This window comes from Heterodontus francisci, unplaced genomic scaffold (genome assembly GCF_036365525.1).
Source record: "Heterodontus francisci isolate sHetFra1 unplaced genomic scaffold, sHetFra1.hap1 HAP1_SCAFFOLD_64, whole genome shotgun sequence".
NCBI classification, from domain to species: domain Eukaryota; kingdom Metazoa; phylum Chordata; class Chondrichthyes; order Heterodontiformes; family Heterodontidae; genus Heterodontus; species Heterodontus francisci.
Window position 1 is genome coordinate 5,494,552 of NW_027140221.1, and position 72,089 is coordinate 5,566,640.

The window sequence follows — 72,089 nt, forward strand, 5'->3', positions numbered from 1 at the left end:
CAAGAATTATAGCGTTGTAATAGTAGGTGATTTTAACGTCTCCAACATTGACTGGGACTGCCTTCGTACCAATGGATCAGATGGGGACGATTTTGTTAAGTGTGTCCAGGATAGTTTTCTGAAGCAGTATATGGATGGCCCAACCAGAGAAGATGCTGCACTCGACCTCCTCTTAGGCAATGAGTCTGGGCAGGTGGTTAATGTCTCAGTGGAGGGGGGGGGGCACTTTTGAATCAGTTATCATAACTCTAATAGCTTCAAGATAGATATGGAAAAGGATAGAACTGGTCCTCAGGTTGAAGTCCTAAATTGGAGGAAGGCTAATTTCGATGGCAAGTATACCGTTTTGGATACTGTTGCGGGGGGTGGCCTATCAGGGGAAAACAGCAGCAGCAGCCAGAGCAGTGACTCCATGGCTGGCACTGTTGTTCAGCAGGGAGGCACAAAGCGCAGAAGAGCAATAGCGATAGGGGACTCTATAGTCAGGGTCACAGATAGGCGCTTCTGTGGACGTGAAAGAGACGCCACGAAGATATGTTGCCTCCCTGGTGCCAGGGTCAAGGATGTCTCTGAACGGAGAGAGGGCAATCTGAAGGGGGAGGGTGAACAGCCAGAGGTTGTGGTACACATCGGTACCAATGACATAGGCAGGAAGTGTGATGATGCCCTGCAGGGGGAGTTTTGGGAGTTCAGTAGCAAGTTAAAAAACAGGACCTGAAGGGTTGTAATCTCTGGAGTACTCCCTGTGCCACGTGCCAGTGAGGCTAGAAATAGGAAGATAGTGCAGCTAAACACGTGGCTGAGCAGCTGGTGTAGAACGGAGGGTTTCGGATATCTGGACCATTGGGCTCTCTTCAGGGACAGATGGGACCTGTACAAGAAGGACGGGTTGCATCTAAACTGGAAGAGCTCTAATATCCTGGCTGCAAGGTTTGTTACCGTCACTCGGGTGGGTTTAAACTCGTGTGGCAGGGGCTTGGGAATCAGAGCAGTAGGACAGCTAGTGAAGTAATTGAGGAGGACATAGTAAACAAGGCCAGTAGGACTAAGAGGAAGAGCAGGCAGGGAGATGTTGCTGAGCACAACGGGACTGGTGGTCTGAAGTGCATTTGTTTCAAAGCGAGAAGTATGACAGGTAAGGCAGGTGAACTTAGAGCTTGGATTAGTACTTGGAAATATGATGTTGTTGCTATTACAGAGACTTGGTTGAGGGAAGGGCAGGATTGGCAGCTAAATGTTCCAGGCTTTAGAAGCTTCAGGCGGGATAGAGGGGGTTGCAAATGGGGTGAGGAGTTGCATTTTTGGTTAAGAAGAATATCACAGCAGTACTGCGGGAGGGCACCTCAGAGAGGTCATGCAACGAGGCAATATGGGTGGAGCTCAGAATAGGAAGGGTGCAGTCACGATGTTGGGGGTTTACTACAGGCCTCCCAAGAGCAAGGGGGAGGTAGAGGAGCAGATATGTAGACAGATTTTGGAAAGATGTAAAGGTCGCAGGGTTGCAGTGGTGGGAGATTTTAACTTCCCCAAAATTGACTGGGACTCAGTTAGTGTTAGGGGCTTGGATAGGGCAGAATTTGTGAGGAGCATCCAGGAGGGCTTCTTGAAACAGTATGTAAATAGTCCAACGAGGGATGGGGCCATTCTGGACCTGGTATTGGGGAATTAGCCCCGTCAGGTGGGCGAAGTTTCAGTGGGAGAGCATTTCAGGAGCAGTGAACATAATTCTGTACGTTTTAAGGTAATTTTTTTTTAGAGATACAGCACTGAAACAGGCCCTTCGGCCCACCGAGTCCGTGCCGACCATCAACCACCCATTTATACTAATCCTACACTAATTCCATATTCCTACCACACCTGTCCCCATATTTCCCTACCACCTACCTATACTAGGGTCAATTTATATTGGCCAATTAACCTATCAACCTGCAAGTCTTTGGCTTGTGGGAGGAAACCGGAGCACCCGGAGGAAACCCACGCAGACACAGGGAGAACTTGCAAACTCCACACAGGCGGTACCCGGAATTGAACCCGGTTCGCTGGAGCTGTGAGGCTGCGGTGCTAACCAAATTGTAGATAAGGATAAGAGTAGTACTCGGGTGAAGGTGCAAAATTGGGGGAAGGCTAATTATAAAAATATTAGGCAGGAACTGAAGAATTTAGATTGGGGCGGCTGTTTGAGGGTAAATCAACATCTGACATGTGGGAGTCTTTCAAACGTCAGCTGATTAGAATCCATGACCAGCATGTTCCTGTGAGGGAGAAAGACAAGTTGGGCAAGTTTTTGGAAGCTTGGATAACACGGGATATTGTGAGCCTAGTCAAAAAGAAAAAGGAAACATTTGTAAGGGCTGGAAGGCTAGGAACTGATGAAGCACTTGATGAATATAAAGACAGTAGGAAGGAATTTAAGCAAGGAGTTAGGAGGGCTAAAAGTGGTCATGAAAAGTCATTGGCAAACAGGATTAAGGAAAATCATAAGGCTTTTTATGCATATATAAAGAGCAAGAGGGTAACCAGGGAAAGGGTTGACCTACTCAAGGACAGAGATAGCAATCTATGCGTGGCGCCAGAGGAAATGGGTGAGGTGCTAAACGAGTACTTTGCATCAGTATTCACCAAGGACAAGGACTTGGTGGATGATGAGCCGAGGATAGAGAGTGCAGATAGTCTCAGTCATCTCATTATCAAAAAGGAGGAGGTGTTGGGTGTCTTGCAAAGCATGAAGTTAGATCAGTCCCCAGGACCTGATGGGATCTACCCTAGAATACTGAGGGAGGCAAGGGAACAAATTGCTGGGGCCTTGACACAAATCTTTGCATCCTCATTGGCTACAGGTGAGGTCCAAGCGGACTGGAGAACAGCCATTGTTGTTTCTTTGTTTACGAAGGGTGGTGGGGATAATCCAGGAAATTATAGGCCGGTGAGCCTTACTTCATAGGTAGCGAAACTATTAGAGAGGTTTCTTCGAGACAGGATTTACTCTCATTTGGATACAAACAAACTTATTAGCGAGAGACAACATGGTTTTGTGAAGGGGAGGTCGTGTCTTACTAATTTGGTTGAGTTTTTTGAGGAAGTGACGAAGATGATTGATGAGGGAAGGGCGGTGCATGTTGTCTGTATGGACTTTAGTAAAGCCTTTGACAAGGTCCCGCATGGCAGACTGGTGCAAAAGGTGAAGTCACACGGGATCAGAGGTGAGCTGGCAAGATGGATACAGAACTGGCTCAGTCAGAGACGACAGAGGGTAACATTGGATGGGTGTTTTTCTGAATGGAGGGATATGACTAGTGGTGTTCCGCAGGGATCAGTGCTGGGACCTTTGCTGTTTGTAGTATATATAAATGATTTGGAGGAAAATGTAGCTGGTCTGATTAGTAAGTTTGAGGACGACACAAAGGTTGGTGGAGTTGCGGATAATGATGTGGATTATCAGAGGATACAGCAGGATATAGATCGGTTGGAGACGTGGGCGGAGAAATGGCAGATGGAGTTTCATCCGGACAAATGTGAGGTAATGCATTTTGGAAGGTCTAATGCAGGTGGGAGTTATACAGTAAATGGCAGAACCCTTAGGAGTATTGACAGGCAGAGAGATCTGGGCGTACAGATCCACAGGTCACTGGAAGTGGCAACGCAGGGTCATAAGGTAGTCAAGAAGGCATACAGCATGCTTGCCTTCATCGGTTGGGGCACAGAGTATAACAATTGGCAAGTCATGTTGCAGCTGCACAGAACTTCAGTTATGCCACACTTAGAATATTGCGTGCAATTCTGGTCGCCACACTACCAGAAGTACGTGGAGGCTTTGGAGAGGGCACAGAGGAGGTTTACCAGGATGTTGCCTGGTCTGGAGGTCATTAGCTATGAGGAGAGGTTGGACAAACTCGGATTGTTTTCACTGGAACGACGGAGGTGGAGGGGCGACATGATAGAGGTTTACAAAGTTCTGAGCGGCATGCACAGTGTGGATAGTCAGAAGCTTTTTCCCAGGGTGGAAGAGTCAGTTACAGGGGGACATAGGTTTAAGGTGCGAGGGGCAAGGTTTAGTGGGGATGTGCGTGGCAAGTATTTTACACAGTGGGTGGTGAGTGCCTGGAACTTGCTGCCAGGGAAGGTGGTGGAAGCAGATACGATAGCGATGTTTAAGACATCTTGACAAATATATGAATAGGATGGGAATAGAGGGATATGGGCCCCGGAAGTGCAGAAGGTGTTAGTTTCGGCAGGCATCAAGATCGGCGCATGCTTTGAGGGCCGATTGGCCTGTTCCTGTGCTGTACTGTTCTTTGTTCTTTGTTCTTTGGCATCAGACAGGAACCCTCAAAAGTTGAATGGGAAATGCTGTTAACAGGTAAATGAACGTCTGGCAAGTGGGAGGCTTTTCAAAGTGAGATAGGAAGAGTTCAGGGCCGGCATGTTCCTGTTAGATGGAAGGGCAAGTCTGGCAAGTTTAGGGAGCCGTGGTTGACAAGGGATATTGAGGGTCATGCCAGGACAAAGAAGGAGGAATATGTCAGTTATAGGTAGCTGGGATCAAGCGAGTCCCAAGCGGAGTACACGGGATGTACGAGTACACTGAAGGATAAAAGTAGGAGGGCGAAAAGAACATAGAACATAGAACATAGAACATACAGCACAGAACAGGCCCTTCGGCCCACAATGTTGTGCCGATCCTTTGTCCTCTGTCAAGGACAATTTAATCTATACCCCATCATTCTCCTTTATCCATATACCTATCCAAAAGCCTTTTGAAAGTCCCTAAAGTTTCTGACTCAACAACTTCCCCGGGCAAGGCATTCCATGCCTCGACCACTCTCTGGGTAAAGAACCTTCCCCTGACATCCCCCTTATATCTCCCACCCTTCACCTTAAATTTATGACCCCTTGTAACGCTTTGCTCCACCCGGGGAAAAAGTTTCTGACTGTCTACCCTATCTATTCCCCTGATCATCTTATAAACCTCTATCATGTCACCCCTCATCCTTCTCCTTTCTAATGAGAAGAGGCCTAGAATGTTCAGCCTTTCCTCGTAAGACTTATTCTCCATTCCAGGCAACATCCTGGTAAATCTCCTCTGCACCCTCTCCAAGGCTTCCACATCCTTCCTAAAATGAGGCGACCAGAACTGCACACAGTACTCCAAATGAGGCCTTACCAAGGTCCTGTACAGCTGCATCATCACCTCACGGCTCTTAAATTCAATCCCTCTGCTAATGAACGCTAACACCCCATATGCCTTCTTCACAGCGCTATCCACTTGAGTTGCAACTTTCAATGATCTATGCACATAGACCCCAAGGTCTCTCTGCTCCTCCACATGCCCAAGAACCCTACCGTTAACCCAGTATTTTGCATTCATGTTTGTCCTTCCAAAATGGACGACCTCACACTTTTCAGGGTTAAACTCCATCTGCCACTTTTCAGCCCAGCACTGCAACCTATCCAAGTCCCTTTGCAGACGACAATAGCCCTCCTCGGTATCCACAACTCCACCAACCTTTGTATCATCTGCAAATTTACTGACCCACCCTTCGACTTCCTCATCCAAGTCGTTAATAAAAATCACAAACAGGAGAGGACCCAGAACTGATCCCTGCGGCACGCCACTGGTAACTGGGCTCCAGGCTGAGTATTTACCATCTAAGACCACTCTCTGCCTTCTATCAGTTAGCCAATTCTTAATCCAACTGGCCACATTCCCCACTATCCCATGCCTCCTGACTTTCTCCATAAGTCTACCATGGGGGACCTTATCAAATGCCTTACTAAAATCCATGTACACCACATCCACTGGTTTACCCTCATCCACTTGCTTGGTCACCTGCTCAAAGAATTCAATCAGGCTTGTGAGGCAAGACCTACCCCTCACAAAACCGTGCTGACTGTCCCGAATCAAGCAGTGTCTTTCCAGATGCTCAGAAATCCTATCCCTCAGCACCTTTTCCATCAACTTGCCTACCACCGAAGTAAGACTAACTGGCCTGTAATTCCCAGGGTTGTTCCTATTCCCTTTCTTGAACAGGGGCACAACATTTGCCACCCTCCAATCACCTGGTACCACCCCCGTCAGCAGAGAAGATGAAAAGATCATTGCCAGCGGCTCTGCAATTTCATCCCTTGCTTCCCATAACATCCTTGGATATACCCCGTCAGGCCCGGGAGACTTGTCTATCTTCAAGTTATTCAAAAACCCCAACACATCGTCCCTCCTAACGAGCACTTCCTCGAGCTTACCAGTCTGTTTCACACCGTCCTCTTCAGTAATACACCCCTTCTCATTCGTAAATACCGAAGAGAAGTACTCATTCAAAACCTCACTTATCTCTTCCGGCTCAACACACAGTCTCCCGCTATTGTCCTTGACCGGACCTATGGTCCCCCTGGTCATCCTCATATTTCTGACATACGCGTAAAAGGCCTTGGGGTTTTCTTTTATCCTACCCGCCAAGCATTTTTCATGCCCTCTCTTAGCTCTCCTAATCCCTTTCTTCAGATCCTTCCTGGCCATCTTGTATCCCTCCAGAGCTATGCCTGTGCCCTTTTTCCTCAACTTTATATACGCATCCTTCTTCTTCCTAACAAGACTCTCAACCTCTCTTGTCAACCACGGTTCCCTCACATGACCATCCCTTCCCTGTCTGACAGGGACATGCTTATCAATGGCCCCTACTATCTGCTCCTTGAAAAAGTTCCACATTTCGACCGTGCCCTTCCCTGCCAGCATATGCTCCCAACTTATGCTCCTCAGTTCCTGCCTGACAGCATCATATCTACCCTTCCCCCAATTGTAAACCTTGCCCTGTTGCACATACCTATCCCTCTCCATTACCACAGTGAATGCTACAGAATTGTGATCACTATCTCCAAAGTGCTCGCCCACCAACAGCTCTATCACTTGCCCTGGTTCATTACCTAGTACCAAATCCAATATTGCCTCCCCTCTGGTCGGGCAGTCTACATACTGAGTCAGAAAAGCTTCCTGGACATACTGCACAAACACTACCCCATCCAAACTATTCGATCTAAAGAGTTGCCAATCAATATTTGGGAAGTTGAAATCCCCCATAATTACTACCCTGTGACTTCTGCTCCTTTCCAAAATCTGTTTCCCAATCTGCTCTTCCACCTCCCTGCTGCTATTGGGGGGCCTATAGAAAACTCCCATCAAGGTGACTGCTCCTTTCCTGTTCCTGACCTCAACCCACAGTGCCTCAGTCGGCAGATCCTCCTCGAAAATTCTTTCAGCAGTTGTTACACTATTTCTAACTAACAATGCCACCCCCCCACCTCTTTTACCACCATTCCTAATCTTATGAAAACATCTATAACCAGGTACCTCCAAAAACCATTCCTCCCCCTCACCTATCCACGTTTCAGTGATGGCCACAACATCGTAGTCCCAAGTGCCCATCCACGCCTTCAATTCACTCCCCTTATTCCTGATGCTTCTTGCGTTGAAGTATACGCACTTTAACCCTTCTCCTTGCCCATCTGTCCTCTGTGACAGTGCTACCTTCCCCAATACCTCACTACACTCTTTGTCTTTCTGAGTGGACCCACTGGTCCCTGGATTACAAGTCCGGTTCCCATCCCCCTCCCAAACTCGTTTAAACCCTCCCGAACAGTACTAGCAAACCTCCCTCCCAGGATATTGGTGCCCCTCTGGTTCAGATGCAGCCGTCCTGTTTGAACAGGTCCCATCTTCCCCAGAATGCAGTCCAATTATCCAAGAACTGGAAGCCCTCCCTCCTACACCATTCCTGCAGCCACGTGTTCAGCTGTGCTCTCTCCCTATTCCTAGCCTCACTATCACGTGGCGCCGGCAACAAACCAGAGATAACAACTCTGTCCGTCCGAGCTTTCAGCTTCCAGCCTAACTCCCTAAACTCACTTCTAACATCTGTGCCACCCTTCCTTCCTACGTCGTTGGTGCCAATGTGCACCACGACCTCTGGCTGCTCCCCCTCCCCTTTAAGGATCCTGAAGACGCGATCACAAACATCACGGACCCTGGCACCAGGGAGGCAACAAACCATCCGTGCGTCTCGCCTGCGCCCACAGAACCGCCTGTCCGTACTCCTCACCATCGAGTCCCCGATGACTAGTGCTCTCCCATTCTCCCTCCTTCCCTTCTGAGCCACAGTGAAGGACCCCGTGCCAGAGGCCCGGTCACTGCAGCCTGCCCCCGATAGGCCGTCCCCCCCAACAGTATCTAAAACTGTATACTTGTTGTTGAGGGGAACGACCACAGGAGATCCCTGCACTGACCTCTTCCCACCTCTAAAAGGGGCCATGAAATTTCCCTGGCAGATAAGATAAAGGAGAATCCTAAAATATTCTATAAATATATTATGATTAAAAGGGTATCTATGGAGAGGGTCAGTCCGCTAAAGGATCAGTGTGGTAATCTATGTGTGGAGCCACAGGAGATGGGCGAGGTCTCACATGAATACTTCTCTTCTGTATTTACCGTGGAGCAGGTCATGGAAGCTTGGGAGTTCAAGGGAGGGAACAGTGATATCCTGGAGCACATCAACATTACAAAGAAGGAGATGTTGGAGGTTTGGAAGGACATTAAGGTGGATAAATCCCCAGGGACTGACCAGGTGTAACCTGGAATGCTATGGCAAGCAAGGGAGGAGATTGCTGGGGCCACGGCAGAGATTTGTGTCTCACCGTTAGCCACGGGCGAGGTACCGGAATACTGGAGGACAGCAAATGTGCCTTTATTTAAGAAGGGCAGCAGGGACAAGCCAGAGAACTACAGGCCAGTGAGCCCTCTGTTGCTTGTCATATACCTTAATGACTTGAATGTGAATGTAGGGGGCATGATTGGTAAGTTTGCAGCTGACACCATTATTGCTGAATGGTGGGCAGTGAAGAAGGCTGTCTAAGGTGACAACAGGATATAGATATTCTGGGAAAGTGGGCTAGGGATTAGCAAATGGAATTTAACGCAGAAACGTGCAAAGTGATGCATTTTGGGAAGTTGAACCAGTGCAGAACATATACAGTGAATGGCAGGGCACTGGGGAGTGTTGTTGAGCAGACGGACCTTGGGGTGCAAGTACATGTTTCCTGAAAGTGGCAACACAGGTAGACAGGGTGGTGAAGAATGCATACGGCATGCTTGCCTTCATCGACCGAGGCACTGAGTTCAAGAGTTGTGACGTCATGTTACATTTGTACATAACATTGGTTAGGCTGCTTTTGGAGTATTGTGTGCAGTTCTGATCGCCGCACGACAGGAAAGATGTGATCAAGCTAAAGAGAGAGCAGAAAAGATTCACAAAGATGTTGCCTGGTTTGGAGGGCTTTAGCTGTGCAGAGTGATTGGATAGGCGGGGTTTGTTTTCCCTGGAGCGAAGGAGGCAGTGAGGGAACATGACAGAGATACATAAAATTATGAGAGGCATATGTAGGGGAGATAGCCAGAGTCTGTTTCGCATGGTTGGGGTGACTAAAACTAGAGGGCATGGATTTAAGGTGAGTGGGGGGAAATTTAAAGGGGATCAAAGGGGAAATTTTTCACACAAAGAATAGTGGTTATCTGGAATGAGCTGCCAGAGGAGGTATTGGAGGCAGGAACAGCAGCAACATCTCGACAGGTACTTGAATGAGGAAGCAATAGAGGGATATGGAATTAATGCAGGCAGGTGGGATTAGTATAGATAGGCAAAGGGTCCCCAAGAGTGTCCCTGCTGACTGCATCTGCGGGAAGTGCACCCAACTCCAGCTCCTCGAGAACCGCGTTAGGGAACTGGAGCTGGAGCTGGATGAACTTCGGATCATTCGGGAGGCGGAGGGGGTTATTGAGAGGAGTTATGGGGAGGTAGTCACACCTCAGGTAAAAGAAGTAGGTAGATGGGTTACCGTCAGGGGAAGGAGAGGGAACCAGCAGGCAGTGCAGGGATCCCCTGTGGCCGTTTCCCTTCAACAACAGGTATACCGTTTTGGATACTGTTGCGGGAGACGACTTACCAGGGGTAAGCAATGGGGTACAGGTATCTGGCACAGAGTCTGTCCCTGTTGCTCAGAAGGGAAGGGGGAAGAGGAGCAGAGCATACGTCATTGGGGACTCCATAGTTAGGGGAACAGATAGGAGGTTCTGTGGGAACAAGAGAGACTCACGGTTGGTATGTTACCTCCCAGGTGCCAGGGCTCGTGATGTCTCGGATCGTGTTTTTGGGATCCTTAAGGGGGAGGGGGAGCAACCCCAAGTCGTGGTCCACATGGGCACCAACGACATAGGGAGCATGAGAGTTGGGTATTTAAGACAGAAATTCAGGGAGCTAGGGTGGAAGCTTGGAGCGAGAACAAACAGAGTTGTTATCTCTGGTTTGTTGCCCGTGCCACGTGATAGCGAAGCGAGGAATAGGGGGAGAGAGGAGTTGAACACGTGGCTGCAGGGATGGTGCAGGAGGGAGGGTTTTGGTTTCCTGGATAATTTGGGCTCTTTCGGGGGTAGGTGGGACCTCTACAAACAGGATGGTCTTCACCTGAAGCAGAGGGGTACCAATATCCTGGGGGGGAGATTTGCTGGTGCTCGTGGGGGGGTTTAAACTAATTCAGCAGGGGAATGGGAACCTAAAATGTCGTGCCAGTGTACAGGATGTTGAGAGTAGTGAGGTCAGGGATAAGGTTACAAGGACACAAGAGGGTACTGGCAAGCAAGAACCTGGTAGAAAGTGTGTCTACTTCAACGCCAGGAGCATCCGGAATAAGCTTGCAGCATGGGTTGGTACCTGGGAGCTCGATGTAGTGGCCATTTCGGAGACATGGGTAGAGCAGGGGCAGGAATGGATGTTGCAGGTTCCGGGATTAGATGTTTCAGCAAGAACAGAGCAGATCGTAAAAGTCTGGGGCGGGGTGGGGGGTGGGGGGTGGGTGGCATTGTTAATAAAGGAGAGTATTGCAACGACAGAAAGGATGTTTGAGGACTCGTCTACTGAGGTAGTATGGGCCGAGGTTAGAAACAGGAGAGGTGAGGTCACCCTGTTGGGAGTCTTTTATAGACCTCCAAACAGATCCAGAGATGTCGAGGAAAGGATAGCGAAGATGATTCTCGACAGGGGCGAGAGTAAAGGGGTAGTTGTTATGGGGGACTTTAACTGTCCAAATATTGACTGGAAATACTATCGTTCGAGTACTTTAGATGGGTCAGTTTTTGTCCAGTGTGTGCAGGAGGGTTTTCTGACACAGTATGTAGACAGGCCAACCAGGGGCGATGCGACATTGGATTTGGTACTGGGTAATGAACCCGGCCAGGTGTTAGATTTAGATTTAGGTGAGCACTTTGGTGATAGTGATCACAATTCGGTTTGGTTTATCTTCGCGGTGGGCAGGGACAGGTATATACCGCAGGGTAAAAATTATTGCTGGGGGAAAGGAAATTATGATGCGATTAGGCAAGATTTAGGATGCGTCGGATGGGGAAGGAAACTGCAGGGGATGGGAACAATCGAAATGTGAAGTTTATTCAAGGAGCAGCTACTGCGTGTCCTTGATAAGTATGTACCTGTGAGGCAGGGAGGACGTTGTCGAGCGAGGGAGCCGTGGTTTACGAAAGAAGTTGAAGCGCTTGTCAAGAGAAAGAAGAAGGCTTATGTTGGGATGAGACGTGAAGGCTCAGTTTGGGCGCTTAAGAGTTACAAGCTAGCCAGGAAGGATCTAAAGGGAGAGCTTAGAAGAGCAAGGAGAGGACACGAGAAGTCATTGGCGGATAGGATCAGGGAAAACCCTAAGGCTTTCTATCGGTATATCAGGAATAAAAGAATGACTCGAGTTAGATTAGGGCCAATCAAGGATAGTAGTGGGAAGTTGTGTGTGGAATCAGAGGAGGTAGGGGAAGTGTTAAATGAATATTTTGCGTCAGTATTTACAGTAGAGAAAGAAAATGTTGTCGAGGAGAATACTGAGATTCAGACGACTAGGCTAGATGGGATTGAGGTTCACAAGGAGGAGGTGCTATCAATTTTGGAAAGTGTGAAAATAGATAAGTCCCCTGGGCCAGATGGGATTTACCCTAGGATTCTCTGGGAATCTCGGGAGGAGATTGCAGAGCCTTTGTCCTTGATCTTTATGTCGTCATTGTCGACAGGAATAGTGCTGGAAGACTGGAGGATAGCAAATGTTGTCCCCTTGTTCAAGAAAGGGAGTAGAGACAGCCCTGGTAATTATAGACCTGTGAGCCTTACTTCGGTTGTGGGTAAAATGTTGGAAAAGGTTATAAGAGACAGGATTTATAATCATCTTGAAAAGAATAAGTTCATTAGCGATAGTCAGCACGTTTTTGTGACGGGTAGGTCGTGCCTCACAAACCTTAGTGAGTTTTTCGAGAAGGTGACCAAACATGTAGATGAGGGTAAAGCAGTGGCTGTGGTGTATATGGATTTCAGTGAGGCGTTTGATAAGGTTCCCCATGGTAGGCTATTGCAGAAAATACGGAAGTATGGAGTTGGAGGTGATTTCGAGCTTTGGATCAGAAATTGGCTAGCTGAAAGAAGACAGAGGGTGGTGGTTGATGGCAAATGTTCATCCTGGAGTTTAGTTACTAGTGCTGTTCCGCAAGGATCTGTTTTGGGGCCACTGCTGTTTGTTATTTTTATAAATGACCTGGAAGAGGGTGTAGAAGGTTGGGTTAGTAAATTTTCGGATGACACTAAGGTCGGTGGAGTTGTAGATAGTGCCAAAGGATGTTGGAGGGTTCAGAGGGACATAGATAGGCTGCAGAGCTGTGCTGAGAGATGGCAAATGGAGTTTAATGCGGAAAAGTGCGAGGTGATTCACTTTGGAAGGAGTAACAGGAATGCAGAGTACTGGGCTAATGGGAAGATTCTTGGTGTAGATGAACAGAGAGATCTTGATGTCCAGGTGCATAAATCCCTGAAGGTTGCTACCCAGGTTAATAGGGCTGTTAAGGAGGCATATGGTGTGTCAGCTTTTATTAGTAGGGGATCGAGTTTCGGAGCCACGAAGTCATGCTGCAGCTGAACAAAACTCTGGTGAGACCGCACCTGGAGTATTGCGTGCATTTCTGGTCACCGCATTATAGGAAGGATGTGGACGCTATGGAAAGGGTGCAGAGGAGATTTACTAGGATGTTGCCTGGTGTGGAGGGAAGGTCTTATGAGGAAAGGCTGAGGGACTTGAGGTTGTTTTCGTTGGAGAGAAGGAGGAGGAGAGGTTACTTAATAGAGACATATAAGATAATTAGAGGGTTAGATAGTGTGCATAGTAATAGTCTTTTTAATCGGATGGTGATGGCAAACACGAGGGGACATAGCTTTAAGTTCAGGGGTGATAGATATCGAACAGATGTCAGAGGTAGTTTCTTTACGCAGAGTGTAGTAGGGCGTGGAACGCTCTGCCTGCAACAGTAGTAGACTCACCAACTTTAAGGGCTTTTAAGTGGTCATTGAATAGACATATGGCTGAAAATGGAATAGTGTCGGTCAGATGGTTTCACAGGTCGGCGCAACATCGAGGGCCGAAGGGCCTGTACTGCGCTGTAATGTTCTAATTCTAATTGTAATTCAAATGGTCGTCATGGACGTGGTGATCTGAAGGGCCTGTTTCTATGCTGGACGACTCTATGACTCCGCTGTGGGAAACAAGTCCTTTCTGTCTTCTCTGTCTTTGACCCTCATAATTTTGTACACCTGAATTAAGTCACCCCTCAGCCACCACTGTTCTAAAGAAAATGAAGCTAGCCTCTCCAGTCTTTCCTCATAGCTGCAACATTCAAACCCTGGCAACAGCTGTGGCCTAACCAGAGTATTACACAGTTCCAGCATTACAGCCTGACTTTGTATTCTATACCTCGGCCAATAAAGAAAATGATTTCATATGTCTTCTTCACCACTCTATCTACCTGTCCTGCCATCTTCAGGGACATGTGGGGATGTATTTAAATGTCAATGGAAGATGATTAGATTCCCTCCCTTTGGAAATGGTCTGTGTCTGGATCTTGAGTGGTGCAAATGTTACTTGCTACTTATCAGCCCCAAGTCTGATTTTTGTCCACGTCTTGCTGCATGTGAACACTGACTTCTTCAGCGTGTGAGGAGTTCTGAAGGATATTGAACATTGTACAATCAACAGCGAACATCCCCAGTTCTTAAGTTATGAAGGTTTTTTCTTAATTCGTTCTTGGGATGTGGCCATCATTGCCCAGGCTAACATTTGTTACCCATCCGTAATTGCCTTTGAGATGATGGTGCTGAGCTGCCTCTTGAACCACTGCAGTCCATGAGGGGTAGGTACAACCACAGTGTTGTTAGGAACGGAGTTCCAGTATTTTGACCCAAGGACAGTGACGGAACTGTGGTATAGTTTCAGGTCAGGATGGTGTATGACTTGGAGGGGAACCTGCAGGTTGTGGTATTCCCATGCTTCTGCTGCCCTTGTCCTTCTAGGTGGTAGCGCTCTCAGGTTTGGCAGGTGCTGCTGAGGGAGTCTTGGTGCGTCTTTGATGAAGCAGCTGAAGGTGTTTGGGCCTAGGATGCTATCCTGAGGAACACCCACAGCGATGTCCTGGGACTGAGATGATTGAACTCCAACAACTACAATCATTTTCCTTTTTGTTCGGTATAACTATAGCAAGTGGAGAGTTTGCCCTCAGATACCTATTAACTTCAATTTTGCCAGGGCTTCTTGACGCCATACTCAGTCACATGCTGCTTTGATGTCAAAGGCAGTCACTCGCACATCACCTCTTCAGTGTAGCTCTTTCTCTAGATTTGTTCCAAGGCTGTAATGAAATCAGGAGTCAAGTGGCCCTGGCAGAAACCAGAGATGACATCACCTCTCATTCATACTATCTCCAGAGAATATAGGCTCACTTTACTCAGCCTCTCATCATAGGAAAACTCCTGTCATCCCAAGGGCTAATCTAATGAACCTTCGCTGTGCTGCGTCCGAGGCAAGTACATTGTTCCTTCGAAAAAGAGAGCAAAATGTGCACAGTACTCCGAGTATGGTCTCACCAAAGAACTACACAGGTGTATGTAGACTTACTTATCCTTGCACTCCAATCCCCTTGCAATAAAGGCCAATACATACTTTGCCTTCCTAATTGCATGCTTAATTTCCATAATTGCCATATGCAGGGCAGACGGTGGCGTAGTGGTATTATCATTGGACTAGTAAACCAGAGACCCAGGGTATTCCTCTGGGGACATGGGTTCGAATCCCACCACAGCAGAAGTTGGAATTTGAACTTAATAAAAAAATCTGGAATTAAAAACTAGTCTAATGATGGCCATGAAAACATTGTCGATTGTTGTAAAAACCCATCTGGTTCACTAATGTCCTTCAGGGAAGGAACTCTGAGGTCCTACATGTGACTCCAGACACACAGCAATGTGGTTAACTGTTATATGCCCTCTGAAATGGCCCAGCAAACCCTAAAAAGTCCTCCTTACTAACATCTGGGGGCTTGTGCCAAAGTTGGGAGAGCTGTCCCACAGCCTAGTCAAGCAACAGCCTGACAGTCTTACTCACGGAATCATACCTAACAGACAATGTCCCAGACCCTGCTATCATCATCCCCGGGTACATCCTGCCCCACCGGCAAGACAGACCCAACAGAGGTGGTGGCACAGTGGTATACAGTTGGGAGGGAGTTGGCCTGGGAGTCCTAACATCGACTCCGGACCTCATGAAGTCTCATGGCATCAGGTTAAATATGGGCAAGGTAAACTCCTACTGATTACCGCCTACCGCCCTCTCTCAGCTGTTGACTCAGTACTCCTCCATGTTGAACACCACTTGGAGGAAGCACTGAGGGTGGCAAGGGCACAAAGTGTACTCTGGGTGGGGGACTTCAATGTCCATCACCATGAGTGGCTCGGTAGCACCACTACTGACCAAGCTGGCCGAGTCTTAAAGGAATGGGTGTGCGGCAGGTGGTGGGGGAACCAACACGAGGGAAGAACATACTCGAACCCGTCCTCACCAATCTGCCTGCCGCGGATGCATCTGTCCATGACAGTATTGGTAGGATTGACCACCGCACAGTCCTTGTGGAGACGAAGTCCCGCCTTCACATTGAGGATAACATCCATCGTGTTGTGTGGCACTATCACCGTGCTGAATGGGATCGATTTCGAACAGATCTAGCAATGCAAAACTGGGCATCCATGAGGCGCTGTGGGCCATCAGCAGCAGCAGAATTGTACTCAACCACAATCTGTACCATCATGGTCCGGCATATCCCCCACTCTACAATTACCATCAAGCCAGGAGACCAACCCTGGTTCAATGAAGAGTGCAGGAGGGCATGGCAGGAGCAGCACGAAGCATACCTCAAAATAAGGTGTCAACCTGGTGAAGCTACAACCCAGGACTACTTGCATGCCAAACTGTGTAAGCAGCATGCTATAGACAGAGCTAAGCAATCGCATAACCAACGGATCAGATCGAAGCTCTGCAGTCCTGCCACATCCAGCCATGAGTGGTGGTGGACAATTAATAAACTAACTGGAGGAGGTGGCTCCACAAATATCCCCATCCTACAATGATGGGGGAGCCCAGAACATCAGTGCGAAAGATAAGGCTGAAGCATTTGCAACAATCTTCAGCCAGAAGTGCCGAGTTGATGATACATCTCGACCTCCTCCTGAAGTCCCCAGCATCACAGGTGCCAAACTTCAGCCAATTCTATTCACTCCACGTGATATCAAGAAACGACTGAAGGCACTGGATACTTCAAAAGCTATGGGCCCTGACAATATTCCGGCAATAGTACTGAAGATCTGTGCTCCAGAACTTGCTGCGCCCCTAGCAAAGCAGTTCCAGTACAGCGACAAAACTGGCATCTACCCTGCAATGTGGAAAATTGCCCAGGTATGTCCTGCACACAAAAAGCAGGACAAATCCGACCCGGCCAACTACTGCCCCATTAGCCTACTCTCAATCATCAGTAAAGTGATGGAAGGTGTCATCAACAGTGCCATCAAGCGGCACTTGCTTAGCAACAACCTGCTCAGTGATGCTCAGTTTGGGATCCGCCAGGGCCACTCAGCTCCTGACCTCATTACAGCCTCGGTTCAATCATGGGCAAAAGAGCTTAACTCAAGAGGTGAGGTGAGAGTGACTGTCCTTGACATCAAGGCAGCATTTGGCCGAGTATGGCATCAAGGAGCCCTAGCAAAACTGAGGTCAATGGGAATCAGGGGGAAAGCCCTCCGCTGGCTGGAGTCATACCTCGCGCAAAGGAAGATGGTTGTGGTTGTTGGCGTTCAATCATCTGAGCTCCAGGACATCACTGCAGGACTACCTCAGGGTAGTGTCCTAGGGCCCAACCATCTTCAGCTGCTTCATCAATGACCTTCCTTCAATCAGAAGGTCAGAAGTGGGGATGTTCGCTGATGATTGCACAATGTTCAGCACCATTCGCAACTCCTCAGAGACTGAAGCAGTCTGTGTAGAAATGCAGCAAGACCTGGACAATATCCAGGCTTGGGCTGATAAGCAACATTCGCGCCACACAAGTGCCAGGCAATGACCAGCTCCAACAAGAGAGTATCTGACCATCTCCCCTTGACATTCAACGGCATTACCATCGCTGAATCCCCCACTATCAACATCCTAGGGGCTACCATTGATCGAAAACTGAACTGGAGTCGCCATATAAATACCGTGGCTAAAAGAGCATGTCAGAGGCTAGGAATCCTGAGGCGAGTAACTCACCTCCTGACTCCCCCAAGCCTGTTTAAAATCTACAAGGCACAAGTCGGGAGTGTGATGGAATACTCTCCACTTCCCTGGATGGGTGTACCTCCAACAACACTCAAGAAGCTCGACACCATCCAGGACAAAGCGGCCAGCTTGATTGGCACCCCATCTACAAAGATTCACTCCCTCCACCACAGACGCACAGTGGCAGCAGTGTGTACCATCTGCAAGATGCACTGCAGCAATGCACCAAGGCTCCTTCGACAGCACCTTCCAAACCCGCGACCTCTACCAACTGGAAGGACAAGGGCAACAAATACATGAGAACACCACCACCTGCAAGGTCCCCTCCAAGTCACACACCACCCTGACTTGGAACTATATCGCCATTCCTTCACTGTCGCTGGGTCAAAATCCTGGAACTCCCTTCCTAACAGCACTGTGGGTGTACCTACCCCACCTGGACTGCAGCGGTTCAAGAAGGTAGATCACTACCACGTTCTCAAGGGCAATTAGGGATGGGCAATAAAATGCTGGCCTGGCCAGCGACGTCCACATCCCGTGAATGAATAATAAAATAAAAATGATTTCCGTATGCACCCAAGTCTTCCTGAAGATCAACATTCAGAAGTTTCATGCTTTAAAAACAATATTCTGTTTTTCTATTCTAACAAACCAAGTGAATATCCTCCCATTTCCCCACATTATACTCCATCTGCCTCTCTGTTGCTCTCTCATATAGTTTGTTTATATCGATTTGCAACCTCTTGGTGTTCTCCTCTCAGCTTACATTCGCAACTAGCTTTTCATCGGTCAGCAAACATATATACATTGCTCTCTATCTCTTTGTCCAAGTCATTGATATATAGTGTAAATAGCTTCGGCTCAACACTGATCCTTGTGACAGTCCAATAGTTACAGTTTGACAACTTGAAAATGCCCCGTTTATCTTTACTGTCTGTTTCCTTCCCATTATCATTCCTCCATTCATGCTAATGCATCATCAGCAACACCAAGAGTCCTTATTCTGCATATTAACCTGTGGTACCTTATCTAATGATTTTTGGATATCCAAGTGTACTACATCTACTGGTTCCCCTTTATCTGCCCTACCCGTTACATCCTGTCGAAAATTTGACAAATATGATTTCCGTGTTGTCTGATTTTGCTATGATTGTCTAAGTGCATTGTTGAGCCATGCTTATAATACATGCTAGAATTCACCCAGTGAATGATGTCAGGCTAACTGGCTTGTAGCTCCCCGTTTCCTCTCTCTCCCGTTTCCTAAATAGCAATGTTACATTTGCCAACTTCAGTTGTTGAGCCCCTTGTGCCTATAACATCTGAACAGGGACAGGAGAGGCCATTCAGCCCTTTGAGTCTGTTACATATAACCGTGTGCAGATCATTCTGTCTCCCGAGCCTGTTGCCTTGGAACAGGAGGAGGCCATTCAGCTCCTCGACTTGGTTACACAAAAAGGGGAGGATGCCAGTCAACCTGTTGACCAGATCACTAGCTCTCAAATTTTGCTGTTTGAGTGACTTATTTTCAAATGGATCGTCATTGTGGACTCATGGCAAAACCACAATATATATCATACAGGTAAAGGATGGAAAGCAAGGGAAGTGGATGGACTAAAGATTGACAAAGAGGAGGTATTAGAAAAGTTGGCTGTACTTAAAGTTGATAAGTCAACAGAACCAGATCAGATGCATGCCAGGATACTAAAGGAAGAGTGAACATTGTGGATACACTGGTCATAACCTTCCAATCCTCCTTAGATACAGGGATAGTGACAGAGAATTGGACAATTGCAAATGTTACGCCCTTGTTCAAAAACGTGTGTCAGGATAAACCTAGCAACGGCGGGACTGTCAGTTACACTTCAGTAGTGGGAAAGCTTTTACAATAATCTGAAACAAAATTAACAGTCCCTGGGAGTAGATTTGATAGAGATGTAAAAACCATGAGGGACTGAGACAGTCCAGATCGAAGGAAACTGTTCCCATTGGCGGAAGGGTCAAGAAGCAGAGCACACAGATTTAAGGTGAATGACAAAAGAACCAAAGACAACATGGGGAAAAATTTTCTTATGCAAACAATGGTTAGGATCTGGAATGTGCTGCCTGAGTGTGTGATGGACGTAGATTCAATTGTGACTTTCAGTAGTGAATTGGATAGTTATCAAAGGAGAAAAAAATTCCGGTCTACGGGGAGTGTGACTAGTTACAGTGCCGAGACAGAGAGCCGGAGTGGACATTCCAGACCAAATGGCCTCCTTCTGTGCTGTAACTTTTCTATGGCCAGAATTTTAAGGCCACCCAAGTAGCGGGCTTGTGGCGTGGGAGCCATAACATTGAGTTGGAGAAGGGTGTTGCCACTCTTGATGCATTCCCACCACTGCTGCAGTTTTATGCTGGGCGGTGGTGGTGAGAAACGGCCGGCCCGCCTCAGGCCAATCAAGGCCCTAAAGTGGCCTATTAACTGCCACCCAAGGGCCTCCTCCCACTATCGCTGTAATTTTGGCCATGGTGACCGAATTGCAAAGGCCCAAGAACACCACCTGGTAAAACCTGGCGGCCTTCTTGTGGTCTGCAGTGGTGTGGGGTGGGGAGCAGCACGGTCTCCTCAATGGGCAACCTGTGCCCCATGGAGGGCTACACCAAAAGTCCCAACCACCTCCACGGCACAGCTCTCCTCAACTGCCCTAACCTACACCCATTTCCCCTACTTGCCTCATCGGGGCCTGGTCGAATGTCGCCGTCGAGGCTTCAAATAAGTGCCGTGATTCTGGGTCCATCCTTCACCTTACCTGCGATGCCTGGTTGTCGTCCCAGCAGTGGCCACTGCTCGTTCTATCTTATTTAAAACAAAAAAAACCACATAAAGAGTGATTAGGACTGATGACCAAAAGCTTGGTCAAAGAGGCTAGTGAGGAACATCCTAAAGGAGGAATGAAATGTAGAGAGGCAGAAAGGTTTGGAGAGGGAATTCCCCAGTATTTACAAGTATTGACATTAATTCCTGATTGCTGGCAGAGACTTGTTAAGAAAGGGTGTGAACTTTTACAGAGTCGAGGCAGCTCAATGTGGATAAGGATCAGATCAGCGATGTCCTGAGTGAATGGGATGGAATAGGCTCAAGGGGCCCAACGGCCTCCTCCTGTGTTCCTAAGGGCTTTATAACATCCTGAAACAATAAAGGTCGTGATGATCACTTTGAGAAAATTTAGACGGAATTAATTAGCAATAGGTTTTACTTTTAAATTACTGATCATACTTCAAAATATTTCTTGTGTGAATTTGGGTTTGACAAAAATTTGCTGTTTATTAACATCACTGAATAAATGAACATTGAAAGAATTAAATGTAATTTTGTTCCAATACTTGTTCTAACTCCTGCTGACTAACCTTAAGGCCTAACACAAGGAGCGGTTCTGGTGGTGCAGGGACCCTGTAAGAGGTTGAAACTGACCATCTCTCTGCTCCCCCCCCCCCGCCTTTGGCGTCACAGACTGGACGGACACTGGAGATGACCTGTGACCGCCTGATATCAATGTCAAGAAAAGGGAAGCAGAAACCCTACTGGTCCCTTTGGAATCAGATGGATAATAAGTTTAAACCCCGAGAATAAAATATAAAAAGAGACAAGCGAGGTTTTGATCGTTGTAAAAACATTATTGGCACAGAGGGAAGTGTTTGTGTTTATCTGTCTAAGTTGGTCAACGTGAATATATATGTTTTTGTTTCTTTCTCTGTCAAAGAGTGGGAATGGATGTGGCTGTGTGTGGATTAATGTGTGTGCGTGTGTGTGAAATAATGTGTGTGTGTGTATGTTTATCTGGACATGTTTATCTGCCTGTGTTTATTTGGTTGTGTTTGGGTTTTTGTGTCAGTTTGTTTCTCTCTGTTTTTGTGTTTCCAATGTTGGATGTGAAGGTGGTAAAGGACACAGAAGGACACGCTCCAATCTCTTACTAAATATATTTCATTTTAAACAACTCTGATGAATCTACACACATATCCTCCACAACATATTGTGACAATCTCAAGCGAAAGCTCCTTATTTAAATATATGGTTCTGTGTGTACTGGGAAAAACACACCATTGGTTCAGGCCCGTTCCACCACTTATCGCCTAACATATAATTTTTAATCTTTCCAAATTAAAGAAAGACCCAGCCAAATTGCACCATCTATTAATCCCCGAATGAGGCTAACCAAACCATGTGACTTTAGATCAACAAATTAACTGTTTAATTCGAAAAAACTAAATTCTTAAACACTGCTAAGATATGAAAAGCATATAAAATAGAAAAAAAGAGTGACCTTGCTTATTTACGCTCCTGCCAAAGTGAACTATTCCAATGTGGAATAGTGCAAGGGTTCTTGAAGTCATCCCAGCCGTCCGATTGGGCAATAAAATAGGTCCCCCAACATTGGAACAGTCCACAGTCTGGTTCAGCAGTTGAGTTGATGCTTTTATTTTGCAGCGATGAATTTCAACTATTACAGTTTAGTAGTTAAATGAATTTGGTTATTTTGTTATAAGAAATTAATCTGGCTTGAGATATGAATTCTGACAGTATGATATATAGGGGTTAAATAAACTGATAGAGAGCTCTGATTTCCTTCAGTATATGCTCGTCCAGTTGTCTGTGTCTGTCTCTGTTAATTGTGTCTCAAAAGTCAATTATTTAACCAGTTTCAAATGTCAACCACCAACAATGTATCTCTCGATTTTCAGTCACTGAGTGGCTGTGTCCCAGGGCAACCAGAATGCACTCTTTAAATCACAGACTCTGAGAGGCTGTATCCCGGCGCAATGACAATGCATTCTTTGACTAGTCTCTGGAGCCTTTTGCCTTAAAGCAGTAATGCTCCTTTTTCAGCCCTAAAGGCGCACTGCATTCCTCCTGGGGGAAAAAACTACAGGATCATAACACGTCCGCCCCGGTGGAATGAAACTGCATTCCTGAAATGCATTTCATGAGAATTTGCAAAATAAAATACAATTTGAAAAAATCTACCACATGTTTCCCGCATTTAAATATATGCAGTTTCTCTAAAATGATAAGGTTATAACAAGTTCCACTAGAACATTTTCAGCTTTAAATTTGCAAAACAGTGCCCCAATTCACCACTTTCAAATGTCAAAGAATTGTCTTCCAGTTGTTTCATGTTTTCGTTCCAAGTGTCCCTACTGTACATCACCTCAGTCAGGTGAACTGCACAGCTAGGAGAACTGACCACTACTGGGTTCTCTTTCTCAGAGAACTTTCTCGAGTACCCCTTAACCTGTGTGGCATCACTTGATACTGTAAAATCCTGCCCGGTGTAACAGAAGCTGACTTTTTCTTACCCTGGGGTGTTAAAGAATTTGACAGTATCCCTCCAAAAAAGCTGTTACTTTAAGACACATAGTGCGGTCCACTCTGTCCACACATCCCTTTAAATAAGAATTGGGGTGGGATTCTGCCTTCTTTACCGCAGTGACTTTTTTTTGTGCCTGCGCATGTTTGACCCGACCCACCAGGTTTCAGCATCAAGGTCACGTGCGTATTACAGCTCTCCTGACTTGGTTCAACTAAGCTGCTCTTCAGCATTCATTGTACATCTGCTTCCACTTCGGCCTCTCTTCTGCACCTATGCGGCAAGCATGTTCTTTTAAAAGGATGGTCCTCCCTATATCCACATAATGTGTGGTTAAGGTTGAACATCCTGGCATATCCCTGAAAACCTTTTGAAAAGTTGTGAAAACGCTGGTTTGGACATCATGTTGTTTTGCCTCTGAGTGTAAGAGCCTATTGTTTAATTTTCCCAGCCATTCTGTATTCGCCAATCTGATAGTTAGAGCTTCAATCTGAGAATTTCCTAGGCCTGCTTCTGCCTCATCCTCACTATCCTTTTCCGTCTCAACAGTCCCAATTACCTGACATACCTATACTAGCTTCTCATCCTCCCTGCGATAGTATTGTTTGAGCATATCGATGTGACCAGTTCTTCTTCTGGTGATCAAGGGTGTCAATCAAGTAATCCACTTAACCACTCTATTGATCACTCTATATGGGCCACTGAACCGTGCTTTGAATGGGTCTCCCTGCAGTGGTAACAACACTAATACTTCATCCCCTGATTTAATGGTAGGTTGTGGTTTTCCCACCATTTGACAGGTATGGCATGTCCTGCATAATTGTCTCACATCTTTTGTAAGATCTGGCCAATATTAATGTTTGCTTATGTGTGATTAGGTCTCCCAAAGTCCCCTATGTCCTGCCAAAGGAATGTCGTGTGATAACCTCAAAAGTCCTTGTTAATATTTAGGTGTAACACTATCTGTTCAACAACTGCCCAGTCTTCATTGGCATGTCTATGAGGCGGTCTTCATTTCCTCCTCAAAACCCCTTTGTCATATAATAGCCTTCCAGAGCTCCTTTCACATCAGCTTATGACAGAGCTGTCTGTGATATTTGGTATATCTCTGGATCAGCTTGCTGTGCAGCAAAGTTAGACTATCAGTTAAACACTCATTTGGATTATCTAAATCTGAAAATAAGGTTTCAGTTCCTTGGCTATCTATTTGTGGTGCCCCTTTACCTCAGACAATGGATGCTGTTTAGCTATTGCAATTGATCCATTTCCTTAATTTAATTCGGTTCTTCTGTAACTATAGAAGAAACTGATACCTTTGATCCACAAATCATTTCCTAGGAGTAGATCAATTCCCTTTACTGGTAAACTGTGGAGAACATCTACAGTAGCTATCCCAAATTTATAAGTCACTCTCTAGGCGTACTTTATGCACAGGTAAGGTTTTACGCACCCTGCCAATTCTGTTCACTAAAACCTAAGCATTCAAGGCGCTCTCTGGTGGATCACTCGTATCTTTCCCCAGCAGAGGTGTTTGGGTTTCTCCTATGTCCCTGCGTATAATGATAGGTTTTTCTGCCTCACTTAAAGGATAGGGAGTTACTCTCCCGGTTGGCAAAAAAAAATCATTATAGCTCTCAGTTATTCTATTCTTAACTTATATACTCCTTTCAGTTTTAGTATCTGCTTTCACATTCACAGCTGTCGTTAAAGCTATAGCCTGGTCTGCTTTACTCTCAGTCAGAGTCTTTTCCTCTGCACTAACCTTGCATACCCCAACAAGTCCTCTGGACTTACCTCACAATTTTCAGCACACTGAACGAAGATGACCCATTTGTTGCATTGTTAACACTTTGTTTTGCGATCCTCACTTCTACCTTCAGCAAAAGCCTTCTGAGCTGAGGGGCTTATCCTGGGGCATTCCCAGCTGTTCCTTCTTGTCCCCAGCTACTTGCATTCCTTTCACTCACCAATTTCTATCCTTCTCGGGTTTATGGGGGTGACAGTCAAAACAGGTTGGCTTATTAACAAGCTCAAACTCATCAGCAATTTCCGTTGCTTGCCTGTCATTCAAAATTTTCAGTTATCGATATGAGTTATCACTACTGAAGGACTCCAGTTTTTAAACTCTTCCAAGATTATCAGTTCTCGAAGGTTATCATATTTGGTTTCCATATTTAATGCCCGTAACCTAACCATCAAAACTAATTTGCTTCAACGTCTCAAATTCTAAATATTTCCACCCAGCCAATCTCCGTAAGTTCCTAAACTTCTAATGATAAGCTTCACGGACTAACTCATATGAAGAGAAAATAGCCGGTTTTGCCAACTCATAATCTGCAGAAGGCTATTCTGGAAGCATGGCATAAGCTTAATGAACTCTGCCTACCAACCTGTCCTGTGTTAGTAGTGTCCAGTTTTCTTTCGTCCATTTCATCCGTTTGACTATTTTTTCAAAAGATATGAAAAATGCCCCTATGTCCCTTTTCTCAAACCGAGGAAGGGCCTGTATAAATGTAAACAACTTTTCTCTTTGTCCTTATCTAAATTCAGATTCTTCCTGACACGAATTTTCCCTGGATTCAAGACTGCCCTTTTGTCTTCGTTCATACTCTTTTAATTACATTCCCTCTCTTTTCCACTCTCTCTTTGTTGTTAAAGTTTTGTTATTGCTATTTCTTTCTCTTTTTACCTTTCCTCTTATTTACATATCATGTTTTCTGAATTATTTTTCTGTCTCAGGTTTTTCCATTTCTAACTGCATTCCAGCCAATTCTCTGCATCCCTTTGGACCAACTACCTTCTTGTCTCTCGTAGCCAATAACTCTGCATCCCTTTGGACCAACTACCTTTTTGTCTCTCATATTCCCTTTCTTGTTCCTTGTATTTCCCTTCAGCTTCATCATCATCCTCATTATCATCTTCCACTAATTCCAGATGTTCGGCTGTTATGTCAATTTTGTCTGCTTTGTTCACACCTGATTTCAATTCCAACCGCAATTTCGCTGCCAATTTCTTTTCATTTGTTCTTAGTTAAAGTTATCACGTCACTCAGGGAAACAGTCTGCTTTCCCAACAAAACTCTGCTGCAACCACTAATGCCATTACAATTGCATAGACTGTACCTGATTATACACGAGACCCTTTTTATTTCTTTGTAATTGGCATTAGATTAGATACCAACAATTGAGTTTCCAATTGATAGAATCCCAGCCTCGAGAGCAATTACGTATGATGCCAAACACAATACCCAAATTTAAATATGTTATCACAGACGTGAGCCACCGAATTAAGTATGATTCAATCTCGAGGGAGCCCCCAATTGATATGTGATGACCAACAGCTCAGGTCAAAGCCCCAAGGAAAATATACGATAATGTATGTGGTGGGAGAAACACACTGTTGATTCAGTCCCGTCCCTCCACAGATCACCTAACAAATCATTTTTTAACTTTCCAAATTAAAAAAAGACTCAACTAAATTGTATCATCTATTAACCTCCAAATGATGTTAACCAAACTAGGCGTCTTTAGATCAACAAATTAACTGTTCAATTAGAAAATCTAAATTCTGAAACAGTATTAAGATATTACCAACATTTAAATTAAAAATATATAGTTTCTTGCATATTTACGCTCCTGCCAAAGTGAAATCTTCCAGTATGGAATTATCCAAGGTTGCGTGAAGTCCTCACAGCTGTCTGATGGGGGCGAAATATGCTTCTTCAACAGTAGATCAGTCTGTAGTCTAGTTCAGCAGTTGAATTGATGCTCTTCTTTTCCAGCGATGCATTTTAAGAATTGCCTTTCAGTTGTTAAAGGTATTTAATTATTTTATTTTATGAAATTAAATTGGCTTGACATGAGAATTCTGAGAGTGTAATAAATGGGGTTTAAGTAAACTGAGAGAGAGCTCCCATTTCCTAAAGTACATTCTGGTCCACCTATCTGTGTCTGTCTATGTTAAGTGTGCCTCAAAAGCTAGTTTTTCAACTAGCTTCAAATCGGCAATATTGTGTCTCTCGATCCACAGTATCTGAGTGGTTGTATCCGGGCAACCAGAATGAACTCTTTGAATCACAGTCTCTGAGTGACTGCATCCCGGGGCAACGACAGTGCATTCTTTGACTCCGTCTCTGGAGCTTGGTGCCTTAAAGCAGTACTCCTCCTTTTCCAGGCATAAAGGCACATCACACTCTTCCCAGAAAACAAATACAGGATCATAACCATATCAACCAGTTGCTTCCATATATTTGTGATGCCAAATGTGCCTCACTCATAAACACTGCCTATTTTGGGTTTATATGGGCTGATGATACAAAGTTAGGTGGGACACTAAGCTGTGAGGAGGACACAACGAGGCTGCAGCAGAAGATGGATGCGTTAACTGAGTGAGCAAGAATTTCGCAGCTGGCATATAATATGGAGATGCGTGAATTCTTCACTTTGGCAGGAAGGAAAGAAACAGAGAAAATTTTTTGCAAATGGTGAGAAACTGCTATTTTCGGGTCTTCAGAGGGATTTCGGTGTTCTTGTACACATATCACAGGAAGGAACATCGGAACAGGAAGAAGCCGTTCAGCTCATCAAGACTGCCCCCAATTCAATAAGTTCATGGCTGATCATCCACAAGTTAACATGGCTAAGCCATCATTTACAAAGGCAAAGGGAGACATACACAGAATGAGAGAAAGAGGCACAATGAGGGAGGGAGAGAGAGACAGAGATTGAAAGAGGGAGACAGTAACGGAGAGGGAGGGAGGGTGAGGGAGAGAAGGAGGCAGAGATGGAGGGAGAAAGAATCAAACTGAGCGGTAGTGAGGGAAACAGAGGCAGAGAGAGAGAGCAAGAAAGAGAATCAGAGAAAGGGAGGGAGAGGAAGAAAGACAGAGAGAGGAAGGGAGCAAAAGAAAGACAGAGAGGGAGAGAGAGAGGGGGAAATAAGGATTGAGAGAGTAGAAGAGAGGTGGGGCGAGAGATAGAGAGAGATTACCAGCAAGAGAGATTACCAGAGATTACCACTCTCTCCATGCCTCTCATTCCCTTCCTATCTGTTAGCCTCTCCAACTATCTTTCTCCCTCGACCTCGATGTTTCACACTCTATGCCTCTCTCTTAGATGTCTGTGTAGGCTGGAGTGAAGGACTAAATCACATCATTGTTTTACACTTGCCCTTTCAATCTAACCTAACAATTTCACTGTCCGTGAAGAGAGGAACCTTGGAGTCAATGTTCACTATTCCTGAGCGTAACAGGACAGGTAGAAGGTGGTTGCGAAGGCATACTTTCCGTTATTGGCTGATGCATATAAAATAAGAACAGCAAGGATTTGATGGAACTGCATAAAACATTAATTCGACCACATATACAGTAATGTGCACAGTTTTAGTCATCACATTAAAAGAAGGATCTGATGGCACTAGAGAAGGTACAGAGGAGTTTTACAGAGGATATTGTCAGGACTGGACAATTTTAGCTATGAGGAACGACTGGGCAGGCAGGAATTGTTTGCTTTGGAACAGCAGAGACTGAACGGAAGATTTAATTGAGGTGTGCAAAATATGAGTGACATTGATAGAATGGATAGGAAAAACCTATTTCCTTTAGCAGAGGAGTCAATAACTGAGGGCATACATTACAAGATTTCCGTGACCAACATAATGAGGGTGCGATGGCTCCCAAGGTGGAATAGCTTGCTGGATGCATACAATGAGGGCATTATTTCTAATTATCAGAAATAGCTGCCTGGGTCCCAACTTCATCCACATTTCTCCCCCTCTACAAATATTTCACTCCACACACCAATCGATCCCTAGTTGTGCCTACAGGAGTGAAGGATTACATCCTATTAATATATCTTACATCCACCCTTTCAATTCTCTCTCTCTCTCTATCCAAATTTGTCACTCTCTACAACTCTCGCCATATCTGCATATCGCACCCTCTCTCACTCTGTCTCGCTCCTAGTCTCAGAGATAGCAGAAGGGAGAGATAGAGAAAGGAAGACAGAGAAATACATAGAAAACAAACCCAGCTTCTCCAAACAATCCACGTAACTGAAGTCCCTCATTCCTGGAGACATGCTCGTGAAACATTGCTTCACCCTCTCTAATGCCTCTGCATCCTTCCTAAATTATGGTGCCCTGAATTGGAGGCAATACTCCAGTTGAGGCCAACCCAGTGTTTTACAATGGTCCATCATATTTCCCACACCTCTACCCTCACCACTTCCCCTCCCTCACAGAACCGCGACAGGGTTCCCCTTGTCCTCACTTTTCACCCCATCAGCCTCCACATAGCCCGGAGGATATTGGTAGACTGAGGGCGAAAGACACAGAGACAGGGAGAGAGACAGAGTTAGAGAGAGAAAAACATACGCAGAGGCAGAGAGATGGGGGAGGTAAAAAGGCATAGACAGAGGGAAAGAGACAGAGAGAGAGCGCGAGAGAGAGAGAGAGAAGGAGAGAAGTCGGCAGAGACAGAGAGAGAGAGAGAGAGAGAGAGGAGGTGGATCGACAAAGCGCAAGAGATAAAGTTTAAAATTAACCAAGAAATATGTGAACACATTGCTATCCAGGGGGAGAGGGAAGTGGGGGAGCTGAAAACAGAAGGTTAGAGAGGTAGAGGGCGAGAGAGTCAGTGAGAGATGGTGCAAGAGAAGCACAGAGAAATGGACAGAGGCACAGAAAGAAACAGTTCGAGAGACAAAGAAAGAAAGAGAGACAAAAACAAGGAGAAAAGGAGTGAGACAAAGAGAGAGGGAGGGAGAGAGACAGCGAGAGAGAGAAAGGGGAGACAGAGAGATAGAAAGAGAGAGAGGGACAGAAATAGAGAGATAGGGAGATACAGGCAGGGAGAGGGGGAGAGATGGATAGAGACAGGAAAAGAGAGACAGAGAGATACAGACAGACATGAGAGGGGGAGACAGAAGGAGAACCAGAGACAGAGGGAGCAAGGTAAAGGCAGAGGTAGAGAGACAGAGGGAGAGAGAAAGAGACAGAGGGAGAAAAACAGAGATGGAGAGAGGAAGGGAGATAAACAGGGATGGAGAGAGGGAGAGAGAGAAATAGAAGAAGAGAGAGAGGGAGAGAAAGAATGACACAAGGAGAGAAGCATAGAGGGAGAGAGACAGCGATAGAAGGAGGGAAACAGAAAGAGAGGGAAAGAGAGGGACACAGAGAGCGAGGGAGGGAAGCAGAGACAGAGGGAGTAGGATAAAGAGATAGAGAGAGAGGCAGATACAGAGGAATAGAGAGAGACTGAGAGAGAAAAAGAGTCAGAGGGAGAGAGATAGAGGGAGAAAGGCAAAGAACGAGGGAAAGAAACAGACTTAGCAGGAGAGACAGCGAGAGAGGGAGAGAACAAAGAATGAGAGGGACAGAGAGAGACAGAGAGGGTGGGACAGCAATAGGGACAGAGGGAGAGAAACGGAGGTATAGAAACAGAGGCAGAAAACAGAGGGAGTGAGACAGAGAGAGAGAAATAGTGCAGAAACACGGAAAGAGGGTGAGAGACAGAAAGATGGAGAAAGGCAGAGGGAGAGAGAGAGACAGATCGAGAAACAGATAGCGAGAGACAGAGAGAGGCGGGAGAAAGACACAGTCGGTTAGAGAGAGGGAGGGAGACAGTGACAGAGGGAGAAACAGAGACACAGAGAGAGAGGGAGAGATATGTCGAGACAGAGAGAGAGGGAAGAGGATAGACAAAGCACAAGAGTTACAAGTCTAAAATTAACCAAGAAATACCTGAACGCATTGCTGCCCAGGGAGGGAGGAAGGTAGGGAGAGCTGAAGGCAGAGAGATAGAGAGAGAGAAAGAGAAAGAGAGAGAGACAGAGAGAGAGAAAGCGTGACAGAGAGAGAGAAGAGATGATGCAAGAGAGACATAGAGACATGGACAGAAAATGAGAAAGAAACAGCTCGAGAGCCATAGAACGAGAGAGATCCAAAAGCAAGGAGAAAGGGACAGAGACAGAGACAGAGAGAATGAGCGCCAGAGAGACAGGGAGAGAGAGGGAGAGACAGAGAGAGAGGGAAAGGCAGCGAGAGAGGGAGCGACAGAGAGACAGATGGATAGAAAGGGAGAGAGAGGGAGATAGAGGGAGAAACAGTGAGAGAGGGAGAGACTGAAATACAGGGAGAGACAAGCAGAGGGGGAGAGAAAAAGACAGAGGGAGAGAAAGAGAGAGAGAGGGAGAGAAACAGAGACGGAGGGAGAGAGACAGATACAGAGGGAGCGAGAGACAGAGAGAGATAGAGAGGGAGAGAAACTAAGACAGAGGGAGAGAGACAGCGACAGAGGGGGAGATACAAAGACAGAGACCGACAGAGAGGGTGAGAAAGCGAGAGAGGAAGAAATACAGTGGCAGAGGGAGAGAGAGAGACAGAAAGAGAGGGAAGATACAGACACAGAGGGAGAAAGATGGAGCTAGACAGAGAGAGACAGAGAGAGAGTGGGAGAGAAACAGAGACAGAGGGAGAGAGACAGAAACAGAGGTAAAGAAACAGAGGTAGAGGGAGTGAGACAGCGGGAGTGAATCAAAGGGAGGGAGAGAAGGTGAGACAGAGGGATCGCAACTCAAGGGAGACAGAGAGTGCCAGGCCAGAAGGAGAAACAGAGACTCAGGGAGATAGACAAAGAGAGAGGCAGAGAGACAGAGGCAGGGAGAGAGGCAGATACAGAGAGGGGAAAATACTTACAGAGGGAGAGAAACTGAGTGAGGGAGGGCAATGCAGACAGACAACTGCTAAAACTCCTGATGGTATGATCCTTGATCCGAACCGAGACATCTAATTCAAATACATTCAATGCGCAGAATAAACCAACAGCAATGCCAGGGTTACTTGAACAATGTCATTAAAGACATAATACAGCTCCTGTATGGTTGAAAGAGCAGACAATGAGCAGTTTCCATCAGTAAATTGTTGAAAAGAACAGGTAGCTGTGTAAAAGACACAGTGGGAAATAATACCGAGCACAGCAGCACATCGACGTTCGCCATTAACAGCTGAGATACAGGCTTACCAGCATCTCCAATTGCTGCAAGTACAGGATAGTACATGCTTGCTCTCCGAAAGATTACTGGATATCCCATTTCTGTGAGAAGCAGAGACTTCTGTTAGCCTGGAACACACTGCTCCAGTAGACATTCGATTGCAATGGGTCCTGATTTACACAGGAGATAAGTCTCCACTGACATGGTTATACCGCTGATCATTACTATTAGTTACAATCATCTGAATAAACACATCACATCAACAGATTTGATTCAGATGTGAATAATGTGGTGGATAAAATGCAATCATTTCAATATCAATGACATTTTCTTGGTAAGGCCTCTCTCAGGAATAAACCTGAAATCTCTAGCCGTACAGGACGAATGCTACAATTATTTGTGGCATCATTTGCATTTTCCATATTATTGTATAGACGTTGTTCACTCCTGGCGTTTTTATTGGAAATGTAACTGATCTGTCTGCACTGCACACTGAATCCAGGGACAAAAGCAATCCCGTTTCACTCTGTTCTTGCCTTTTCCCAGTTAAAATGTGAACTTTGAGTCTCTGATTGCGGAGCAAATTCAGGGTAGCAGTCTACAAACTACTGTGGGTAATATTAGCGGGCAGACACTGTACAAGTGCATTAGGAAAGCAGTCGAGTAGTGATTATAGTCACGGGGTGCTAGTAATCCAGAGGCCGAGAGAAAAGTCTGGTGACTGGTATACAAATTCTACCTTGACAGCTGCTGTTATTTAAATTTAATTAATTAACAAAAGTCTTCAATTGAAAGCTCGTCTCTGTAATGGTGCCAAGAAACTATCATCGATCGCTCGAAAGACCCATTTGGTACGCTAATTCCTTTCAGGGAAGGAAATCTGCCATCCTTACCTGGTCTGGTTTAGATGGCGAAGGAATGTAGTTGAAGTTTTACTGCCGTCTGAACCAGCCCAGCAAGCTGTCAAGGATAACAAGTGCTGACCTTGCCAGTGGAGCTCACATCACATGAAAAAATAAAAGAAAATCTTCTCCCTGCCATTTCTCTGCACATGTTTACCTACTTATTCAACAGTGCTTCATGGCACCGGTAATATTAGAACTGTGCCAACTCCTGACTTCTTTCCTCCAGTTTGCTTCTGACAGGACACGTAAATTCCACCTTCCCTAAACTATCAAATGTTCCAAATCCCGGCTTCCATGTCCAATCCTCAACAAGTCCACCTCGCCCAATACCTTCAGCTGACGTGAGCTCCATTGGCGTCCAGCCGTCAACTTACTTACGTTGATAATTGCAAAGTGATTGATGACAACGCTACGTCATCAGGATGCGCCGCGGTGCGCACATGCGCACACTGTCTGAGGCCCTCTGCGCATGCGCTGCGGTCCGGATTGCCAGGAACAGTTCGCGCATGCGCAGATGACGTCATCGCGTGACGTCATCTTCCTCCGGGAACACGCCAGGTTGGCCTCTGCACATGCGCAAACTGGTCCTGGCAATCCGGACCGCAGCGCAGACGCAGATGGCCGGAGCCCGTGTGCGCATGTGCGTGAATCTTCCAATAGCTTCGGCGCGAGTTTTTGAAAATGGAAGGAGGAGAGGTTTCTTCGGGCATTTTATCACAATTATTTAGTCATTTTGGACATTTGCTTCATTTTTATTAGACAGAGGGGATTGTTCCAAGGTAAGTTGCTCTGAAAATATTTACAATGTCTGGGGCACCGCATGTGCTCCAGTCCCTGTTGTTAAGTTGGTCTGAAAACATTTCAAGGGAGGGAAGGGAGGGGGGGAAGGAGGGAAGGTGGGGTGAATGGAGGGGGAAGGTGGGGAGAAGGGAGGGGGAAAGGAGGGAAGGGAGGGGGCAAATGAGGGAAGGGAGGGAGGGGAGGGAGGGAAGGAGGATGGAAGGGAGGGAGGGACGGGGGAAGGGAGGGGGAAGGGAGGTCGGGGGTGTGGGTGGAAGGGAGGGGAAATGAGGGAAGGGAGGGGGAAGGGAGGGAAGGGAGGGCGTAAGGGAGGGAGGGAAAGGAGGGAAGGTTCGGGGAAAGTAGGGAAGGGAGGGGGAAAGGAGGGAAGGGAGGGAGGGAGGGAAGGAGGAAGGAAGGGAGGTAGGGACGGGGGGAAGGGAGGGAGGGAGGGGGGAAGGGAGGGAGGGAGGGAGGGGGGAAGGAGGTCGGGGGGGAGGGGGGAAGGGAGGGGGAAAGGAGGGAAGGGAGGTGATAAAGGAGGGAAGGGAGGGGGAAGGGAGGGGGGAAGGAGGGAAGGGAGGGGGGAAGGAGGGAAGGGAGGGAGAGAAGGAGGAAGGAAGGGAGGGAGGGACGGGGGAGGGAGGTCGGGGGATGGAGGGGGAGCAGCGGAGCGGAAGGGGAGTGCCTTTTTCTGTGCATGCGCCATAAACACAAGGACTGGCTGATGAGATGGAGCCAATTAATTTGCCCAACAATTGCCCGGAAGCACCTTCGGATGGCGGTGGCCATGCACTGGACATCAGTCGCGTGCCACAATCCATGGATCCTGAGCGTTTCACCCCCTGGCCTAATTATCTGATGGACCATACATACCTACATACATAACGGGCGGCACAGTGGCGCAGTGGTTAGCACCGCAGCCTCACAGCTCCAGCGACCCGGGTTCAATTCTGGGTACTGCCTGTGTGGAGTTTGCAAGTTCTCCCTGTGTCTGCGTGGGTTTCCTCCGGGCGCTCCGGTTTCCTCCCACATGCCAAAGACTTGCAGGTTGATAGGTTAATTGGCCATTATAAATTGCCCCGAGTATAGGTCGGTGGTCGGGATTAGTGTAATATTAGTATAAATGGGTGGTTGATGGTCGGCACAGACTCGGTGGGCCGAAGGGCCTGTTTCAGTGCTGTATCTCTAAACTAAACTAAACTAAACTAAACATACGCCTGCCTGTTCAAAGCTTCACTTCCCCCACCTGCGGTACCCTCTCCTTGCTGTTCAGTTACACAGTCACCTGTTCCTGCACCCATCCAAGCAGTGCACATGGACACACAGCCACCTGTTCCTGCACCCATCCAAGCTGTGCACGTAGACTCACAGCCACATGTTTCCCCATCCGCCCTTGAAACAACCATGCAGAGCCTTGTGAGACTCCGCAATTGCCGGCTGCTGCCTGTCAAGCAGAGAAGGCGTCCAAAGCGGTCAAACACTTGGGGAACATTCAGCAAGAAGAGACTGAGCACTAAAAGAAACAAGCATGCCGTGTCCAGTGGTAGCACAAATGTGAATGCTCTTGCTGCGTACACAACTGGTGAGGTGGGAGTGCAGCCACATCATTCTCCATCCTCAGTGTTGCTTTAAGGCAAAGGTTGATAAGAGTGAAAGACATGGAAGATGATGCTGATAGTAGTAGGCATAATTAAGTGGGAATGGATGGGAAGAAGCACGAGTAGCATAACCACTAACAGGGAACAGCTGGGCTAAATGGCCTGCTTTATGTTCATAGTCCAAAAGAAATGTGCTTCTTTTTCCGGCACCCTCACATCATTCATGTTTTCCCTGAGAGCAGCATTGAACCATCACGAGATCGGGGCAGTTGCATCATCCTGACTCCTACAGCTGAGGTGGGTACTAAGTGATTCATTGGCCTTTTCTGCAGAGCATAAAGCATGCGCAACAGTAATTTCATTGGAGGGAGGGAAGCTCTGACACTGATGTTCTTTCATTATTTCCTTTCATGTAAAATGTGCCCCTGAGAAAACAATCGTTGACACTTTCGGACGGCATTCAAGCAAAGGAGGCAGTGCAGGAGATGACGCAAGGATGTGATGATTCCTGCATCTGAGGTGGGCAATAAGTGCTTCATTGGCGACGTTATCAATTGGTGCCTTCACTGCAGAATTAAAAAGGTGTGCGCAACAGTAATTTCAGTGGATGGAGGATTTGCTTTTCTTCTTTTCATGTAAAACATGCCGTCGAGAAAACAATCCTCGAGACTTACGGTCAGCATTCAAGCAACAAAGGCAACTGGATCATGCTGCGGAGCTCATCACGATGTGGAAAGGAACATTGCATCTATGGATGAATTGGGAATGCACATTGGGATGCGCTTGGGGAACATTCACCAAGAACAGACTGAGCTCAGACTCTTGTGACTTTGCCTTCTTCACATGGACAATACAGTAGTGGAATAGAGAGCCAAGCGTTCATTCACCACAAGGCTCTCCAGGAACAATCTCTTTAGCTGTGCATCGCAGAGACTCGGCATGTCTGTCTCACGGGAATGCTGGACACAACACTCATGTATCCATGCACAGCAGTTCCTCGGATACTGAATGAACTTAATAAAACTTTTCAATAATTAAACCCAGAATTGTTGAGGTTTTGTTTTGCATGCTATTGCCCCGACTTTGCAACTGTACTTCAGATATTCAACTATGGTGGAGGGGTGGCGGTAGGGGGGCAGAGGGAGGGGTGGGTGAAGAGGGTGAGGAGTTGGGAGAGCAGGGAGGGATGGAGAGAGGGAGCATGCAAAATGCAGGGACCAGACAGTTGCAATGCCTGAAGTACTGTGGAGAAGGGGAGAAAGCAACTGGATTGGGCATCCGCAGCTGGAGGGAAAGGCTGAATGGAGAGGGCCGGAAGCGAGAGGCCGTAGAGAGCCGTGGGGAGCGAGCGTGCGAAGACCTTGGTGTCACCGGGTCCAGGGACTGGCCAGTATGTCTTTTGCTGTTGTGTTTATGGCGCATGCACAGAAAAAGGCACTCCTCTTCCGTTCCGCTGCCCCCCTCACTTACTCCCCTTCCTCCCAGTCCCTCCCCTCCTCCCCCTCCCCCACTTCCCCCAGCTCTCCCCTCCCCCTTCTTTAGCCCTCCATCCTTCCCCCTCCCTCTTTCTCTCCCTCCCTCTATCCCTCCCTCTCCCCCTCGCTCTCCCCCTCCCTCACCCTCTTTCTCCCCCTCCCTCTTTCTCCCCCTCCCTTTCCCTCTTTCTCCCCCTCCCTCTACCTCTTTCTCCCCCTCCCTCTCCCTCTTTCTCCACCCCATCCTCTCCCTCTTTCTCCCACCTTCCTCTCCTTCTTTCTCCCCTCTCCCTCTCCCTCTTTCCCCCTTCTCCCTCTTTCTCCCCTCTTTCTCCCCCTCCCTCTCCCTCTTTCTCCCCCTCCCTCTCCCTCTTTCTCTCCCCTCCCTCTCCCTCTTTCTCTCCCCTTCCTCTCCCTCTTTCTCCCCTCTCCCTCTCCCTCTTTCCCCCTTCTCCCTCTTTCTCCCCTCTTTCTCCCCCTCCCTCTCCCTCTTTCTCCCTCCTCCCTCTCCCTCTTTCTCCCCACTCCCTCTCCCTCCTTCTCCCCCTCTCTCTCCCACCTTCTCCCCCTCCCTCACCCTTTTTCTCCCCCTCCGTCTCCCTTTTTCTGCCCCCTCCCTCACCCTCCCTCCCTCTACCTCTTTCTCACCCCCTCCCTCTCCCTCTTTCTCCCCCTCCCTCTCCCTCTTTCTCCCCCTCTCTATTTCTCCCCCTCCCTCTTTCTACCCCCTCACTCTCCCTCTTTCTCCTCCCCTCCCTCGCCCTCTTTCTACCTCCTCTTTCTCTCCCCCCCACCGGCACCGTTACCGCTGGTCTCCCCGCGCTGCTCGTCCAATCCCCGCGCTGCTCTCCCCGGCCCCCGCGCTGCTCTCCCCGGCCCGCTCCACTCTCTCACTCCGGCCATTGTATTCTGCCACGTGTTTGTTCGGTTTCATCTCTGTGATTCTTTGAGCAGCACCATCTTTCGTCCTGGCAGCTGCTGCAGTCGCAAGCTGTGACGTTTTCGTGAACATGCTGTATTTGCGCATGTGCCAAAACAGCGCCACCTACCGATCGCGTTGTCAACAACTGCGGTCTTTTTCCACAAACACCCACAGGTCTCTGTTCCTGTACCCCCTTTAAAATTGTCGCATTAAATTTATATTGCTTCTCCTCATTTTTGCCATCAAACTTAATCATTTCACACTTCACTGCGTTAAATTAAATCGGTCATGCGTCTGTCCATTTCACCACTCTGTCTCTGTCCACCTGACATCTGTTTCAATTCTCCTCACTGCTTACTTCAATACCTTGCTCACCAATCCATTCCATGAAGGTAAGAAATAGGAGCAGGGGTAGGGCCATTTGGCCCCTCGAGGCTGCTCTGCCATAGAATAAGATGATGGCTGATTTGATTTTGGTGTGAATTCCACTTTCCTCTCTTTCCCCATCTCCCTTGATGCCCTCGTCCATCAAAAATCTGTCGACCTCAGGATTGAAAAAAATTGAACGACTCCGTTTCTTCTGCTTTCTGGGGAAGGGAACCCCACAGATTTACCGATATTCTGAGAGAAGAAATTCCTCCTGATCGCCATCATAAATGGGAGAGGCCTTATTTGGAATCTCTGCCCCCTTGTTCTGGATTCCCTCACCAGGCGAAGCATCCTTTGAACATTCAACCTGTCAAGTACCCTCAGAATCTTATATGCTTCAATAAGATCACTTCGGATTCTTCTGAACTCCAATGAGTATAGGCCTAACCTGCTTAACACTTCCTCAAATAAAATCCCTTCATCCCAGGAATCATGCCAGTAAACCTTCTCTGAACTGCTTCCAATGTCCGTATGCCCCTTCTCAAATAAGAAGACCAAATGCTGCATACAGTACTCTCGGTGAGGTCTCACCAATTCCCTGTACAGCTCTAACAAGACTTTTCCAGTTTTATATACCATCCCACATGTAATAAAGACCAATATTCTATTTGCCTTCCGAATTACTTGATGTACCTGCATTCTGATATTTTGTGATTCATTTACATCGACAACCAGATGCTTCTATACTGCAGCAGTCTGCATTTCTCTTCATTTAAATAATATTATGCTATTCTATTGTTCCCACCAACGTGGACAACCTCACATTTTCACACATTATACTCCCTGAATCACTTAACCTGTCCATATTCCTTTGCAGGTTCGTTGTATCCTCCTCACAACTTCCATTCCTATCTACCTTTGTATTGTCTGCAAATTTGGTTACAATACATTCATCCTTCATCTCTTCATCCAAGTCATTGATATAGATTATAAATAGTTGAGGCCCCAAATCTGATCTCTGTGGCACGCCACGAGTTAGTTTGTCGATCATAAAATGTCCCATTATTCTCTGTTTCCTGTTACTGCGACAATTTTCTACCCATACGAATATATTACTCCCATCCCCCATCAACTCTTATCTTATGCAGTTCCCTTTTATCTGGTATCTTATCAAATGGCTTTTTGAAATTCAAATACCCGACGTCTACTTGTTCCTCTTCATCCACCCTACTTGCTACATGATCAAATAAATTTATCAAACACAACTTAACTTTAATAAACCATGCTGACTCTGCTTAAATATGCTATGATTTTCTAAATGCCATGCTACTACTTCCTTAATGATGGCTTCCCGAATTTTCCGAATAGCAGATGTTACGCTACCTGGCCTATAGTTTCCTGCATTTTACCTGCCTCCTTTGTTGAATAGAGGTGTCACATTTGCGGTTTCCTAATCTGCTGGAACCTTTACGGAATCTAGAGAATTTCAATGGATGACAAGCAAAGCATTCATTATCTTTGTAGCCATTTCGTTTAAGACGCTAGGATGCAGGCCATCAGGTCCAGGGGACTTGCCAGCCTTTAGCTTATAGGTCTTCCTACCACTTTATCCTTGGATATAGAGATTATTTTAAGCTTCTCTCTTCTTTTAACCCTTAATTTTGTTCTATTCTTGGGATTTGTTTCGCTTCCTTTCCCTGAAAACTGATACAAACTACATGTTCAATGCGTCTGCCATTTTCTGGTTTCCTATTACTGATTCCTTAAAGGGATAAATGTTTACTTTAGCTACTCTCTTCTTTCTGAAATCCCAATGATGACCAGATTGTAGCATCCTCCCGCCCTTAATAAGCTCACTATCTGGAGAGCCTCCTCCAGCTGATAAATCTCGCCCGATCTCTGCAACCTTCTCAGTAATGGCCAAACAGATCAACGGTCAATTTTTCGTAACAATATGAATCAAACTTTAAAGTCATAAAACACCCAGAGTAAATTCATAGGAGCATTATCAAACACAATTTGACAACGAGCCACTTAAGGAGCCGTTGGGGACAGGTGACCCAAAGCAAGATCAAAGAGGGAGGTTTAAGGGGTGTCTTAAATGAGGAGGGAGGGAGAACGAAATGTTTGGGGTCGGAATTCCAAACCTTATAACCCAGGAACCAGAAGGCATATCCACAATTGAGAAGTGATTAAAACTGAGGTTGAGCCAGAGGCCAAAATTCGAGGACTGAAGTGATCAGAGGTAGGGAGGGTTGTAGGTTAGGATCAAGTAACAGAGATATGGAGGATTGTAAGGACTGGAGGTACAGAGATAGGGAGATTTTTAGAGGATGAAGGAGGTTACATATATTGGAAGATTTATCGTGCTGAAGGCGGATACAGAGATAGGGAGGTTTTTAGAGTCTGATGTAGCTTACAGAAATAGTGACGGTTTTGGGACTGGAAGACATTAGTTATATAGAGAGTGTTGTAGAAGGTAAAGGAGGTTAGAGAGATATGGGCTTTGTAGGGGTTGTTGAAGGTTATAGAGATAGGAAGAGGTGTATCAGTTCGAGGAGGTTGTAGAGATAGTGAGTGTTTTACGGACGTGAGGAGGTTACACAAATTAAGAAGGTTGCAGGGGATAGAGGAGGTTACAGAGATTGATCGAGTTGAAGGGATGGAGGTATTTACACAGTTAGCGAAGTTTGTAAGGAATTCAAAAGGTTACAGAGAGGGTGAGCATTGTAGGGCGGGAGGTGGTTACAGAGATAGGGAGTGTTGTAAGGTCTTGGGAAATTTTAAGATGTATGGAGTGCTGTAGGGCTGAATGAAGTTGCAGGGATGTGGAGAGTCGTAGGGGCAGGGGAGGCTACAGAAATTGGGAGGCTTGGAAGGTTGGACGAGGTCACAGAGAGACGATGGTTGTAGGATCTGCAAGAAGTTACACAGATAGGGAGTGTTGTAAGGACTGGATGAGGTTACATTGATAAGGTGGGTTGTAGGGGATGGAGGTGGTTTCAGAGATATGAAGGATTGCAGGGACTGGAGTAAGTTGCATACATGGGGTCGGTTGTAGCAACTAGAAGAGTTTGTGGAGATAGGGAGTGTTGTAGTAGCTGGAGGAGATTTGAGGCATAGGGAGGGCTGTAGGGGCTGAAGTAGGGAACAGAGAAAGAGAGACTTGTAAGGGGCAGATGACGTTAGAAAGATAAGTACGATCGCAGGAGATGGAGGATGTTACAGAAATAGGGACGGTGATAAGGGCAGGACGAATTTACAGAAATAAGGAGGTTTGTAAGGTATTGAGCAGGTTCAGACATAGGCATGGTTGCATGGCTAGAAGAGTTTGAAAAGATAGGAAGGATTGTAAAAATTGGGGAGGTTACGGTGATAAGGAGAGTTGTAGGGAATGGAGGGGTTTAGAGATGTAGCGAGGTTTGCAGGGATTGGCGTAGGTTACAGAGAATGGTGTGTTGTAAGATTTGGAGGAGGGTACAGAGATAGGGAGGGTCGTAGGGGTGGAGGAGTTTGCTGGTTTAGGGAGGCTTGCAGGTTACTGGAGGAGGTTGCAGATATAGGGAGGGTTGTAACGGCTGAAGGACTTTACATAGTTGGTAGAAATATAGGGCTGGAGGTGGTTACAGTGATATGGAGGTTTGTAGGGGCTGGACTAGATGACAGATGTAGAAACGGTTGTGGGGACTGGAAGAGTTTATTGAGATAAGGACGGTTCAAGGGACTGGTGGAGGTTCGAGAGATTGGGAGTGTTGTATGGGCTTGTGAAGGTTATGGAGATCGAGGGGTTTGAAGGGGCTGGAAAGATCACAGTGATCGCAGGTGTTGTTCGGAAGTGAGGTGGTTACAGAGATGGGGAGGTTTACAAGGGCTGGAGGAGTTAACACAGATATGGAGGGTTGTAGGAGCTTGTGGAGATTACAGATATAGGGAGGCTTGTAATGGACGGACGAGGTTACAGAGATAGGTAGGGTAGTAATGTCTGGTGGGCGTTTCAGAAATAGGGAGGGTGATATGGGCAGGACGAGGTTACAGGGATAGGGAGGGTCGTAAGCACTTGAGCAGGTTACAGAGATAGGCATGTATATATGGCTGGAAGACGTTGCAAAGGCAGGGAGGGTTGGAAAAGTTCGGGACCTTGCAGGAATAGGGAGAGTTCTAGGGATTGGAGAGGTTTGGGGAGGTAGGAGATGATGGAAGCTTACAGAGAATGGTGTGTTGCAACATTTGGAGGAGGTTACAGAGATAGGGATGGTTGTAGGTGACAGATGTACGGACGGTTGTAGGGATTAGAGGATATTGAGATAAGGGTGGTTCTAGAGACTGGTGGAGGTTAGAGAGATTGGAAATGTTGTAGGGGCCTGTGAATGATATGGAGATAGGGAGGTTTGTAAGGGTGGGAAAGGTAACAGCGATAAATAGTGTTGTATGGACTTGAAAATGTTACAGATATTAGGAGAGTTACAAGGGATGGAGGAGGGAACAGAAATATGTCGGGTTGTCGGAGCTAGAGGAGGGTACAGAGATAGGGTGGGTTGTAAGGACTTGAGAAGTGAGCAGAGGTGGGGAGAGTTGTAGGACTGGAGCAGGTGAGAGAGATAGCGAGTTTATAGGGGCTGGTGGAGGTTACAGAGATAGGGAGTGTTATAATGATTTAGTGGGGGTATCAATTAGTGTACAATCAAACTTAGTGTGGGTGACTAATTAGAGTGGAGTAACCAATGGCCAGGTATTACTGGAATCATCTATCACTGTAAAATTGCACTGAGCCTCGGTCACTAACTGGAATGAAAGCAGCTGATTCTATTTTTAAATCATTGTTTCAGCTTTCCATTCCATGGAGCTGCATCTGAGCTTTACGAATGTGGTTGATTGCAAATGGGAAGACTTTTGATTGTGTTTGGTAATACGTGTATACGTTTAAATACATTGACATTACTATGATCCCGGAAGAGCTCCCCAACAGAAACAGATATTTGCCATTTAGTGACAGTTAAGCAACAGGGCAGCACTGTTGCAGTGTACTCATCCCCTGTTTAATGACAAATTCCGACCCTGAGTCCAGTGACTGCAAATATGGAAATGAGCAGAACTGCATGACACGATGCTTGATGGAAAATGTAGCCAAGTTAGGAATAGTAGCTTTGCTGAGCTTTGATAGTATGATTTAAGTTTGCAGAAATCGCAATGAAATAGATAGAAGTAAATGCTGATGATGTGAAAGTGTGTAGACTAGATGACGCCAGTAATTATAAGGACATCTGTTCCTTTATGGCATGATTGTGTAGCCCTCTGTGGCTTGGAGCAATGGACTCTTGTCAAACACATGCTGTCCATCCCTGTGTGATTAATGATAAGGAATGTAGGGCCCCTCTTATCAATGTTTACGATAGCTAATTTTAGTAACTGCAGACTGCACGAAGCACTCAGGAGTGCAATAATATAAAAGCAAAATACTGCGGATGCTGGAAAAATGAAATAAAAACAAGAAATGCTGGATCTGAAATAAAAACAAGAAATGCTGGAATCTGAAATAAAAACAAGAAATGCTGGATCTGAAATAAAAACAAGAAATGCTGGATCTGAAATAAAAACAAGAAATGCTGGAACTGAAATAAAAACAACAAATGCTGGATCTGAAATAAAAAAAAGAAATGCTGCAGAAATGCACTCAGGAGTGCCAGCTTGATAAAGATAACAGGATGCACCACAATCAACTGTTGCAAGGTAGAGACAGAACTCATGATGAATGTGGGGAGTGAGACCAGATTGTCAATTTGCTGACTTCTCTGCTTTTGCTAATTTATCTTGCTTGTCTGCTTTCTTTTATCTTGCTGGTGCAAAACAATATTATGTTAGTAACAAGTATGTATGAAGAAAGGAGTGTATTGTTAACCTCAATAACAGATGTACTGCACGGTATCACGTGGTTGAAGTTGAATTGCACCGCACTGATTTGTTAAACAAGGAGGTGTAGCATGAATCTTAATGTATAATCAGTAGTATCTGTATCACAAACGAACACTTACTCTGGTGGACCCGACAGACTCCGGTGGAGTCAGTGCCGCTGTATCAGAGTAAGTCCGCCGGCTACTGGGCAAATAACGTAATTGATTTTACCAACACATCCGACTCGGTATATTTACTGAACCAGACTGAGGGCAAAAAGAACTCAGATTGTCACAAACACCATATTTGTTTTCGTGTTGATTACTCCCCTGACCCCAACATAGTCCTGATCATCTGTTGATAATGAGCACTAAATTGTATTATTATCCGAGTACACGAGATGAATATTGGATTGTGTTGTTGAGTAGTCCCATTCTAACTGAGTAATGTTTAACTGATCAATTCTTATCTATGATTCAGGTTCTTTGCACATGTAGCCTATACCAATCCTTGCCCTTAAATCAGTGAACTGTGTCCCTGTGATGAGAGAAAACTATAACTGAGTACCATAAATATTTGGTTTTCATAATAAAGAGATCAGGACAGGAGCAGTAGATAATAACAGTAGTATACCGCTAATCATGAAATACATAGTTAATTTCTCTCAGCTCTGCTATTATCCCGGTTAAAATAATTGCACCTTCATTGCACCGATCTCTTTTTTTTGCCACATGGAGGCCAGAATTGTACACAGCACGCTAAGTGTTGTATCAGCAAAGTATATAAAATTAATTTAATTCCAACTAGTTGCTTTTCCTACAGAAATGGATTCTAGTACTTTCTTTGAATGTTATGGCCCGGTTAACCTACTTTGCTACTTTAAATGATCTGTTACCGACCTGGAACCGATCTGGAACCAGTGTTCTAGCGAAACGGTTAAATAGGGTGGTCTCCAGGACTTTAAACTAGTGACTCGTGGGGAAGGGAAAGGGAAAACGACAGGGAGTATGAAGGTAAATAGAAAGGTAAGCAGTAGGTTAACATGTGTGCAGGAAGGTTTAAGTTCAAGGCAGACTATGAAAGAATCAGAAAGAAAGGATAACTCAGGAGTTATTATTAGAGATGCTGGAAATCATGAGGTAAGAAAGCTAGCAAAAAGGCACTTTACCTGAATGCTCGTAGCATTCGTAATAAGGTTGATGAGTTAACGGCACAAATCATCGCGAATGAATATGATTTGGTAGCCATAACGGAGACATGGTTACAGGTTGGTCACGACTGGGAGTTAAATATCCAGGGGTACCAGACTATTCGGAAGGACAGACAGGAATGTAAGGGAGGTGGTGTAGCTCTGATATTCAAGGACGACATCAGGGCGGTGCTGAGAGATGATATAGGTTCGATGGAGAATGAGGTTGAATCCATACGGGTGGAAATTAAAAACTCTAAGAAGAAAAAGTCATTGATAGGCGCAGTCTATAGGCCACCGAATAATAACATCACATTGGGGCGGGCAATAAACAAAGAAATAACTAATGCCTGTAAAAATGTTACGGCAATTATCATGGGGGATTTTAATCTACATGCAGATTGGTCAAACCAGCTCAGTCAAGGTAGCCTTGAGGAGGAGTTTGTTGAGTGCATCCGTGATAGTTTTCTTGAAGAGTATGTAATGGAACCGACGAGGAAGCAAGCTATCCTAGATCTCGTCCTGTGTAATGAGACAGTAATAATTAATGACTCATAGTTAGGGATCCTCTTGGAAGGAGTGATCACAGTATGGTTGAATTTAGAATACAGATGGAGAGTGTGAAGATAAAATCCAATACCAGGGTCCTGCGCTTGAACAAGGGGGACTACAATAGAATGAGGGATGATTTGGCTAAAGTAGACTGGAAACAAAGATTTTATGGTGGGACAGTTGACGAGCAGTGGACGACTTCCAAGGCAATTTTTCAAAGTGCTCAGCAAAAGTATATTCCAGTGAAAAGGAAGGACTGGAAGAAAAGGGGTAATCTGCCATGGGTGTCTAAGGAAATAAGGGAAGCTATCAACTTGAAAGAGAAGGCATACAAAGTGGCCAAAAACAGCATGAAACTAGAAGATTGGGAAAACTTTAAAGATCAACAGAAAGCCACAAAAAGAGCTATAAAAAAAAGTAAGATAGGACATGAGAAAAAACTGGCACAGAATATAAAGACAGATAGCAAAAGTTTCTATAAATATATAAAGCGAAGAAGAGTGGCTAAAGTAAACGTTGGTCCTTTAGAGGATGAGAAGGGAAATTTAGTTATGGGATATGATGAAATGGCCGAGGCATTGAACAGGTATTTTGTATCGGTCTTCACAGTGGAGGACATTAATAACATGCCAGAAATTGACAAAGGGACGAACGTAGGTGAGGACCTGGAAACAATCATTATTACAGATGAGGTAGTGTTGGGCAAGCTAATGGAGTTAAGGATTGATAAGTCTCCTGGCCCTGATGGAATGCATCCTAGGGTACTAAAAGAGGGAGCGGGAGAAATAGCAGGTGCACTGGCGGTAATTTTCCATAATTCACTGGACTGTGGGGTAGTCCCAGCAGACTGGAAAACAGCAGATGTGACGCCACTGTTTAAAAAGGGGGATAGACAGAAGATGGGGAATTATAGACCGGTTAGCTGAACCTCTGTAGTGGGGAAGATGCTTGAGTCTATTATCAAGGACGAAATAGCAGGGCATCTCGATAGCAATTGTCCCGTTGGGCAGACGCAGCATGGGTTCATGAAGTGCAGTTCATGCTTGACAAATCTTTTGGAATTCTTTGATGACATTACGAGCCAGGTGGATAATGGGGACCCAGTGGATGTGGTGGACCTAGATTTCCAAAAGGCCTTCGACAAGGTGCCGCACAAGAGGCTGCTGCATAAGCTAATGATGCATGGCGTTAGGGGTAAAGTATTGGCATGGATGGAGGATTGGTTGACTGACAGGAAGCACAGAGTGGGTATAAATGTGTGCTACTCTGGTTGGCAATCAGTCACTAGTGGTGTGCCTCAGGGATCGGTGTTGGGACCGCAATTATTTACAATTTATATAGATGATTTGGAGTTGGGGACCACGTGTCAGGTGTCAAAGTTTGCAGATGACACTAAGATGAGTGGCAGAGCAAAGTGTGCAGATGACTGTGAAACTTTGCAGAGGAACATAGATACATTGAGTGAGTGGGCAAAGGTCTGGCAGATGGAATACAATGTTAAAAAATGTGAACTCATTCATTTCGGTAGGAGTAACAGTAAAAAGGATTATTACTAGAATGGTAAAAAGTTGCAGCATGCTGCTATGCAGAGGGACCTGGGTGTCCTTGTGCATGAATCGCAGAAGGTTGGTCTGCAGGTACAGCAAGTAATTAGGAAGGCAAATGGAATTTTGTCCTTCATTGCCAAAGGGATTGAGTTTAAAAGCAGAGAGGTAATGTTGCAGCTGTGTAAGGTACTGGTGAGGCCGCACCTGGAGTACTGTGTGCAGTTTTGGTCTCCTTACTTGAGAAAGGATATACTGGCACTGGAGAGGGTGCAGAGGAGGTTCACTAGGTTGATTCCGGAGTTGAGGGGGTTGGCTTATGTGGAGAGACTGAGTAGATTGGGATTACATTCATTGGAATTCAGAAGAATGAGGGGGGATCTTATAGAAACATATAAAATCATGAAGGGAATAGATAAAATACAAGTAGAGAGGATGTTTCCACTGGCAGGTGAAGCTCGGACAAGAGGGCATAGCCTCATGATTAGAGGGAGCAGATTTAGGACTGAATTAAGAAGGAACTTCTTCACCCAGAGGGTTGTTAATCTATGGAATTCCTTGCCCAGTGAAGTAGTTGACGCTTCTTCAGTAAACGTTTTTAAAGCTAAGGTAGATATATTTTTGAACAATAAAGGAATTAAGGGATCGGTGAGAATGCGGGTAAGTGGATCTGAGTCCACGAAAAGATCAGCCATGATCTTATTGAATGGTGGAGCATGCTCGAGGGGCCGAACTGCCTACTCCTGCTCCTAGTTCTTATGATCTTAATCTGCACCCTGAAACCCTTTTCTCCCTCCACCCCACTCACATGCTTATTTTGCAAGGAATATTTAGGAAGCTTATTCTTCCGATCAACATTTCGTACCTATAATGCAATTATTTACGGTTTTAATGTCTATTATTGACATTTATGAATTGGCATTAACAATATTTACAGGTTTTTTCATTCTTCCTCTGCCTTAACTGTGCTCACAATATGGAAAATGTGCATCTGTTTCTCAAGTCAGTTCTTTTTTTTTCTTTTTGGGCCTCCTTTTCTCGAGAGACAATGGATACGCGCCTGGAGGTGTTCAGTGGTTTGTGAAGCAGCGCCTGGAGTGGCTATAAAGGCCAATTCTGGAGTGACAGCCTCTTCCACAGGTGCTGCAGAGAAATTTGTTTGAAGGGGCTGTTGCACAGTTGGCTATCCCCTTGCGCCTCTGTCCTTTTTCCTGCCAACTACGAAGTCTCTTCAACACACCACAATTTAGCCCAGTCTTTATGGCTGCCCGCCAGCTCTGGCGAATGCTGGCAACTGACTCCCACGACTTGTGATCAATGTCACAGGATTTCATGTCAAGTCAGTACCGTTTATGTAAAATGTGAAAGACAGTGTTCCCAGCACTGATCCTTGTGGAACACCTCTTTCCACCTTCTGCCAATCTAAGGAAATACCTTTAACCCTATTCCCTATTTTCTACTTTTGTCGCCAGTTTCCTGTCCATTTTGCTGCTTGTTATCTCACTCCACTTGAGCCTGCTGTGTGGTAGCGAAGGCCTTTAGAAAATTAATGTATATTACATCTACTGTATTTTTCTTATCTAATAGTTCTGTTACTTATTCAAAGAATTTAATATGCTTGTCAGGTGTGGACATCACTTGTGCTCAGACCATTTTCCGGTTTCACACGCGATTTCATATGTAAATTAAACATGTGCGCAAAGTGCAAGTGGGGCACGTGGTAAGTATGGGCTTTCATAGTTGGAACATACCGTCACTGGGCCACGCACCATAATCACCATAGCTCTCGAGCATTCTGTGTTTGGGGCCTTAAGGATTGGAAGCGTTCCTGTCACGTAATTCACCGCACTGGAGCTTGAATTGAAACTTGAAATTAATTCAAAATGTTTTTCCTTCCTCATTTTTTATGTTTGCCAGCAGAAACTTCACTTCATTAGTTCTTTTTCTATTCTCTGTCGCAACACAAAAGCAAATCAGGCAAGATGCAGCGTCTGTCCTATGGTTCAACAAAGCCTCCCTGCAGCTACACCTCCAGGCCATTTGGGAAATATAGGAGGTCATCGTCCCTTAAGCTGAAGTCCAAAGACCCTCCTCCCTGACCAAGAGAACCTGGATGGAGGCATCAGAGGAGGCCTCGAACCTGGGGTTGCCTCGTGGAACCTGGGTACACTGTCACAAGCACATACATAACTTGCTCAGCTTGGCTACTGTCAGGCAAACCCCGACCTACCAACGCTGAGGCACACATCCTTTTGCCACATGAACATTGAAACTTAAAATTGCAAGCCCCTGACTGGAAGGATATAGCATAGTACAATTGGGGACTCAGACGTTGCTTCCCCAATACACAGAAGAAGTGGGTCAGACCAGTTTTAATCACATGACTAACTGGTTGTTGCAGAGAATTTGAACTTCCGACAAAGGATTTGAACTGAGAACGCCGTGTCTCCTTGAACTGAAGCAAGAATTTCCTCCAGTGCTGTCTGCCTGCTCCATCTCCTTCCCACGGAACTGAATTTTGTGAAAACACCTGAACTCAAAGAGAGAAAAGACTCTGATGCGAACAAGGTTTTAGAGGAAGACGGGGCCCCAACAAAAGCAAGTCTACTTACAAAAGGGCGAAACTGTGAGTTCGAAGCAGTGGAACAAGATATTGCCTCAAATTGTTCAAACTTATCTTTTCTTCTTCTCTCTTCTGCCCCTATCTGCATGTGTATAACACATGTGCATGCGAGCGTGGGTGCATCATTTATCTGCAGGCGTGCACCATATTAGAGTTTAAGTATAAGGTTTAATAAGCTTCATTTTTTTCTTCTTTAAACCTGAGAAAACTGGTGTGTTCATTTCATTGCCTTATAATTGGAAAACTGAACAAGGATTCACAAAAAGGGGAGCACAAAACACAGTGGGCTACATTTTATTGGACGGCGGCACCCTTTTAACTTGGCGGGGCGCCCTCATTCACTGGACGCCGCCCAGCCTGCGTGATATTAATCAATTTTCATCGCGGGGGTTCATTGGAATCAAAGCGCCAAGACGCCCTCCCCATATTACGCAGGCTGAGGTGGGACATTCGGCGCAGTGAGAGAGTCTTTGACATTTGTACTGCAGGTGCTGGACAACTATTTTAAATGCTCCAGCACCTGCTTACTGACAGCTGTCAAAGAAATACTGACCTGACTGCTGAAGAGTGGGGCTGCTATCAATCTGGCAGCAAAGCAGGAAGTGCTGCATAAATCCAGCAGGTCTGGCAGCATCTGTGGAGAGAGAAACAGAGTAAAGTTGTCCAAATTCACAGACCTAAAAGTTAACTCTGCTTTTCTCTCCACAAATGCTGCCTGACCTGCCAAATTACCCCAGCACTTTCCGCTTTACTTCCACATACTTAACCTGCTATATTGTAGTGTCCCGTGCAGTTGCGATCCTCTTCTCCCACTCAAGTGTTGCATTCCTTCTTGTAGGCGTGCCACACCTGTATGAATAATATTAATTTTTCACATTCTAGGACGTACGACTTAAATATACCATAAAAGGTATCACAGAGGTTTACAGAGAACACACTGACTCAAATGGGAATGCATGTGTGTCACAGCAATGTAAGTACATCTTTCACTAAATGTTCATGACCATCATGTGTGTCATTTTCTCTGTGGGAATGATGTTTGCCAGCATGTAGCGCCCATGGCACATCTCTTTGCACCGTTGGCTCCTCAGAAGAGCCAACGTATGCAATAACAGCATTGCCATGATACCATTACTTATAAGCATCTTCACCGATTCAGTGACGTGGGAATTGGCTCAGTCAGCTGCTACCCCGAATGGTTTACACAGGAATGCTGCAGATGTAGGCTGGAGCACAGCAGGTGAGCGAGGATGATGTGTGCCTTGCAGAGCTCATGTCCATTCCTATGGAGCAGACAGCCTTTGTCTGATAAACCACTTTCGCATGTCCCGAGCTCACTGCTCGCCCTACTTGCAGAACCTGGGTGCCATATGCCCTCGATGCGTCTTTCAGCTCTCTCACTCTTCACATTCTTTCTGGAATCTAATTTCTCTCTCTCTCTTGCCTTTCATTTTCTTCACGTTCCTTCCGGAAGGCGATTTCTTTCTCCCTCTCATGTCTCTCTCTTACTCATTCTCTTTCCCTGCCTTCTAATTAAAGTTTCCTTTGTTCCGGTTGTATCTTTGCTAACAATACCTGTTCAAGTCTGCTTCGAACACTGTTTCTGCGTATTCAGATTCAAGGGAAAAATGGTTGGCCACCAGCCTTAGGAGTTCAGACGTCCTAGCCTTGCCACATACAGTGATCCCTCACTGTTCAGCCATTTTTCTTAACTCCTCCATAGACAGTGCTTTTAACCAATCACAAATTACTTAACCCTGGCTTAGACAGCTCTCTGCTTTAGTTGAAGACATGTTAGCATTCAATCACACACAACCAATAAAAAATCTGTATTGAAATCTTGCTTTTTTCACATTTGGTAACAATTGGGCATCAAACCTCCAAATTATCTCGTTTCTCTGTTCGTCAATCCCGGACGTTCCCCAAATTTCTGTTATAACCAGGTGAGAAGGAGGTCGAGGATTCCCTTTCAGCCTTCACCTGGTCTTACTGTAACAAGTTTTAAACTGCCATGTTTTTCGTTCCCCTTTGGTGTGTACTCAGGGTGCCTAGTGTGCGCTAGGCGATAACAAGAGTGTGATGGGGTAACCAAGAGGGTGACGGAGTGCCCAGAAATGGTCTATGTGTGCCAAAGTATGTGATAGAGGTGTCAAAGGGAGTACTTGGTGTGCCCAGAGTGTGTTAGATGAAGGCAAGTGTGTGATAGGAGTGCCTAGATTGTGCGAGCATTGTTCAAGTGGGTGATAGGGGCGCCCATGAATGTACAAAGGGTACCCAAAAGTGTACCTGTGGTGGCCAGTGTGTGATAGACGTGCCATGAGAGTGATCAGTTTTCTATATGCCAGCGTTTAAAGAAACTTTGTTTGCTGTGGGATACTGTTTAAATAGACTCCTAAATATTCTGAGTAAACTGCGGCCAACTTGGGGAGTTTTAAATTGTGGAAACAGGTTTTGAACTGAGAGCTGACAGAACGCTGTTTGCTCCTGGATTCGGTCAGTTTTACCGGGCCGGGATATTAAATACCATCTCACTGGACTCGATCGGTGCTACTGGGTCAGGACTTAGAATATCTCTCCTGTCTGCCTGTTCTCATCTCTTTTCATGGAACTATTAATCCACTGATGACACATGAACCCCAAGAGAGAAACGTATCCGACAGAGAACAATGTTTAAGAAGATACTGAGTCCCAACGAAAAGCAAGATCTACCTACAACCAAGGACTCTACAGTGAGCTCAAAGACCCGTAATAATTACCTTCATCAAATATTGCCTCAAACTTTACCACTTTAATTTTTTATTCTGCTCTATTCTGTCCTGATCTACGTGTGCGCGTTGTATGTGCATGCTAGCGTGTGTGCGTCATGTATCTGCAGGCATTAACCAAATTAGAGTTCAAGTGAAATAACATTTCACTTTTCTTCGTTAAAACAAAAAAAAACTGTTTGTGCTTGCTCTTTTCCCTATAATTGGAAAGCGGTGAACATGGATTCACCAAGGGGGAGCTACAAACACGGTGTTCAACATTATACCTTGTTTTAGTAAGACCAGGAGAAGGCTGAAAGGGAACACTAGACCTCTTTCTCAACTGGTCGTAACACCATGTGTATCACTGCCCTCAACTGTACTGGAATTAACAATGCAGTTCTTCGCTACCCTATCTTATCTGTGATAGTAAATGAAAACTTTTCATCTACAATTACCAATTAAGAAGATGCAGCCCAGGCACTGTTGAAAACAGGAGGTAAGCCAGACACTGGGGGGCGGGGGGGGGGGGGCGTTGAAATTGTTAAAGACGAATTATTAGAAAGGTTGTTTGAACTAAATGTGGATAAAGCACCAGGACAGGATGAGATGCAACCAAAGATACTGAGGGAAGTGAGGGTGGAAATCTTAGAGGCAGTGGCCACAATTTTGCAGTCTTCCTTCGACTCAGGAGTGGTGCCAGAGGACTGGAGAAATGCAGACATTGCACCCTTGTTGAAAAATGGGTGTACTGATAAGCCCAGCGACTACTTGTTAGTCAGTTTAACTTCGGTGCAGGGAAAACTTCTGGAAAATATAATTCGGGACAAAATCAATGGTCACATCGACAAATATGAGTTAATTAAGGAAAGCCTACATGGATTTCTTATAGGAAAGCCATATTCAACTAACCTGCTGGAGTTTTTTTGCGGAGGTTTACAGACAGGGTTGATAAGGATAATGCTATTGATGCGGTGCACATGGGCTTTAAAAAGGTACTTGATTCATTGCCACACAACAGACTTGTGAGAAACCATGCTGCTCATGGAATACAATAAGTGGTAGCAACATAGATAGGAAATTGGCTGATTGACAGCAAGCAAAGAGTAGTGGTTAATGGACGTTTTGGGGGCTGGAGGGAGGTTTGCAGTTGAGGTCCCGAGGGATGAGTGTTGGGACCCTTACTTTTCCTAATATATATATATTAATGTCTAGAGCTTGGTGTATCGGGCTCAATTTCAAAGTTTGTAGACGATACGAAACTTGGAAGCTTGTGAACGGCCAGGAGGATAGTGTAGAACTTCAAAAGGAGCTAGACAAGTTGGTGGAATGGGCAGACAGATGGCAAATAACTTTCAATGCAGTGAAATGTGAATAGATTCATTTCGGTAGGAAGAACATGGAGAGATAATATACAATAAAGGGCACAATTTTAAAGTGGGTGCAGAAGCAGAGAGACCGAGGGGTATATGTGCATACATCATTGAATGTGGCAGACAGGTTGAGAGAGCAGTAAATAAAGCATACAGTATCCTGGCCTTCACTAATAGGAGCATTGAGTACAAGTGCAAGGAGGTTATGTTGAAGGTGTTTAAGACATTAGTTCAGCCTCAGTTGGAGTATTCGGTCTAATTATGGGCACCCACACTTGAGGAAAGACGTGACAGCATTGGAGAGAGTACAGAAGAGATTCATGAGAATGGTTCCAGGGATAAATAATTTCAGTTATGAAGATAGATTGCAGTACTATGGACTGTTTTCCTTGGAAAAGAGAAGGCTGAGAGGTAATTTGATGGAGGTGTTCCAAATCACGAGGGGTCGGGAAGAGTAGATAGAGAGAAACTGTTCCCAATCGTGAAAGGATCGAGAATGAGAGGGCACACATTTACTCTATTTGGCAACCAAAGCAAAAGTAACTTGAAGAAAAACATTTTCACAATCAAGTAGTTAAGGTCTGGAATGCGCTGCTGGAGAGTGTGGTGGAGGTAGACTGAACTGAAGCATGCAACGGGGAACAAGGCAGTTCTCTGTAAAAGAAGAATATGCAGGGTTATGGGGGAAGGCAGAGGAATGGTACTGACCAAAATTCTCTTCCAGAGAGCCAATGCAGACACGATGGGCCGAATTGCCGGCTTCTGCACAGGAAGAATTCTGTGATTCTGTGATCTTGTAGTATATCTACCCTCTCAGATATAACACCAACGCCATTTGCACTGCAGCTATCCATCAAGATACATCAATGATTTCACTTGTACTCTACACATCCAGGCATGTCACTGACGTCAACTTTACTGTAACTACCCATCCTGATATATAACAGAATACAATCATTATATATGCACGCATCCAGATACATTGCTGAACTACTTCGCAGCATAACTACCCATCAGATATATCACTGACCTTAACTCTCCTGCAGCTACTCATGCAGATATTTCATTAACATCACCTGTAGCTAAACATCCATATATATTACTGACATCACCTTAACTATATGTAACCATCCGGATATATCACTGACCTTATTTGGACTGTAGCTACCCATCCAGGTTCATCACTGAACTCATTTCACTGTAGCTACCCATCCAGACGTATCAATGCTATCACTTGGACTTAGACTAATAAAATACACATAATCACTGTCCTAACTTGAACTTAACCACGCTCAAAGACAGAATATGTACATCATTTGTACTACAGCTACCAATCCAGATATATCAATAATTTCACTTGTACTCCAACTAAACAACCAGGTACATAAAATAACACTTGTATTGCGTATCTACGCATCCAGATACATCACCAAACTCATTTGCCACACGAACACCCTCCACGTATATCACGGACATCATTTGTAGTCTGAAGCTAACCATCCCTATCCATCATTGACTATAATTACCTTCCCAGTTATATATATATGCCCTCCCCTTTATTGCAACTTTCCATACATATATTTTACTGACCTTGCTTTTACTGCATCTCACCAACCAGATATATCACGAACCTCACTTGTGCTGTAACTACCCATCTAAGCAAAACAGTCGCTTATGTTTATGTGACACCTTTTATGTTGTTTATGTTCCCAAGATACTTCATGGGGACATTGAAAAGACAAAGCACGGCACAGCCACATAAGGAAATATTAGACCAGATGACCACAAGCTTGCTCAAATGTGAATGTCTGAAGGAATGCCTTACAGGAGGAACGCCACTTAGAGAGTTGTAGAGGTATAAGGACGGAATTTCAGATCTTCGTGCCGAAGCTGCTAAAGGCGTGGCCTCCAAATATGCAGCGATTAAGATCAGAGATTCTCACGTGGCCATAATGAGATGAGTCCAGATAACTCGTCGGTTTGATGTGCTGGCGCAGATTACACACATAAGGAGGGGTGAGGCACTGAAGCAAGTTGAAAAAAATTGAAGGAACACTTTCATATAAAGATGTTGATTGACTTGACACCAATGTAGGTCAGATAGCCTCGTGGTGATAGGTGAAAGGGCCTCGCTGTGTGTTACGTAGTAGCAGCAGTGTTGTTTAAGACCACAGGTTTATGGAGTTTGAATGTTGGAGTACAGCCAGTCTAGAGGTACTAAAGGAATGGATGACTTTTTCAGCAGCAGAATTTGTGAATGTGGATATGCAGTGCAAAGCATGCAATATTCTGGGATTTATTATTATGGGAATGGAGTACAAGAATAAGGAATGTATGTTGAATTTTTAGAAGACGCTAGTTTGGCCTTAGCTGGAGTATTGCGTCCAATTCTGGGCGCCACACTTTAGGAAAGATATAAGGGCATTGGAGTGAGTACGAAAAAGATTCACGGGAATGGTGCCATGGTTGCAGAACTTCAGTTATGGAGATACATTGGAGAAGTTAAGACTGTTTTCCTTTGAGAATATATTTCTGAGAGGTTATTTGACAGATGTATTCAAAATCATGAGGTGTCTAGACAGAGTCCATGGGGAGAACCTGTTGCCACTCATGAAAGTATAGAGAATGAGAGGGCATAAATTTAAAGTATTTGCTAAGGGAAGCAAAAGTGACATGAGGAGAAACATTTTAACGCAGCGAATGGTTAAGGTCTGGAATGCGCTGCCTGAGTCCGTGATAGAGGTAGATTAAATAGAAGCATTCAAAAGGTAATTAGATACTTATATGAAAAGGAAGAACGCCCAGGTTTACGGGAAGAAGGCGGCGGAATGGAACTGAGGAAATTGCTCTTTCAGAGAGCCAGTGCGAACACAATAGGTTGAACGTCCGCCTTTTGCACTCTGATGATTCTGTGATACTGTGATGTGGTTGGAAGCACATCTCGGGGTCAAACCTCACACCACATTTATGTACTAATTTAGTCTCAGATAGAGAGTACGGCGAGGGATGGAGTCAATGGATAGAGATCGTTGTTTGGGGCAATGAGTCAAGACTATGGCTTCAGTCGATGAACGTTTTGCTCAGCCAGAAAGCCTTCTGAGCAAATGCTAATCTGAAGTGTCATATCTGTTATCTGCTGGAGGGAACCAGGCTCCAGTCCTTCTTATCTGTATCCTTCTTCCCACCGAAGCCCCTCAGCTGGGCTTGTCCAGATGGAAACTAATCCTCAATCCACCATCTTACTGGTAGAGCGAACTAGAGAAAGTACAGCAGCAGCTAGAGAATGGAACGTAGACAGTCTCAAAAATGTGCCTCAAAGTACATAAATGTAATTATCAATTCACACAATAATATTGCCAGCATCTGCAGCATTTTGTTTTCATATGCACACGTTTATGTTTTACAAAGATATGTCGGGTGCTGAACATAAAACCAGTGGTGATGGAGGAAGGACTGTGGTTGATTTTCCCTCTCCTCCTATGCAGACAGAGCTGTGACTATTCTCCAGAATGCTTTACACCCTCCGACGATCACCTCTGATTCTGGGAATAAATATTACATTAATGGACTGAAAACACTGCCCCCCCCGTTCCGCCTACCGCACCCCCCCCCCTCCGCCCCCACCCCGCCGTCCCCAACCCCGGGCTTCTCTCATCATTTTTGTTTAAACTTTAATTTAACAAGTGATACGACCGGATATTTCACAGCGACCACGAACTGCTCTCTGAACTTGGACTGAGTCACAATATAGGGCGGCACAGTGGCGCAGTGGTTAGCACTGCAGCCTCACAGCTCCAGGGACCCGGGTTCGATTCTGGGTACTGTCTGTGTGGAGTTTGCAAGTTCTCCCTGCGTCTGCGTGGGTTTTCTCCGGGTGCTCCGGTTTCCTCCCACAAACCAAAAGACTTGCAGGTTGGTAGGTAAATTGGCCATTATAAATTGCCCCGAGTATAGGTAGGTGGTAGGGAAATATAGGGACAGGTGGGGATGTTTGGTAGGAATATGGGATTAGTGTAGGATTAGTATAAATGGGTGGTTGATGGTCGGCACAGACTCGGTGGGCCGAAGGGCCTGTTTCAGTGCTGTATCTCTAATCTAATCTAATCTAATAAATAAATGCATTTGTACAGCTACTTAAATTCTGCAGCATGAATGCAACATTTCGAAATACCAATACAGCATCATTGTAATAATCGGGAGTTGTTCCTGCAATGCTATAGTTTAAGAATTCTATAACAAATGTCAACCAGAGAAGTATGAAGCTGCCTGATATGGTGAAAAGTAAAATCATGGACTTCCTTCTACTCTCCATCTCTGGGTCACTGCGATTCTCTCCCTTGCTCCGACCCCTCAGTCCCTTCCGGACTCGACTGGCCACGAGAACGTGTCTGATTGTCAGGGAGTTGAGCAACAGAATTAAAGCAAATGGAAGAAATGGGACTAAAATCCTATTAAACCAGTGATATGACACCCATCCGGGCTCAGTGTAATGTTTTGACTTTGGATAACAGAACAACGGTACGTTGAAGACTATCAATGCAGGTTGATATATAAAGAGGAACGGAATATTTTTTAACCAGAGCAGAGTGCAGGTTATTGCTAAAATCAGAGCTGCAGTTTTCTTGGTGCAATATTTAGTTTTCATCTTTTGGCAAGAAATTACCACAAATCGATCAAAGGAGAAAGTGACAGTGAACCAGACAGAACAGTCTCTTGATCAGATCCTCCCATCCAGTCAATAATCAGTTACCGAATGCTCTACCGCCCAGTATTGGAACCCTCTCCATGTTGTCCTGGATTTTACACAGCGGAAACTGCATCAAACTGCAGTTGGTGAATGGAGCCTTGCGGGAACTGACACACCTTCCACATCCATAGAATTGGCAACACCTTCCTTCAGGCGTTGTGGATTGGGTATCCATCTTCATGTCCCTATCCCCCCACCATTCCACTCCTTCTCTGCGTCCACCTCTCCTGCCCTGCCCCTCACCAGACTCGGAGCTTTCTGTATGAATGAGACTCCTGCGAAGGAATGGAGATCAGGCAGGACCAGCACCTATCACCCTCCCTCTCCCCCCTTTCCCTCTGTCTCCTGCCCCCTCATCCCATCACACAAGCCTTCACACCCCTTCTCCATCCCGGTTCTCGGACCACACTGCAGGAAGAGAGACCCCTTCCTAGGGAATATGACACTCTTCCAATCGTCTCTGCTCCTGCCCCTTCCTCCTCCTCACCAGAACTTGTAATCAAGCACCCTCCCCCTCCCATTTTGCTCCCTCTGCCAACTTCCTCGGACTCAGACCATGCTCCTGGATATGAGGAACATCCATGGAATTGGGGATCGATATCCCAGATGTCGGAGATGTCTAGCCCTCTGGAGTTGTGGATTGGACGCCTTCGATATCAGGCAGAGTAACCCAGAGTCATGGCTCATTCAGCCTTGGTCCATCGTCTTCCATGACGAACGGAAATCCAAACCTGTCAGTCATAATGATGTCAGGGTGGAAAACATTTCAAGGCTAAAAAGGACAGTATGTGGAGTCAATACTCCGAAGCGGCTTTCCCACCTACATCATGCACGTCAGTTAGTATCCGTCCCTAAACATTGTAGCAAAAGGTACATGCTGAGAATGCTGTCAAACTGATAAAAACAGAAAGACTGAAATCACCCCGTAGGTAGGGTAGCACCTGTGGAGGGAGAAACAGAGATAATATTTAGTTCGATACATTTTTATTTGAACTGGAAGATATTCTACATTCACAATCCTGAATGAATTGTAGAGAAGAGAAAAGTGGGTATAGGGGAGGAAGAAAAAAACTGTGCCAAGGCTCCGTGGTGGATGGAGTTCAGGAGTGATTCAATGACAAAAGGGATCATTGTGCAACGATAATGGAACAATGAAAGAAACAAAGGATGCCTCCAGCGGAGGTGTAAATGTTTACAACAGAATAACAGAGTCGGACGAAAGCATGGAAAATGAGGCCAAGTGAAGGAGACGCAAGTGGTGAGAGAATGTGGTGGAAATATGTGGATAGACCCAAGAGTTGAGGAGCAACTGATTGGCCTTGTACAGATAGGAGATGCTCATCACAATCAGCAGCCAACAGCCCCTCCAGTCCCCAGTATGTTTGTCTGTTGCCATCATCCATTTGCAGCGCAGTCCATCTGAGAAAATGGAACGGTGGTTATGATCTGAAACGTTTCATCTCATCGTTGCATCTGACATACAATAAAGTACCCGCATGAAAAGTACAGATCTGTATCTGTGGAAGAGTGCTAGAGATCATAGTGGGTGGGGGAGGGAAATTCCATTCGCTGTGAGGTTAATGACAGCTAGGATATTCTGTGCTTTGGAAGTTTAATGGGCATCTGCAACGCAACGCCGAGCTCTGAAGGTTTGGAAATCAAGTCACCAGTGTTTTAGGATGGTAGGGGCATAATGAAGCTGTTGGTGTAGTTTCCGCAGCTTCGAGGGAGAGAGATCTGGGAGGGGAGGAGCTAAGCTCAGATAATCATTGAATAAATTCAATTAAAAAGCGTCAATGTATTTTATTTAGTTCCATGAAGATAATTGATAAAATGACCAAGGAAAGGGTAAACATTCTGATTTGGATATATAGCATCAGTCACAATCAAAACTAGAACGTTGAGTAAGTTATGTATGTATTGATTAAATTACTGCACGATTTTTCAGCTAATGCATATATTTAAACATTTAGTTCGTTTATTATCTGCTGTGACAAACATGCCAGACCATTTCGTTGTTGCGTTATATGAGGCATTATGAGGTCCAGGTAAACCTTTATTATTTTATCACAGAAATCCTTTCCAGGCAATTTTATTTTCAGATTGGATCTCTTGAGAATGAATGAAGTTCTGTGTAGGTCAGATGGCTTCACAGGTCGGCGCAACATCGAGGGCCGAAGGGCCTGTACTGCGCTGTAATGTTCTAATTCTAATTCTGTGCAGAAGAGACAGAAATTAAGACAATATGTCTGAGACCTTGGACGACATGAGTATTCCTTTGTCCATGTTGCCCAAGTGTCTTATCTCAAATGGAAGTATTAATTAAAACCAGCCTAATTAGGCTGACTGAAATGTGGCGTGATGGACAGAAAAGTTTTACAAACAGGAGTCTTGTAAGGTGCTGGTGCACGGTACAAAGGAACTTTTCGGAGGTTAAACCACAGACTGTTGGTTAAAACGTTCTCTACGTAGTGAGGGATGACCAAAAACAGAGACAGGGCCTTTGCTTCTTTCAATGAAAAATATTCCACCAGGGCTTGCTCCTGTGAGAGCTGCAAATTTATCTTCCTAAGTCTGCAATTACCATCCAAGTATACTGTTGCCTTAACTAGCGAAATCTTGTCTGGAGCAAAATTAAATGTGTGTATTAAACTGCATGAGGCAGCAGAAACACACTTTAAAGATTGAAGACAAATCCAAAATGAGACTATTGCTAATACAGGGGAAGAGTGCAGTGAGCTACCCGAATACATTATAAAAAAACAGCAAACTTGCACAATGGCAAATTAATTTCCATATAGCTAAGTATGAGGTGCTGCATTTTAGTCAGAAAAACAAGACTCCCAAATATTCCTTGGAAACGTAGCACTAATGTAGTTGAAATGCAACAGGATTCACAAGCACAGGTCCGCAAATCATTTACATTGAATTTACAGAGGACCTGAATGGCAAAAACAAATCACTGATATTAAATTAATATTGGCCCTTTGTTTCTATAACACTGAGCGTAATGTATTGCTCGTGTCTCCATTTAACGAAATGGGATTTTGGCGCACAGATGCAGTTAACTTAACAAGGAGAACACCAGAACTGAGAGAAGTGATCTATTCATTTTATCACGAGCAGCTGACAAATATTTTTATTGACTGTATCCGGTTCTGATGTCGAGATTGCAAAAGTCTGCTATGAATGTTCCTGAACTGTAAATAGCCTTCATCACAAAGACCCTCCCCACTGAGCTAAAGGAAAGATGTTGCAGGTTATATGCATCGAGATTCTGCATCACAGGTGAGAACTGATCTTCCAAACTTTAACCAGCTACTGCAAGAAATTACTCACAGAATGACAGACGGGGGACACTTCAATTGTTGTCTCTGCGCTGGCTCTCCAAAAGAACACTTTAGCGAGTATCATTTCCCCAGCTTTTATCCGTGGCTCTGAACATTAATCCTTTGCAGATAACAATCCAATGCCTCTTGAATGCTCCTATTAAAAATGCCTCCAATGCACTCTCAGGTAATACCTTTCATATGCGAACCACTCGCTGCATGAAAAGGTTTTCCTTATGACACCATTGCTTCTTTTTCCAATTATCTTAAATATGTGCCCTCTTGTTCCCAATCCTTCCACCGATAGGAACAATATTTTCCCTTTCTGCTTTGCCAAACCTAATCATGATTTTGAACACCTCTATAAAATCTCTGCTCAATATTCTCTTCTGCAGGGACAATAGTCAGGCGCAACTGCTCCAATCTATCTACCTAACAAAAGTTCCTCATCGCTGTAAGCATTCTTATGAATCTTACCTGCACCCTTTCTAATGTCTTCACTCTTTTCCTGAACTGTGCATTGAGAAAGCGACACAGTACTCCAGTTGAGATCGAACCAACGTTCCACACAATTTTAACAGAACTGCAATAATCACGGTCCAATATTCATACTGTGTAACAGCAATATAATAAAATTCAGTACCGACGACCCACAAATGTTTTCAGGACCTTTCTGGAGGACGGAAATAATCACGATCAGAACGTGTTACCAGTGACTATTTATATGGATACATCATTTTACAGAGGATTTGAATAAGGTGACGATGTTGCACAGCTGCTTACCTGCATTTAACATCTATTTCTGTTCAATAGGACTCTATAGACTCTGTAACACTTCCTACAGATTGGAGGGTAGCCAGTGTAACCCAACTATTTAAAAAGGAAGGACGAGTGAAAGCAGGGAATTATAGACCAGTGAGCCTGATGTCGGTAGTGGGGAAAATTCCAGAGACCGTTATCAAAGATTTTATAGCAGAGCACTTGGAGAACAGAGGTAGAATCGGGCAGAGTCAGCATGGATTTACGAGAAGGAAATCATATTGAAAATCCACTGGAATTCTTGTAGCTAGCAGAGTTGATGAGGGGGAGGCAGTACATAGAACATAGAACATAGAACAGTACAGCACAGGACAGGCCCTTCGGCCCACGATGTTGTGCCGAACCTTTAACTTACTATAAGATCAAACTACCTACCTACCCTTCATTCTACTATCATCCATATACCTATCCAAGAGTCGCCTAAATGCCCCTAATGTATCTTCTTCTACTACCACCGCTGGCAGTGCATTCCACGCACCCACCATTCTCTGTGTAAAGAACCTACCTCTGACATCTCCCGGAAACCTTCCTCCAATCACCTTAAAATTATGCCCCCTGATGATAGCCCTTTCCGCCCTGGGAAAAGGTCTCTGGCCATCCACTCTCTCTATGCCTCTCATCATCTGGTACCCCTCTATCAAGTCACCTCTCATCCTTCTTCGTTCCCATGAGAAAAGCCCTAGCTCCCTCAACCTTTCTTCGTAAGACATGCTCTCCAGTCCAGGCAGCATCCTGGTAAATCTCCTGTGCACCCTCACTAAAGCTTCCACATCTTTCCTATAATGAGGCGACCAGAACTGAACACAATATTCCAAGTGTGATCTAACCAGAGCTGCAGCATAACCTCGCGGCTCTTAAACTCAATCCCCCTATTAATGAAAGCCAACACACCATACACCTTCTTAACAACTCTATCAACTTGGGTGGCAACTTTGAGCGCTCTATGGACATGGACCCCTAGATCCCTCTGTTCCTCCACACTACCAAGAATCCTGCCTTTACGCCTGTATTCTGCATTCAAATTCGACCTTCCAAAATGAATCACTTCACACTTTTCCAGGTTGAACACCATCTGTCACTTCTCAGCCCAGCTCTGCATCCTGTCAATGTCCCGTTGCAACCTTCCACACTATCCACAACTCCAGCAACCTTTGTGTCATCGGCAAACATGCTAATCCAGCCTTCCACTTACTCATCCAAGTCATTTATGAAAATCACAGAGAGCAGAGGTCCCAGAACAGATCCCTGCGGAACACCACTGGTCACCGTGCTCCTGGTTGAATACTTTCCATCTACTGCCACCCTCTGTCTTGTAAGGGGGGCCAATTCTGTATCCAGACAGCCAATTTCCCCTGTATCCCATGCCTCCTTACTTTCTGAATGAGCCTACCATGGGGAACCTTATGAAACGCCTTGCTAAAATCCATATGCACCACATCCACTGCTCTTCCTTCATTAATGTGTTTTGTCACATCTTCAAAGAATTCAATAAGGCTTGTGAGGCATGACCTGCCCCTCACAAAGCCATGCTGACTGTCTCTATTCCAACCATGCTTTTCCAAATAATCATAAATCCTGTCTCTCAGAAACCTCTCCAATAATTTGCCTACTACCGATGTAAGACTGACCAGTCTATAATTCCCAGGGTTATCCCTATTCCCTTTCTTGAACAAGGGAATAACATTTACCACCCTCCAATCAATTTGGTACGACCTCAGTGGACAGTGAGGATGTCAAGATCATCGCCAAAGGCGCGGCAATCTCTTCCCTCGCTTCCCGTAATATCCTTGGGTATATCCCGTCTGGCCCCGGAGCCTTAGCTGTCCTCAAGCCTTTCAAACTTTCCAGCACATCCTCCCTCTTAACTTCAACCTGTTCGAGCATATCAGCCTGTTTCACGCTGTCCTCACAAACGACCAGATCCCTCTCACTAGTGAATACTGAAGCAAAGTATTCATTAAGGACCTCCCCTACCTCCTCCGACCCCAGGCACAAGTTCACTCCACTATCCCTGATCGGCCCTACCTTCACTCTGGCCATCCTCTTGTTCCTCACATATGTGTAGAACGCCTTGGAATTTTCCTTAATCCTACCCACCAAGACTTTATCATGTCCCCTTCTAGCACTCCTAAGTCCATTCTTCAGTTCCTTCCTGGCTACCTTGTAACCCTCTAGAGGCCTGTCTGATCCTTGCTTCCTCAACCTTAAGTAAGCTTCATTCGTCCTGTTGACTAGCTGTTCCACATCTCTTGTAATCCAAGGTTCCTTCACCCTTCCATCCGTTCCTTGCCTCTTCGGGACAAACCGATCCAGCAGTCGCAGTAAGTGCTCCCTAAACAACCTCAAAATTTCTGTCGTGCATTTCCCTGAGAACATCTGTTACCAATTTATGCTCCCCAGTTCCTGACTAATAGCATTGTAATTCCCCCTCCCACAATTAAATATTTTCCCATCCCGTCTGCTCCTATCCCTCTCCATGACTATAGTAAAGGTCAGGGAGTTGTGATCACTCTCACCTAAATGCTCTCCCAAAGAGAGATCTGCCACCTGGCCTGGTTCGTTGCCAAGCACCAAATCCAACATAGCCTCACCTCTCCTCCGTCCATCTACATACTGAGTCAGGAAACCTTCCTGGACACACCTGACAAAATCTACTCCATCCAAACTATTTGCACTAAGGAGGTTCCAATCAATATTCGGGAAGTTGAAGTCACCCATGACAACAACCCTGTTACTTCTGCACCTTTCCAAAATCTTCCTCCCAATCTGTTCCTCCGTGTCTCTGTTGCTACTGGGGGGTCTATAGAAAACTCCCAATAAAGTGACTGCTCCTTTCCTGTTTCTGACTTCCACCCATACTGACTCAGTAGACAGACGCTCCTCGACGACCTCCCTTTCTACAGCTGTGATACTATCCCTGATTAGCAATGCCACTCCCCCACCTCTTTTCCCTCCCTCCCTATTCCTTTTGAAACATCTAAACCCCGGAACATCCAACATCTATTCCTGACCCTGTGATATCCAAGTCTCCGTAATGGCCACAACATCGTAGCTCCAAGTCCTGATCCATGCTCTAAGTTCATCACCCTTATTCCTGACACTTCTTGCGTTAAAATAGACACACTTCAACCCATCATACTGGCTGCAACTTTGCCCTGTCAACTGTCTAACCTTCCTCACAGACTCTCTGCCCTCTGTATCTGCCGGTAAAACAGCTACCCAATCCACTGATCCGTAGCTCTGGTTCCCATCCCCCTGCCAAACTAGTTTGAACCCTCCCGAAGAACTCCAGCTAAACTCCCGCCCAGGATATTGGTGCCCCTCCAGTTCAGATGCAACCCGTCCTTCTTGTACAGGTCCCACCTTCCCCAGAAGGTATCCCAATGATCCACATATCTGAATCCCTCCCTCCTACACCGGCTCTGTAGCCACGTGTTCAGCTGCACTCGCTCTCTATTTCTAGCCTCACTAGCAGGTGGCACCGGTATAAATCCCGAGATTACTATTCTGCTCGTCCTGCCTTTTATCTTCCAAACTCCCCATATTCGTTTTTCAGGTCCTCATCCCTTTTCCTAGCTATGTCATTGGCACCGATGTGTACCACGACTGCTGTCTGCTCCCCCTTAAGAATCCTGTAGACTCGATTCAAGACATTCTTGACCCTGGCACCCGGGAAGCAACATACCTTCCGGGAATCGCGTTCACGACCACAGAATCTCCTGTCTGTTCCTCTAACCATTGAATCTCCTATTACTAGCACTCTCCTAGTCTCCCCACTTCCCTTCTGAGCCACAGAGCCAGGCTCAGTGCCAGAGACCTGGCCGCTGTGGCTTTCCCCTGGTAGGTCGTTCCCCCCAACCGTATCCAAACGGATTACTTATTATTGATGGGAACGGTCACAGGGGAACCCTTCACTGTGCACCTATTCCCTTTCCCTCCGCTGACGGTCACATTTGTCTTGTGACGTAGGTGTCATTACTTCCCTTTAACTGCTCTCTATCACCCCCTCTGTCTCCCGCATGATCCGAAGTTCATCCAGCTCCAGTTCCCTAACGTGGTCTGTGAGGAGCTGGAGTTGGGTGCACTTCTCACAGGTGAAGTCAGCAGGGACACAAGTGGTGACCTTTACCTCCCACATCCTGCAAGAGGAGCATGCAACTGCCGGAGCCTCCATCCCCTCTGCTCCAAATTGACAACAGAGAATAAAAACAAATAAATACCGAACCAAACCCTCCACACAAGAGTCGTTTTTTTTGGTTAGAGGAGCAGGATGGGTGGGAGATACTACACGTGTAGTGTTTCGGGTTTAGCCACTGCCCGAACATATAAGTTCATTTACCCCGGAGTCCCAGTGTCCGTGCCTACCGAATCACGAGGTAAGTACTTCTTACTGAAACTTACCTTCCCGGCTGCCCCCTGGCTCGCACTATCACCGCTACCGCTGATCGAAAGGAAGCTGCCGAATCGCCAGTAGATGTGGTTTATTTGAACTTTCAGAAAGCTTTCGACAAAGTCCCACATAAGAGATTAGCGTGTAAAATTACCGCGCAAGGGACTGGGTGTAGTGCATTGCGATGGATATAAACTTGGTTTGCGGACAGGAAACAAAGAGTAGGGAAAATGGGTCTTTTTCCAAATGGTAGGCTGTGACTAGTGGGGTGCCGCAGGGTTGGTGCTAGGATCCCAGCTATTCACAATTTATATTAATGATTTAGATGAGGGAACTAAATATAATATCTCCAAATTTGCAGATGACACAAACCTGGGTGGGAGGGTAAGTTGTGACGAGGATGCAGAGAGGCTTCAGAGTGATTTGGACTAGTTCAGTGAGTGGGCTAATGCATGGCAGATGCAGTATAATGTGAATAAATGTGAGGCTATCCACTTTGCTGGCAAAAGCAGGAATGCAGATTATTGTCTGAATGGCTATAAACTGAGAGAGGGGAATATGCAGCGAAAGCTGGATGTTCTCGTACACCAGTCGCTGAAGGTAAGCATGCAGGTGCAACAGGCGGTAAAAAAGGCAAATGGTATGCTGGCGTTCATAGTGAGATGATTCGAGTACAGGAGCAGGGATGTCTTGCTGCAATTATACAGGGCCTTGGTGAGACCACACCTGGAATATTGTGTGCAGTTTTAGTCTTCTTATCTGAGGAAGGATGTTCTTGCTGTAGAGGGATTGCAGCGAAGGTTTACCAGACTGATTCCTGGGATTGCAGGACTGAAATATGAGGAGAGATTGAGTTGGTTAGCATTATATTCGCTGGAGTTCAGAAGAGTGAGGGGAATCTCATAGAAACCTATAAAATTCTAAAAGGACTTGACAGGGGAGTTGCAGGAAGGATGTTCCCGATGGTGGGGGAGTCCAGAACCAGGGGTCATAGTCCAAGGAAACGGAGTAACCTTTTCATGACTGATATGAGGAGAAATTTCTTCACCCCGGGAGTGGCGAGCCTGTGGAATTCGTTACCACAGAAAGCAGTTGAGGCCGAAACATTGAATGTTTTCAAAAAGGAATTGGATATAGCTCTTGGGTCAAATGGGATCAAATGGTCTGGGGGAAAACCTGAATAGGTTATTGAGTTGGATGATCAGCCATGATCATAATGAATGGCGAAGCAGGGTCGAAGGTCCAAATGGTCTACTGCTGCTCCTATTTTCTATGTTTCTTCAAAGCAAAATGAATGCACGTCACCTTACAACTGATTACCCAATAACTTCAACCAACAGCGAAAATATTTTCCTTTCTGCCACGTCCCATTCATCAACCTGGAAAGCTGCTTCAACACGCAGAGATTGTATTCACCTGAAACACATATTGCACTTCTACACTGACATACCTCCAGTAATGCATGGCCACTGGGGTGAGGTTTTACTTTCAATTTAGAGTCAAACACTTAGCAGAGCTCGACAGTGATAGATAATCCCAGTAGGACATGGTCACTGTGTTGCACTCTGGTAAATGACCCACATTCAGTATAATTCTGCAGTGATGGATACTCACAGTCATACACCGTCACTGTTGTCAGCTGTTCACTTGCGGTTGGTTTAACACTCTCAATACTATTGTACAATGTCTGGCAGTGCCAGGCATAATTTTCTTCCGGATAGATTCCTGCGCTGATGTTTAATTCAACAGTCCAGAATACTCCAGCATAGAATAACTTGGCATTTCAGAGAGCCCATGAACTACAAACAGGTTTGTTTTCAATTGATAATGAAACCACAGAGGTAATTCAGAACATTCACCTGAACAAAATGATGTCACAGACCGATTGTATGTGTACAATCTAGATCAAAATGTAGCATTATCAGTCACAGTAAAAAAAAGAGATGAAGTCTGGTACAGATTTACACCACTGCAATGGTTACAATCACTTACCAGGAACACCAATGGCGGCAAGGATCGTGTGGTATATTTTCAGGATATTTTCGATTGAAATATGCATCTTCTGTGTGAAGCAACCTGTTCTGTTGTGTTGCAAGCAATCTCGCTGAATGAAACTCTGAGACCGTGCATTCCCAGAACATTTAATTTATACCCTGCAAGAATATTCACAGGGAATTGATGTTGCAACCTTTTTCTTTGATTTTCTTTTATTTTGAACAAGCAAACTGCGACAGCTGTGTTCACATCCTGTTATGAGAGAATACATTTAGCGCGAAGATTGAATTTGAAAACCCCAAAGTGTGGGCAAGTCTTATCATTTCAATTAACTAATGATAATTGGAAGCTGTCTGAACTCAGCAATAATGATCTTTCTTTAAACACAATCAGTCCTGTCTCAAAATCTAATACTGATTTCTTTATTCATTCTACTATGTCCATTCACTAATTGAATTCTGAACGTTACTCTGCTCACTCAGGAGCGGTCCATTGAAATCTGGGTTGTGGCTGCAGCGTTTAATTGTGTCAATTCAAGTAGCCAATTAATTATTCCACAGAAATTTTGTCTGTGGATCATCAAATTAATACGGCTGCTCATAATAATTCAGCACCTCATACTAATATCGTTCCGCAAAATTATTCAGTCCATTAAACTGCTGCAAGATCTCAAACTGATACTGTTTCTCAAAATAATACAGGACCTCAAACACATATAGCGACACAGACAACACCTCACACCAGTACTACCCTCAAACCAGTGCAGCCCCTGAAATGAATAATGTCCATCAAACAAATACATGACCTTAAAATAAAACTAGCTAAATCTAATGTAACACTTCAAGTGCATGTGAACAGCACACCCTGCATTTTCTCCTCCAAGCCACGCACAATCCTGATTGGAACTCTAGCAGCCTTTCTTCATTGTTGGTGGTCCATAATCACTGAACGCACTTCAAAACAGCACTTTGGGTATACTTCTACTTGGCTTCCTTTTGCCTCATCCTCGCCATCCCTTCCGTCCTTCATTGTCCTTACTACCTGATGTGCCTGTGTTTGCTTCTCTTCATCCCACGGGTGAAATTGTTTCAGCTTTTGATGTGATAGAGCCAAACCTTTTACTGGTAAACCGGGAAGTCAATCAAATAATTTACTTCAACAATCCCTTCGACGACTCGATACAGACTACGTATCCATGCTTTCAGCGGGTCACCTGGAAAAAAGGCAGTAATACTAACACAACAGCCCCTGGTTGAATTTTTTTGTTCGTGACCTGCATGTCTGCCTATTTCTTCATGTTTGTTTGGGAAGCTTTAAATTGCTCCTGCGCCTCTTAAAGGATCTCGTGAACCACTACCAGAAATCGGATACATAATCTAACGTCCCTCTAATTTAAAAACGTACCTTTTATCAGTTACTTCATGTCCATAAAATAATTCAGAAGGATTAAAACTGGTAAACGCGTTAAGTGAATCACTGGTGGTAAACAAAATAATTTCCACCCCCTCATCCCAGTCATGGGATATTTATGACAGTGCCCTGATCATCGTTTTGAGGGTCTGATGATAATGTTCGAAAGCCCCTTGTGACTGTGGGTGGTTTGCTGAGGATCTTAACAGTGTTACCCCCAGATTATCCATAACCTCCTGAAATGGTTTATGCAGAAAATTGGAACATTGGTCCCAATGGATCTCAGTCGTTAAACCATATCGAGTGAAGAACTGGATTAATTTCTCTGTCACGACCTGAGCATAAATTGATGTCAAGAGAATGACCTCCGGAAAGCGAGTAGCCATATCAATAATAGTCAGTGTAGATTGGTGTCCCGCTTTTGTTTCCGTTAAACGTACCACACAGTCAAGCAAAATCCTATTAAATGTTTCCCCAAAAACTGGTATGGGAATTAGAGGTTCTGGGTTTATTGCAGGTTATGGCTTTCCCACAATCTGGCAGGTATGACACCTTTACAAAACTGAGCCACGTCCTTGTGAAGACCTGACCAGCCCCTACATGTCCCGCCATAGAAAGTTCATGGGCAATCCTTAATATTTCCTGGCGATACTTGGATGGCACCTTTATCTGGTAGACCACTCTACATTCTTACATAAATGATTTGGAGGAAAGTATCGGTGGTCTGATTAGCAAGTTTGCAGACGACACTAAGATTGGTGGAGTAGCAGATAGTGCAGGGGACTGTCAGAGAATACAGCAGAATATTGATAGATTGGAGAGTTGGGCAGAGAAATGGCAGATGGAGTTCAATCAGGGCAAATGCGAGGTGATGCATTTTGGAAGATCCAATTCAAGAGTGAACTATACAATAAATGGAAAAGTCCTGGGGAACATTGATGTGCAGAGAGATTTGGGTGTTCAGGTCCATTGTTTCCTGAAGGTGGCAACGCAGGTCAGTAGAGTGGTCAAGAAGGCATACGGCATGCTTTCCTTCATCGGACGGGGTATTGAGTACAAGAGTTGGCAGGTCATGTTACAGTTGTATAAGACTTTGGTTCGGCCACATTTGGAATACTGCGTGCAGTTCTGGTCGCCACATTACCAAAAGTATGTAGATGCTTTGGAGAGGGTGCAGAGGAGGTTCACCAGGATGTTGCCTGGTATGGAGGGCGCGAGCTATGAAGAGAGGTTGAGTAGATTAAGATTAGTTTCATTAGAAAGACGGAGGTTGAGGGGGCACCTGATTGAGGTGTACAAAATCAAGAGAGGTATATACAGGGTGGATAGCAAGAAGCGTTTTCCCAGAGTGGGGGATTCAATTCCTAGGGGTCACGAGTTCAAAGT